Below are 52,281 nucleotides of genomic sequence, written 5' to 3' on the forward strand. Positions count from 1 at the left end.
TCCTTCCCTAGCAACGAGCGTCGACGTCGCTGTCAAAGTGAGAGACGTCAACGACTGTCGACCGCGGGTGGCGCTCAAGAGTTTGCATGACAACGTTGCGTTGCGTTGTCAAAGTGACGTCACGACAAAGTGCACTGCGAGCGTGTCGGAAGCAGAATGGAGAAACGTTTTTTCGGAGGAGGGCATAGTAACGGTGGGGGCGACGGATAATGACGTTGCCAAGGGAAACGCGGCCCCTTTTAAATTTAATCTCGACTCACAAATAGCAGGTTAAATAACTTGTTTGTTGTGTGTATACATTTTTTTAGCTCAAACTTACTTATATAAGCATTTTAAAAAGCCCATTTCAACTTATTAGTTAATGTACGGTATATCTTTTTATACATGAAACATAATTTTATTTTTTTTTATGAAGAAAAAATTAAAATAAAGTCATAGCTTAAACCAAACACTTTTCTTTTAACAGGTGAATTTGTTTTTAATAACAAAAATGTGCTGATATCAAACAACCCGTACGAAATAGAAGACATTTCATCAGATAAAGCGGCTAAAACGTTCCATTTCACCATAACTGCTACTGACAGTGGAAATCTCGAATCTTTGCCTCTTTATTTAGAAGTTGTCATTTTGAAAGAAAGCAAGTATCCACCGGTTTTGATCTCTCAAAAGATTCAAATTATGACTACTGAAGGTTTGTTCAAATATAAACTAATTTCGAGTATTATAAAAGGATTTTATTATAACAACCAACATGTATACACGAAAAGATATATTAATAATTACCCAAACTTAGCTACCTTTTATACAACGGTCTTTATTTTACTGAATTGAATATTAATTATTCGTCTTAAACTAGTTTTTATTTTTACTGTTCTGTTTCAGATTACTTCAAAGGAGGAGTGATATCTTCAAAGCTGTACGCCACCGACAAGGACCCCCACGACTTGCAGCGGCTCACCTTCAAGATCGACTCGCTCGCCGACTTCGAGTCGTTTACGGTGAACCCCCTCACCGGCAAGCTGTCGGCGACCAATGGCGTGCGAGGTCGCCACAACGTCACGGTTGGCGTCAGCGATGGCAGCAGGTACTCGACGGGCCGGGTCGCCATCGAAGTGGTGAAAATTTCAAAGGAGTCGATTCAGAGTTCGGTCCAGGTCACTTTCGAGGGGATTTCCCCAGAAGCGTACCTTTCGACGGTTCACGGCAAATTTTTAGCGGCCCTCGGTGACATTCTTCCAAGGGGTTCGAACCCCAGTGAAAATGTGGAAATTTTATCCTTGAAACGCTTGAATGATTTCAATGCGCAGCTGGTGTTCAGCGTGAGGTCGCCGAAGCGTGACGGCCAGTACCTGAAAGTCGGCCGCCAGCTGAAGGACTCGCTGCCGCTGCTCACCGAGAAGGCGGGGGTGAGGGTTACGGACGTCAGGGGGGAGGAGTGCGACCTCGAGTGCGCCCACGAGTGCCGGCACGACGTAGTTGTGACGTCATCAGGGGAAAGTCCCGTCACCACGAAAAAGTGGAGCTTGCTGACCCCTCATTGGTTCGAACGCGAGCAGAAGTGCGTGTGCCGGAAAGGTCATGCGGGTGTGAATTGCGCTTCCGTTTGCGCTGGAGTAACGGACGTGTGCGAGGAAGTTGGCGGAAAGTGCGAGCTGGACGCGAACGAGGTGCGAGGCTACCGGTGCGCGCAGAAGAACCGAAGGAACAGCGCGGTTTCTTTCGGGGGAAATTCCCTGATCGAGTACAAGCTGAACAACCCTGAAGTGTTCAGTTTGTCGCTGAGGTTCAGAACCCGGCAGCGCGACGCAAAACTGCTGGAGGCCGCGGAAGAGTCGGGAGGCAACTTGGCGCGCGTCAGCGTCGACGAAGGGAAACTGAAGCTGGAGTTCGCGTGCGGGTTGGACGGCGGAAACATGCAAACCATGGAAATGAGCGAGTCGGAAATGAGCGACGGAAACTGGCATGACGTCACAATCGAACCCATTTCCGACAAAGATTGCGCTTATAGGTATGAAGTTTTTATTAATATTTACCATTAAAATTTTTATCAAGATTTTAATTGTAAGTTCGTAAAAAACTTATGCTTGTTACTAGTAAGATATACTAAGTGATAGTTTTCTGGCTTAGAGTTTTATATTAGCTGCTTACTCTTATTATAACAACTTTTATTAATGCTAAAACATAACTACAAAAGATTGCGCTTAGATGTATTTAGCTTTAGTTTTCTTTAATAGTTATTTAGTTCTTTATCAGTTAGTTTTATATGCTTTTCTTTGCTAACTGTTAAAAAGCATGCAATGGATCTAATTTTACCAATCAAGTTACGACATGTTGTTGTAAATAAACATTTGCATGTACTATATATTGCTATATATTAACTATAACTAATTTTGATTATTCTAAATAAATTTTTACAGGTTGGTAGTAGACAGTAAATACGAGGCTACAGGAGCATTGGGTGAGAACAAAAAAAGAAAGTTGAAATTTGACAAACTTACACTGGGAGGATTAGATAAAAATAATGATGGTATGATTGGATGCATTGAAGAAATTAAAATTAACCAAATTTTAATTCAAGATCTTCTTCATTACAATAAATTGAGAATTACTAAGAAACAAGAAGTTCTTGATAGGTTAGTTTCTGTTTCTATACTCTTTATACGTTAGAAGAATATATGGTTATGCTAAATAAAAACTATACAAAATTCCTAATATGTTTTAAAAAAAAGTATAAATCTAACTATTTTGATGCAACATAGACATTTAGTTTTAATAAGATGAATTTCATTGAAGTATCAATAAACAATATGTTAAAATCTACCTAATTTTTCAGATGTAGCATGGATATTGGGTCTTGCGTGAATCATTTTTGTTACAATGGCGGTAAATGCGGACTAGACATGTCTTTGGAGGGAAATTCCCCAATATGCAAGTGTAGTTCGGGTTATGCAGGGCCTGATTGTCGCAAAACGAAGGTTTGTGAAGACTTGCCGTGTAAAAATAAAGGAATTTGCCATTCACAAGCTGTTGAAAGTTTTAGGTTGGTGAAATTTAAAATAGTTTTAGTTATTTCCTCAAGTATTCAATACTTTTATTAATAAAAAAAAGCTTAATCTTTCTCCTGGAACTTTAAAGTTAGTAACTAACTGTTTTTCAGTTACATTTTACTAGTACAAAATATGTTTAGTAATTTATGTCAAAATAAAAAGATGGGTGAGCATACTTTTTACAAATATGAACTAAATGTTTTTATGAACTAGTTCTTTGCTCACTTTTAGCAATTAGTAGTACTTTACTAATAGGATATAAAAACCATTAGTTTTATCATTATCACAGATGCGAATGTAAAGAAGGTTTTGGAGGAGAATTTTGTGACGTCATATGCAAGGAGGGGTTCACCGGAGTGAATTGTGACGTCATAATAAATAAATGTTTCAGTTACGATGAAAATTTTGCTTGCAACTGCTCTTTATCAAATGAAGGTAAGCTTTTTTACTATGGATATTTGCTTTGGATGTAGGAATATGTAACTACAAGCAACAAACTAATTTTGACTGCAAACATATTCTAAAATTTTTAATATGTAAAAAATTTGCTGCGAATAAACGTAAAATTTGAAGTTTTCATGAGAATTGCTTTAAACACTTTTTTTTCATAATATGTAAAGTTTATTCAAATAAAACATTATGTTATCTTTTTAAGACGTTATTTACTAATATTAAACATATATGCTTTTAAAAGCTTAAGACTTTAAAATTCAACAGCAGTATTATAATCAACTACCATAGTATAATTTGTTTAATATGGATTCTTAAAGACGACTTTATCACTTGTTTATTAAAACTAATCCTAATGTTTAAATAGGGATGTATTTTTGTCACGCAATATTTCTTTTTTTTTTATGTCACGCAAAAACTTATTAAATCTACTATTTATTGAAAAGTAATAATAAGAACGTAATAAAATACTATTTATTAACTGTATGTCTAAAAAAAGTATAAAAAAGTAGCATAAAAAGTAGGTAGTTGAACTTGAAAAATTTACTAAAAAAAAGTTTAAACAATTGTAATTGTTTAAAATAGCTTATAAGTTCCAAGTTTAAAAATTTTAGCTAAAAATTCAAATCAACAAAATAATAATGATGCTAACAGGTTGCAAAACTATCCTAGAAAATCAGACCAACGCGAAGAAATCATCATTTCCTTATTTAATCCTCATAATTGTCATTTTAATTGTCATAATCGTTGCCACCATAGCAACTGCAGTCGGCTGCTACGTAAGAAGGAGGCGAGGAAAAAAGATGCGAACCGGAAGTACTATTTCCACTAAAGAAAAGTTTTATTTGACACAACTGAAACACAGAGAAGGTTTGAATGGCTTACATTAATTAATTTTCAAGTTTAATTTTATATAAGTCTTTGAAGTTTAATTCATTAAAAGCAAAAATTTTAACGATCTATAAAATGATTTATTTCATAGATCACTCGTCAGATGGAAACCAGTCGATTCCAAAGCCACCGATTCCTGCAAGACCGGTTGATTATCAGAGATGTTCAAGAGAAATTATTGACAGCATGGTTGAACAAGTAAATATAATTATTGTTATATATTCAGTTCTTAGTTTACAGTTTGCATACTTCTAATTACTACAATTTAACTATTTAATTATCTGCTTTTAAAAAATTTTCAGTTGAAAACCAAAAATGAAATCAACAATTTATCATTAAAAAAATTAATTACATGTTTTAAAATAATTTTTAAGGAGCTAAAGAACAGGAAACAGTCAAATGACGTATTCGACAAAAGTATGACGTCATTCCAGGACAATGAAAAATTGACGTCATACCAGGATAATGGAAAGCTGACGTCATTGGCTTCCGATTCAACTTCGTTTCAGAAAATTCCCATGTCTTGGACTGACTATGAGCACAATCATGTAAGTAATATAATTGTTAACACCAAAAATATTAGCTCAATTTGAAGTTGTTATTTCTGTTAATTAATTATTATAGTTCACACCTGTAAACTGACACAATGGTTATTATATTATTTTAACTATAATTAAAAAAAAATACAATCTTTATATTTATAAGTATGACTAAATAAAATTTTAAGTTATTGTAAGCTTTCACTGACTGTTCATTAAAACTATAATTTATTTTTTTAAGTAGATATTTAATTTCGTTTAAACAAAATGCTTCAACTAATTTTTAAACCATCACAGTTCAGCGGAAGTATATCTGGTTGTTCGTCTTACAGCAAAAGAACTCCGATCCCGTCTGCGAAATCACCGAAACTGTTCACCAGGATTCCCAGATTCCAGCAGCAGTCAGTTCACAAAGTAGCAAGCAAGCAGTCCATCGCAGAACAGCGTAAGTTTTATAACAGTAGTCGAGTAGTAGTCAGGCGTAGATTGATTCTTTATTAACTTTTTCAGTGGACTTTCTTGTTTTATATATTATTTTAATACACTTTTCTCTGTATTTTTAGCAGTGTTTTAGACTCTAATAATAATATGATTTTTTCGGAAAACATTTAAAAAAATCCAATAGTTTTTTTTAAAGCTTTTTTTTATTTGAAAAACATGTTAGTTCTCACTTTTTTAAATTCTTATAATGTAAAATTATCTTTAAGACTTGATCCCTTATCATGTATAATTGTTAATAAATTAATTCAATCACAGTTCTAAAATATTAACAGTATGTTAGCTAGACGTAGATATACACTGATTTTGTTTTAATTTTTCAGTAAACCTTTATAATTTTTAGATTTTCAAATTTTTAACATTTATTTTACTTTATTGTATCTTTTGAAGAAATTTTTGATTCGTAACGTATTTTTATTACAAGATATACTTACAAGTTTAAAAATATTTAATATCTAATTTCAGTTCTAAACAAAGTTAAAGAAATATTAATTTTTGATTAGAACATCTTTAAAATGTAAATTTTGTAACTTTGTTTTTTTTTTCTCACTGTTTTCTCAACTAAAATTTGTTTAACCACAGTTTTGTAATTCTTAACAGTTGGAAGAAAACCAAAAAAATTGAATTTAGCAGAATTCAACCGTAATACAGGTCTATAAATAAAAAGCTTGGTTATGGTGATTTTTGTACAAACTTAGTATGTACTTAAAAACGTGGTGTTAATCATTATGATAAAATAACTTCAACTGCCTTTTCTGAAATTATCTGAATTTTGAAAGTTACTTGTTTATGTTAATTTTTAAAATCTTTAACATGAAAGACTTGTTAAAATTACATAAAACATTGAAAAATAATTTTAATTTCATATAGTTAGGTATATCCAGTTATAAGCTTTTGCTTTATGTTTCAAAATTTAAGTATAAGTATGTCAACTATTATTATCTATCCTGTTATACTTAGTGGTTTTACATCTGTTGTACTGTTGTTTGTTTCTAAGTTTCATTTTAAAACTTTTATCTAAATGAAAAATTTCTAAGTTTACCATGGTTATTAAAAAAAAATGTGTTAATTTATCTGGCTTCAAAAATTTTAGTTTTTATTCTAAACGTATTTTTTTAAACTCAAATGATAACACTTATTTTAACTGCCTTTTATTTTTAGCATGTAAATTATTAAGTTGTGATGAATTTCATTTTTCGTTCAAAACAAAAGTTATTAATGGTTTTATTAAGTTGTTATTTTGTAATTCGAAATATAACTTGTTACTTTTGTTACGAAATCTCAAAGCATCTTGATAAATCTCATAGCATGTGGTTTTTGCATGTGTATTATCATGTAACTTGCATTTATTTCAGTATGTTATATCAGGTTTTTCTAAACATGTTTATCTTTTTTACAAGAAGTTGTTTTATTAATTGCATATTTTGAAAAGAAAATTAGTTATCTCAATAATTATTAAAAAGATTCTTAAGAACCCATTAACTTTTTAAACTCAATGATAAAATGTTAACTTTTTATGTTTAACTTAAAAAGAAACTTAAAAAAAGTTGTAAAAGTTTCTAAAACTCAATTATAAAATTTGACGAATCCTTTTTAATACTTAAATAATCTTATTCACCAGATTACGCATGGGACGTTTCTGATTGGATTAAAAACAACTCGTCGGCGGCCAATCACGTTCCTGAACATGTGACGTCAGTACCAGTGAGGCTGAACAACAGATCCGACGGTGTTACGTCATCAAACAATCGCGTGACGTCACATTACAATTTGGCTGGGAGAAAACCGAAAAGGAAGGGGAGAAAATGCAGCGACGCTTCCACAACAGATTCAAAACTGGTTTGTATAAATTTATAAACTTAAAAAGTTATATAAGTCTAAACATATATATCTAGACATAAAATAGACAATTAAATTGGAAAAAAAATTAACATTTGAAGCTTTTATATTATAAGTATATAAATATTTACGTAAGTTACAAGTCAAGATCATTAAATGACAAAGTAATTATTTATTAGTTTTGATTCGAGTATTTATATTTTCAAACCAGATACGTCATCCGCAAGACGACGAAAGCTCCCAGTATGACGTCAGTAGCGAGGTTACGACGGCTGCCAGGCAACCCGGGCGCTTATTACGTAGCAACTATGACGTCACCAACCCCCGATTCGAACCTTCGAACCTCCTGCCATCCGTTTCCATGGAGCACGAGCGTTTCTCATTGGACGAAAAAATCTCTGAGGCCTCGGAGGATTTCTATGGCGACACGGACGAGTACGAAATTTCCGCTCCGATGCCCACCGACATTATGACGTCACTTTTGGAGGGCGAGATGGAGGTGGACATGCCGACTCCGGCGAGGGCGCGCAAAAACAAGTTTCACCCCGACCAGTACCTGCCCGCCGTCGTCACCATGGCAACCAGTTCCTCGTCGTCGGTCGACGGTGACGTCACTGTCCAGTTGCTTGGCAACCAGCTGCAGATGTCGTCGCTTTCCGACTTGGAAGAAGATGACGTCAACAATTCGTTGATGTTACGTCATAATGACAACGCTTGAAAAACTTTACTTTTGAGAAACATTCCCTCTTTTCTCGTTTTCAGTGTCGAAGTATTTTTTGCTGCTGCTTGAAATAAATAAAAGTTTTAATGAAAGCAGCTTGACGGAAAGCCTTTTAATTTTTGCTGTTATTTGAGGCTTCATTTTTTAATTACTTTAAATATAAAGCTTACATTTTGACATACAAAAGATTTACCTTTTCTAAATAATTTTTCAGTTACCTTTTATAAATAAAATAGCGTTTTTGTTACTAAGTACTTTTTTCTGTTGTTCAGTTTTTTAAATCAGTTTTTTACAGTAAAGTTACTAAGGTACTCTCTAGTTTTTTCATCATCCTGTTAATTCAAATAAAAGTGCCGGGAAAAAAATTTCAAATATTCAAGAAGTTTGAATATGTGGGTATTTGTTAATCGAACATGAGTTTATGTTATATGTGTATTGTGACTGTTTCAAAATTGTGATGTTAAACAAATAAACACAAATCATCTAAATAGTTTTTTATTTATACTGTAAGTCTTTTGATTTTTTTTAGTTGTTTATATGTTTAACATTTGATAACGAATATTAAGATACCTAACTGGTTTAAGCTTATAGGCATATTTGAAAACTGCATGATTTAGGTTGAACATTATTATAATTTTATTTCAGTGTTAAATTTATATAAAACAACTATTAAATAAATTGTTTTAATTTACTCTCAATAAATTAAGCTATTTTATACTCTTGTTTCAATTTAAATTGAAGTTTAAACCACTTTATGTTGCAAGTTTTCTTTTGAAAGTAATAACTGAACATAAACTTCTAAAATCTGTTCAAACTCATTAATATTAAGTCGCTAGAAGACTATAATGAAAAGAAGAATGACTTTTGTTTTTTTAATTTAAAGCACGTTTTGAGACTAAAAAGATTTATTTCAAGTTTTCTTAACCCTTAATTCAAACACTATTGGCTAACTTTTCAGTTATACTTGGTCGATTTTGAAAGGAATTTATACTGTCAAATTATGTAGTGAGAAATAAAACATCGATATTCTTTCGGTTTGCACTTAAACTAGTTTGACCTTTTGGTTAGTTCGTTTGTTATGCTGTAAAGTTGAACCCCTTTTGATCTTAAATAAAACCTGTCAAGTTATACTTTGATTACTAAAAATAATTTTCGAACTGCAAAATAAATTACTTGAATATTGAAACTAGTAACATCTAGTAATAAAGTGTTTAAAATCAAGATTTTAAAACAAACTAAAACTTTTATTTGGCTTTGGTATACGTGTAACACAGTTATAATCGTTTTATTTCTGTAAAAAGTTCTTTATATTGATTGTCAAGAAATAAAAACCAAAATAACCTTTTTGTTACCTGAAAAAAAAACATCTAAACACCAACTTAATCACATTATTAATTTTTAAATACGTTGATTAGAAAGTTAGGTTCCATACGCAATTATAACGTTCTAAAGTCTTCTTGGAAGAATTTATTTATAAAAATATCAAGGACTTCGATGGTTTGTCACAAGAAACGAATATAAACATGTATAAAGAATCGAAATGGTTAGTTTATTTTTGTTACAGTTTGAAATGTATATAGGAAAAAACTAAATAAACATTAAATTTCTACTTTTTTGTTAAACCCAATTAATTTTTTAAATGGTTGTTAATAATAAAAATTTGTGTTTCATGATATGCTAAATATTACATTTTTTAATTTTTAGTACTATAATTTATTGATTAAGTTTTTTTATTGCTATTTTGTAATTAAAGTTTATTAAACTTTTTATTCACTCTTTTTTTTTAAATTTTACCTGAAATGTTTTCGTAGTTTGAACTTTTATTTAACTTTGCATTCAACGTTTTGATTATTATAGTTATTTTTTTTCCCAGAACCAAAATTTCTAAAACTTAACTATAAACAAAATTAAACTTTACAATCATGACGTAGAACTTAACATGCTTAAAAACTTCTAAAAGTTTGTGGTTTCATTTTTACTTAGTAAATAGACATTTGAACTTGAATAAAGTTTTGTAGGAGTGTACTTTGTACAATTATCAAATAGTTAAAAAAATGAAAATAAAATTAAGTCAACTTAGTATGTAGATAATTTTAAAGACTTTGAATTTATAGTAAATAAGAGATAATTTGCAATTATTTAGCAAACAACTTATTTTTCAACAAGTTTAATTTTTAATAAAAATTTAGTAAACATTTTAAACGCTAAAATTAACATTTGTTTTTTTTTTGATACTACGCTTAAAATGTAAACTTTTAAAACAGAATGAAATTCTACCCATTCAATTGAAGGCTTATGAAAAATGCGAGAGAATTTATTTGAGAGAAATTAAAAAAAATAAACGAAATGAAGCATAACATACTCTGCCGGGAGTTTTATGGTTGTAAACTACAAAGAACAAAATATGTTTCAGTGTTCACGGTATCTTAAATTAAACATTAATCATTACAAAGTAAACGTTCGAAGTTTGGTTTAATCGACTTAAATATAAAACGTCTCGTTCTTTATAAAAAAAATATGTTTCTATTTTACAAGTTAAAATTTTTTTTTTTCTCAACATCATAAATTAACAAAACATTGTTTTATAAATAAACATTTTAGACTTTCTCAAAATAAGCATGTTACGCCATAAGGCTTAAAACTTCCAACAATCTCCTAAACCTTTTACTAGCACTTTAATATAGTTTTTTAAACAAATGCATTTTTCATCAAAGATCTAAACAAAGCAGACAACGTTCTGCATGAGTGAGTGGAGTCGAACCGGTGCAATAATCGGTAAATTAACGGGAGAAAATCCGCAGACATCCAACGTTACTTGCCAAATCGTGGATTGTAAATCTAAAAGCTGACTAACTTATTAAACTGTGGGTGGCGTGATCGCTTTAATTTTATTAAATTTGCGCACGAAACAAATTTACTTCGTTTTTTAGGATCAGCAGAACATAAAAAGTGCGTAGGTCAAATATGATATTTTAGATGATAGAGACCTGAAATTTTGAAATTGCTTACAAAAGTTTGTTTAAATACCGAAATAAAATTAACGGTCCTGGAATGAAAGTTTTCACTTATTCTAGTAACTACAACTGTCAAGGATTATAAAGACAACTAGCTAAAATTTCATTCAGAAAAGTTTAGTGCTGACGTACTTTAAAATTATTTCCATCGTTTATTGGTTGCATGCAAGCGATCAGACTCTAAACTGACCAATGGGGTATTTCTTACAGCGCAGTATCAAAAGGAAGCTTAGATGAAGACACTCTGTTTGTGGTGGACAAAGTTAGTGGGTCAATTAGATTAATGGGTCGTTTAGAGGCAAGAGTTACAGGCTAAGGATAAGAGCAAGAGATTTTACAGGGAAGAGCACTCAAGCCAGACTGGTTGTCAATGTGTTGCCTAGTAACCTTTGTTCGCGTAATGGCAATATGAAAAATAAACTGACCATGATAAATGTAATTGAAATAACTTCCCCTGGACAAGTGGTTGGTACCATAAACACTACTAGATCTGATGTTGTTTATGACATCATAGATGGTTCGGGAAAGGGAGTTTTTAGAGTTGATCGATATACAGGTCGGTAAAAGATTGATTAAAAGAAAATACTAGTCCTAAAATAAGTACATACTTTAAAATTTTATAAGAAAAAGTTAACTTTTAGTATTTTAACTTTATCAACTGTATTTAATGTGAATAACTTTTAATTTGAACTTTTTAAATCTAGTTTTTACTTTTATAGACAAGCTATTTTCAGTTTAAAATGTTTTAGTAGTATCATAACATGGTGTGTATTTTAAATAATAATTAGCCTGATTTTTCTTGTTTTCATAGTTAATATATCCTCTTTTTATACTTTTAAAACTGTCTAAGGTTCAAAGAAAACATAATATAAATTTTTAGTTTTTATAGAAATTTTGCACATAATTTTAAAGTTAGAACATAACAGATTTAATTAATTTTACATATAAACATAAAAACCGAATTTAATTAATTTTTTAAAGTTATTTTATTTTTATCTGACAATCAAAAAACTTTCTAAAAAAGTTTTTAAATTTTAATTTTTTCAAAACCCAAGGTTTAAGTAAACAAGTTCAGTTGAATTTAATGAATTTTTGTTCAAACAAAGCTTAAATAATTGTTTTGGAATTTTATATATTTCTTAAACAGTCAAACAATTGTTTGATACGTTTTGTTGAATCGTGACTTGTTCATGTTTGCATGTTTTGCTTTTCATACAAATAAGCAGTAATTGCATACCATACATTTAATCTTTAATTGTTTGTAAATGTTTATAAACTATTGTAAAAATTTCCAATTCTCAGTATGTATAAACGTTTAAACTACCATAACATTTTTATACAATATTTATTTTAACAGTTTATTACTAACAAAACTATGTTTTACTCCTATACTTGCATATAGGAGATCCTCAGTTGTTGTAAATAGATCTGAAAAATATTTTTTGAACCAATGAATGGAAGTTCCATACATAGCTAAACAATAAAATTACATAAAAGTTTTATAAGTTTAAAGACAGTGTAGTTATATTTGTTAAATTTACTTATAAACAGGGAAAGTATTTTTTTGACATACAAAAGCTTTCAATGTATACATATTAATAACTTGTTTAAACGATCAAGAAATTCGGCAAAAACAACTACTTATGCCTTCTTATTGAAGATTATCAGTGTAAGTAGCAAAAAGGAAATTTATTTTTCTGAAACGGATGTGCTCTATAAAGCTTGTTTATCACTAAACCTGGTTATTACGTCACAGTAGTGCCCTTAAGCTGCACTAGTAATTTCTCCAAAAGTTTCAATGAAGCTACTTGATGAAGTGAAACAGTTATGATGCTTGATTTTTCTTACTTTAATAAAAAGCTTATACAGACATCCTTAAAAAATATATGTTGTACAAGCAAGTTAAATGTTATTGTTTGTCTACTGTCTAGTTTTATCTGAAAGCAGTTATGTACTTATAAAACAAGTTTTAAAACTTACTTTAACTATATTTTTATCGTGTTTCGTTTTTCTAAAAGAAATAAACAAATTAAAACACAAACTTATTTTTGTTCTATGTTTAAATTTTTGGATTTTATTCTTTAAATATCAAAAAACTACTTGAGGTTATAGTCGTTCTCTTATCTTAGGAAACAACATAGTTTGAAAAAAATGGTTTCTTACTTATATTTAATGACAAATAAAGTGCAAAATTTCTATCTATGTTAATCTTTAAAGTTACAGTGGTCTTAAATCAAGACTATCAAGAAAGCACAGTTTTTTGCTATTTTTTCTTTATTAAGTTATATCTTCGAAAAAAGGTAAAATAAGGAAATTCTTAATCAATTTAAATGACAAATTTCTTTAATATATGATTTTAAACATTTATGAGAGAGTAATTTGAAGTTGAATTAGAATTTTTTTAGTTAAGCCAAGTACTAAGATATTTGTATTTAAATTAGATGCTTTTGCTTCTGTTGAAGTTTTAGCTGCTTCATGAGCAATTAGTCTTGTGTAATTAAAAGAAAAAAGAAAAAAAGCATAAGCTGAATAGTAGTAAAAAGATTCAAGAAAGTGCTTTATATTTGCTCAAAGTTTAAATTTCGGTTGAAAAATTTACAAAGAAGAATTAAACAAGAATAATAACAACAAAAGAAATAAACTTTACCCGCTGTATACACAAATAAGTAGAATGGTAAATAATTGAAGCTTGTTTAAGTTACACAAAAGGTTCTCGACAGTTTATAAGTCTTTGTGCCAACAAAAAAATACTTTTTATTTCAAAAAGAGCAAGAAAATAATAATAGGGTCGGGCATGAGTCATATCTTTTGTTTAGGAAGTTGAGTTTGTACAACGCAGATTCTTAATTTGAAAGTAAAGAATAAATTAACACCTTATTTTCTCCCCCTTTTTATAGTCATACTTAGTTGGGTTTTAGCTCGCTTTTGTTGTTTTTGTCTTGGTATAATTTAAATAAAATTTAAAGTCTTAAGTACATATACACAATTATTTTAATTCTAAACAATATACAACAAAATACAACAAAATCTGTAATACAACAAAAATCTTTAAACAATTTTTGAAAAACCAAGTAGGGAAAGTACTCTATGTTGTTTAAACTTTAAATGACAGCAAAATATTAAGTCCCTTGACATTAAAAATCGGTCAAGTACATACAATAAGAAGTATAAAAATACTTGTCAAATTCTACTTTGTCACAAAACCTATCATGTTGAATTACAGCAGAGAAAATTTCTTCAAAATGACAGCGGGTTTGTATACAAAAGTCTCATTTGTCAGCTGTTTTCTTTTATGCTGCACTTGTTTTTAATTTCAGATAACAAGCAAAAACTAGAATTTTAACTTCGGGCGCTTGTCTAAAGAACAATTTTAGTCAAATTTTAAGTTTTTCTTTCATAAAGTTCTTTCCTAAGTTAATGCATATAACTTATGTCAGATATTTGTTTTCGCAAACTATCTGTTTGAAGTATTTTTATATTTTTGTATATAATCCATCCATTTTTTATTAAAAATCTTAGTATTTCTTCTGTGAGATTTACTTCACAGTTTCAGTATAAAACAAATAGCTGTAAAAACATAATAGTTAAGAACACAATAATTATACGGTATTAGTTTCATTCAATATATTTTCCTTGAAAAATGGTTTTTGAAAATAAAAAATCTACTAAAATATACTGATTGTAAAAAATGTGTGAAAACATTTTATCAGTAACATATGCATACCCTTAATTAATTTGATACAGCATATGTTTTAAATGATCCTGTTCTTTTTTTAGTTTTACTGACATTTTAGTAATTTATCATTACGCCTGTAAGACTTAATTATGAACAGAAGCATACTGGAAATATGTTTGGACATGCTTTTTTAATTACCTTTTTGTGTTGTCTGGTTTAGGAATTACCTCCTACTAAATCATTTTGAAATTAAATTTTCTTCAATAAACATTTTTTAGCTTTATTTGTGTAACTTTTTTTTCAATTTTAAAATGAAATTTTATCAAGCTAAGTTTTTATTTTAATTTAAAAGCATTTCAGTTTATGTATGTTTTAATATAATTATTTCGATATATTTAGCTAATATAGTACTATGACTGTTCTCTCTTTTTTTAACATTAATCATGATCTAAATATTAATCGATCACGTATTTTTTGTACTAAATATTAAAAAAAACAATTTTTTCAGTTAAAAAAAATTATATACTTTTTAATAAAATATTTTTTACTACAATTTAGAAAATTTATAGAAAATGACAAAAAAAAACTAAAACTAATGATAAAAATTGTAAACAACTAGAATTAAACTGTAAAAAATTGATTAAATACCTGTTGTTTTTGTTTATATAAAAAAAAGTTAAAAACTATTTTTTTAAAGTCGTGTTTTCCTAAACAAATTTTTACTTACTTGAAATAAAAAAAACAAACAAACTTAAAAACATGTAAAAAGTAGACTTTTAATATTTTTCAAGACAAGTAGTTAATGCTCGATCATATGACAGAGAAATGGAGAAATATTATTGGCTGACAATAGCATCACGTGATAAGCAGGGTTCATATCTATCTGAAGACTACATAAAAGTAGCAGTGACAGTTATGGATGTTAATGACAACTATCCAGTTTCTGACCAGCCAAGCTACAATATCTCGTTAGTTAAATAGTACATGTTATGTAATAAATAAACTAAATTACTATTAAAAGCTAATTGTTACAAAAGTTTTAAAAAAAGTACAGTAAAATAAAAAAATTAGTGAAACTTGTTTGTAAATATGATGGTCATTAACTTTACGTTTATTACAAAAACTTAAAGTATTTTAAAAACTACAAAATCTTGAATGTTTATATATGAAAAGTATAATAAAATTTATTTTAAACGTTAAAGCAAATAGTTGTAAAAAGTAAATTAAATATATTTAATTACAGTGTGGATTCTGGAACACCTGTTAACACTCCTATATTAAATATACAAGCATCTGACAAAGATGAAGGTTTAAATGGAAAGTTTACATACACTATCTTGAAAACAGAAATATTTAAAATAAACTCTGAAACAGGTTAATTTCAAAAGTATTTATGTGTTTGTTTACTATTTTGGAATTACAGAAATTTTGTAAAAAAAAAAGTTTATTGAGCTAGTGTTCAGAAACATTAAAGAATTAAAAATTAAATTTTAAACTAAAATGTGTTATGCATTTAGTTGCTATAGGTCTATTGGAACATCTTTAATATAACTATTTATAAAAATCTATAAGTTAAAAAAAATAAATAAAAACTGTTCATAGTTTTATATTTTAAGTTCCAAAAGTTGTTTTGTTTAATATTAGATAACCCCTTAGCTAATATCTGTTTTGTAACGTTTGCATCTAATTTTTTGTACTACTTATAACTTTTATTGTTTATTAGTATAAGTTATTTATAGTTACCGTTTAAATAATGAGTTTGTTTGTAAAATTCTATAGATTGTAATAAGTATTAAAAACTGTAAGTTTAAGCGTATGTTAAAAAAGATCCAAGCGAAACGAATTCACTGGAATATGTAACAATATTGGAAATCGTAGAACATTCTTAAATTTAAAAAATAACTTATATCAAGTAACTTTTTTATGTAATTAAACTTCAACTTGTTGTTGTAAATCCAAATTAAAAAAAAGTTATCATTTACATTCAATTAAAGGCTAAATCATTAGCGGTATATAATTAAATACATTCTCAAATTTTTTTTTACAGTTACTGCTGATATATTGTTAGGAAATTTACGTAGTAAAATTTAGTACATACGTCATGATGTTCAACTTGACGTCGAAATTTTTATATATGGTTTTTTTGTCATTTTAATTGGTTTTTGTCTACTTTTGTATGTACCTAGCTGAAAAATGTAGTCATGAAAAGGTCAAAACGTTTGTCAAAATGGAAGGTATGCTAACGATAGTAATTAGTATTTAAACTTAAGACATATAATGCACTTGTTAAGTACACTTACAAATAAAACGTTCTGCTAGAGCTATAACGAATTCGGTTACATCAAAAAAAAAAGTTTGATTAAAAAGGTACTGAGTTTTACTCACTTAAATCTGTTTTAAATTTATATTTAATTAAACGTTGTTTCCTTTGTTGTACATGAAATATTAGAATTACTAACAAAAAAAAATATATAGATTGATTCTTTAACAGAATACAATAGTCAAGTTGTAAAATGATAACAAGATTTTAATAAAGTCTCAAAGTTGACAAAACAAAACTTATATGACCTGTAAGTCACAATAAAAATTAAATTTACTTACAATACCCTGTGGGTTTATAAAAGGAAGCCAAATTAAACAATTGAAACCGCTCTCACAGAAAGTGAGCTAATCCCTATTTACTTTTACCGTTTAACTTAGCTAGTCAAAAGCTATTTTGAATGTCTTTTGTTAATCAGTAGCGCGTAGAAGTAAAAGGATGACATTTTAATTTACGTGCGATTAGACATATTAAAAGTCGCGGTCTCTATAAGAGCTAATTCCAACCGGATATTAATAAAGTTTTTAAATTTAGTTTGTCAAATATAATTTAATATGATACTGTTAAATAGCAATAAGTAAAATTTAAAAGATTTTTAATAGTTATCTTAAACCAAGCCTATAGTTTGGTGAAACTGTTTACTTTTATTTTGAATAAGGGGTTTGTTTGATAAACTGATGTATGGCTGGTTTATTTTATTTCAAAAGCTTTAAATTAATATTTTAAAACACATTTAAAGTGTATTATATTATTTTTTAACTTCAAATATCGTTTTTGCTTTAAAAAATTTAAAAATTATCATTTACACAAATAAGAATTTTATAGTAAAACTAACTTTGATATAGTTTTGGTTATAGAAATGTTTACCTAAAATGTGTTCCACAATAGTGTAAAAAACTACTTATATATATAAAGTAAAAATAATACACATACCTGTTTCAGTAAATGCGCATAGGTTGTGCTTAACACTTATAAAAATTACCTTCAAAACATTAAATTGCCATAGAAACAAAAAAACCGAAATAAGTTGTAAAATTGCTCATAATAGCCAAGAGTTTGTTTACATTCACTAGGAAGATCAAACGCAGTTATACTGCTCATTTAGCAATTATTTGTTTTAAAGCAACAATGCTTTGTGAGTGAACTTGTTTTGATTTGAAAGCATCAATCTAATTAAAAAAGAAAATATAATAAAGTAGTAATTATTTCCTGTTCATTTGATCCCTACCAATTATGCATAGCAAAGGTTAATTTTATGAGCAAGCATTCTTAAATGATTAATAACTTAAGTAAAGATATTTGCAAAAAATATATAGTTCAGCAACTCAAATATAAAAAAAAATCTGATAAAAAATTTATATTAATTTTATCCAAGATAAAACTTATCGAAAAATAGATATACTTTTTTTTCTAACAGAGACTTTTGTTTAGCATATTGACATTTTTAAAATTTTAGAGAAATATCTGCTTTAAACACTTACAGTCTTTTATTTTGTTTTATTAAAATGCTACAAAAATGATATTTTTTTTAGTTTTTGAATAAGATAGCAATTGCTTGTGTTACTTAAATTAAATTTAATTTTTAAATGATGTTACATAACAATATTTGTTTAATCTTGCTTTGTGTATTGTCTCAACTATTGTTACGAAATATTGAATGAAGCTTATAAATAAACATAAAACTTTATTTTAAATAATCTTGTTTGTTCAAGAAATCATTATTCTTCTACAATTTAATAAAATCACATGTTTTTATTATATACGAGTAAGGAATTTTTTTTCAATGAAACACGTCAAAATACTTGTGTAAACCACAATTACTTCAAAAATCTAAAGTTCATCTGATAAAATAATAAAAATAAAATTAGAATCTTTTACATTTTTTGTTGGTTGAATTAAAACATAAAATGGGTAATTTATCAACTAATGTTATTGAAATGCCAGTTATGTAGATAAACAAGTATACTTAACTCCTAAATAACAAAACATGTCTTATGCACTGAATTAACCTCAAACTAAATGCAGCAAAACATATAATGATTGCTCTCAAGTCTAATACTTGCGTTTAGTTCTAATTTTACAAAGTAGATCTTATTATCATTATTTTTGTCAAAAATATTTTTTAACACCTTATTTAATACAAGAATAAACTTGTTGTAATTCTAAAGGTAAAAATTAAAACATTTTTATTAAAAATGTTCTGTCATAAAACCTACATTTTGAAATGAACTTTTATTAAATACGTTGTCAAAAGTTTTATACAGACTTTTGCAATTGATTGTATCCTGTATTTTTATGTTTTTAGTAATCAATAATACTAAAGTTTATTTGAAAACTCTTATGAACAAAATCTTTCGAACTATTTTACGAATTGTTTGATGTGGTCAGACTTTGAATTTTCATTTCCTTACAACAATATGCATTTGACAGCAAAAATATACAAATTTGATGTTAGCAGCAAGGTGTTTTATTTTTTAATTTAAAAGATATTATAAAAATAATACTTTAACAGCTACTTGTTTGTCTTAATTATTTGAAATATTAAGCTTACTTAACGAAGCAAAGTGTATGTGTTTAACATCAAAATAAGTTTAAACTAGTCTGAATAACTTGTTTAAAATGTAAACCTAAAAAAAAATAATTATTTTGATTAATTTGTTTTTCTGTGATGTATAATTTATAAAATTGAACAGAAACGTCGTTAAAAAATCGTTTTTACTAAATTGTTAAAATACTGACTATTACTGTAAAGTTCATAATATATATGTTATTCATTACATTCGTATATACAGTAAAGTAAACGACTGTTGAAAGGAAATCTTTTAAAAGCTTCAAGTACTTTATTTTTCTAAATGGAATCAAAAACAAATAATATTAAAAAATAAAAACAATCTAATGAGTAATACACTTGATGTTATAACACAGTTAAAAAAAGTTGTACGACAACAAAAACAAATCAGTTAAGTTTTTGATAAAAATTTCTTGTGTTTAAAATAAAATTACAGTACGGTACATAGGATAATAAAAAAAAAGAACAAATATAAACGTTCATGCAAAACTGTTACTTCTCAGCAGGAGACTAGTTCACAAAATATATTAAAATTTAGTCAACTTGGGTGGTTACTTCAAAGGAAACCAAAAGTCTTAAAAAATTAATTTACCTATAAACTTTATAGAATTGTTTATTGTTTATTACCACAAAGATAAACAAATAACGTAATCGTAGAAAAGTAATTTATCATAAATTGTTGTCTTATAAACATTAACCAAGTGGTTCTGTTTATTAACAAAAACGCTACCCTAGCTTATATTAAGATTTAAATAAACATAAGATTTTAAAGTATTAGTTAATTTTTATTACGTTTTTTCCTTTATATTAGCTTATATTACATAATTAAATTTATAGCATTTTTAAACGGAATTCTTTTTGTGCTTTTAAAACAGCTTAAAATATTTAAAGTTATGTAAATGAAAAACATCAAAAAAAGTATTTTAATTTTCACAGCATTCCCACGCTTTGTAGTTCTGTGTGTTTTTACCGCAATTATGACGTAATTAAGAATATATAAATTGAATTTGTTTAAAGCCAAGTTTCTGTACAACTAAACAAAACTAAATGTAATTATGTATTTGTGTACTAGGATAATTTATAAACTACTTTTACAATAGTTTTAACTCTATTATTTAATAAACTAACACTAATAAAAATGAACAAAATGTTTTAAGACTAGAGTATACGTTAGGTAAATAATACTTGTATTTTTTATTTATTAATTTTTTTATTATTGACAAAGTTTAATTTTATTTACATTTATACGTAGTTTCTCTATAAATTAAAAAAAGACAACGTTTCATAACTAATAGAAGAAATAAGAATGTTAATTAAAAATTAGTTTATTTATTCAAATGTTTAATTTTTAATGATGTAGTGTATAACTAAATAAAGAAGTAATTCTTAAGTTTAGTATAAAAAGTAAACTAAAAATTTATTTGGTTTTACTATTTTTTAACCGTTTTAGATTTATTTCTAGGTCAAATTTACACTGCAAAAGAGCTGGTACCAAATGTACTTGATGGATTAAAACAAATTTCGTTCGTTGTAAGTTTTAATTCAAATATTCATGAAACTATTAATAAAAATTAGTCTAAACTCAAGATCTTATAATGTAATATGACTCAACTTAAAAGCACAAGTTTTAAATTTTAATCTTTATTTAGTTTTGTGATGATTTCTGAGGTTTTCAATTTAAAAAAAACTGAACGTAATTTTTTTTATAGCTGTGTTGATAGACATATTTATTTATCTTTAAAAGATATATGTGTGGAGTATCTGTTGTATCTTAAAGTAGTTGTTTTGTTTCAAACTTTATTCAAAGTTTTGATTGTGTTTAAAATTGTAAAGATTAAACAACATAATTTTAAAAATCACTTAAAAAATAGAGAATTCATTAAACTTATCAAAAAAATTTTTCAAAGTTACGATTTTATGACGTAAAAAAACTTCCGTCGTGAAATGAACTGTAAATTTTTGACACAATTTATTTTTTGTATTTTTGCATAAATCTATATTATTAAATTCTTGTACAATTTGTAACTTCAGACTGAATAATAATGAAAACTTATTAAACTTACTTTATTTACTTTAAGTTTAATTGAAGCACCTTTTTTCTTTTAATAATGTTTGTTATACCTAAATATTTGTACTAAACTACTAAAAAATGTTTTATTTTTTGATTTACATGTTGTATACATTTTTAATTATAATTAATCTTAATGATAAGTTTAAACTGTACTTAAATAAAAAGCTAAAATAACTTTTATATTTTGATTACATTTCAAAACTAGAATACAGAAACTGACAAAAAGTATAAAGCTGGCTCTATTTTTTCATGTTTTGTTATAATATTTACAACTTTATCTCAAAGGTTTATGTTGCGACCAGCCAAACTTCTACTTAACAATACATAATATTATCAAACAAATTCTAATTTGACATGATTAAAGAATATCTTAGCAAATAATCTACACAATATTAGCAGTAAATTTAAATTCGAATTACTCATAAAATTTTGAGTCAAATCCTTAAAAATAAGTTCTTTCTGATGACAGTTTTCAGATTTTACACTTTAAGTTCGTAACTTTTTTTATTACTAGATTCTTAAGCTCTGCACTTATGTATTCTTTTTCTATGACCTTGCTGATTAAATAAATCAAAAACTACTAAAAGAAAGCAGTCAATTTATTTTCTTCGCGTAATTAATTATGACAACAATAAATATTTCAAATTGACCTTGACTTACGATTGTTTAGAGAAAAGGTTTAATAGTTTAAATAAGAAAGTTTTTATTTTCCCAAGAACAAACACTTGTGTTTTTAATTGACCAAAAAGTTATAAGCAAACAATTTTATAATAAATATCATGAAGTTTAATGCTATTTTATTTACGGTTTATTTAGGAAACTATTTTGTATTTTTATCTGCAATGCGTTTTCAAGCTAAGTAAGTTATCATAATTAACTGATCATAAATTAAGTCGTCTGTATTTTCACATGAAGTTAGCTTTAGTAATGAACGTCTATTGTTTACTATTAATTGTTAAAATTGAAAAAAATTAAGGTAAATATGGAAGATAAAGGAGTACCAAGTTTATCATCTCAAGTCCCAGTGACTATAAACTTTAACCAGGAAAACATTAATGAAGGTGCACTTTTTATTTGGTGAGATAATAATTTATTGTCGGATATTCGGTTATGGAGAAACGAACAAGATTCACAAAAAATGTCAGTTGTTAATTTAATTGTTTTTTGTTACACGTTTATTTAATTATTAAGCCAAAAAAAACTTTCTTATACGTTTTTGTTTACACTAAATTAGATAAACTACAATAATATAGTATATTTTGTGCAAAATTTACAAACAATTAGTTCAACCAACTAAATTATAAGTTTTTTGTCTTGATTTTTTAAAACCTTACGAAATAATTTCTAAAGTTTTAAAAACACTAAGATTTTAAAATATTATTTATGATAAATAGGTCTAATGGCACGTTTAATACCATTGTGTTGCATTTAAACTACAGAATTCGAATAAAAGCATATGGTACTCAGCAAGAAGCAGTAAATATTAAATACTCATTGATTGAAACGAATAATTACATAATAAATGAAAATACTGGGGTTATACACACTAGTAGAAGCAACTACAAACTTAACACAGTGCAAACCATTAGGGTAAATTTTTATTTAAAATAATTTCTACTGAAATTGTTTACTAAAAAATTGTAAGCAGAATACTCTACAGTTTTAACAAATTTTGTAATTATTCTAGAAGTCCACAGACTGTGGACCACAGTAGTAACAATAGCGTTGAAAAAGAAAATTTTCTTCTCTGTAATCTCTTTTCAAGTTTAAACTAATTTTAATTGTTAAGATAATTATTTAAAGGTAAAAGCAACATACAAGTATTCTAATAAAGCTTCTGTGTTCTTTAACTATAACCTGGGTTGAACGACCAAGCTTGAAAAGAAGGTCTAACTAAACTTGCATTTGAAAACAGAATTCATAGATACAAATATAAGAACATACGAACTTCAAACCTTACAGAAACAGATTTATTGCAAACATCAAACCTGTAAAATCAATATACAACAAAAACTTGCAGTACATGATAATTGGTGAGTAAGAAAAAAAAACTATTCTGTGCAAGTATAACGTCAAAAATAAAAATATCGAAATGAAAAAAAAAATATTAGCTTATTTTTATATGTATGTTTTAATAAAACATCTCTATTTCTTGCATAACAATACTACTTGAATAATTACAGTCGAATTAGCTCAAATTCATAAATACTATTTTTATGTTAAAACGAATAATTAAATATTTTTATTTAATTTTACCTATGCATAAAAATACATTTTAAGTAAACTTTGACACATTATAAGAGTCAAAATTGTTGTAATTAAGCTTAAAAATGATCAAATACTTAAAGTTGTACCTTTAATAAAAGAAACTTACTTGGTGAAGAAAAACTTTACTAGCTCTTTTGATAGCCTTAAAAGAATTTTTAACATTCTTTAAACTACTAACTTCAGACGAAAACTAATAAAAACATGTTATTCTGTATCATGATAAAAGCATATGTGTAACAAAAACTTCTAATCTGACAACACATTTACCCGATAATCAGACAGAGTAAACCGATAATCCATCTAAAGCGGTTAAACGCGGCCCACAAAATGTCTTGATGGTTCTTTAAGGTGTTTACAAACAAAAAGTTATATTTACTAAGTCAAACATAGTTTGATAATTGTTGCTTAAATCTTTCAAGTATTTATTTTTTATTTAAAAGAAACTTAAACTTATACCTTTTAAAACTGAGCGCAGCTAAACAAATTTATTAACTTTTTATTTTATGTTTTCAAAATGAATAAATATTTTTGACTCTCACTTGTTAAAATCTTGCACATAAGTAAAACAACAATAAATGTTGTAAAGTATAATTGAAACAACCCTTAAAAATACATTCATTTTTGAGAAAGCAATTGATCAACTCAATCAATTTTTTGTCACCAGAGAATATCAATTTACTGCAGCTTATATCCGCCTCCAATATAAAATATTATACAAAAGATGTTGATTAATTGCTTTTTCATTTTAGTTTATCTCTTAATTGTATCAGTAACGGCAACGCATTGCTGTTTTATTGATTTTTATATACAGTTAATAGTTCAGCTTTTATAAAAAAAAGTTTTTTTTTTCTAATTTGAAGCAGAAAAGGATTTAAAATTTAAGAATAGTAAAAATAACCTTTGTGGTTTGTTTAGGATTATTTTGAAAAAGTTATAGGTAAAATTATTGAAACCTAAACTTTTAAAGCTGAAAGTAACTGATGTGTTTGGTGAGCTTAAACCACTAAAAAAAAAATAATAACTTAAACTAATATAAATTTAATTCAAATTATCCATTTACTCAGATGGAAATGAAGATTTAAAGTTCTTTTTGCATCCAAATAGTGGAAATTTGTATGTATTTGGTGAACCTGATGCTGAGAAAATAAATAAGTATCAATTAACCGTAACAAGTAATATACTTAGTTTAGATTTACTCAAATACTAAATGCATGTTTTTTAGTGTTTAATATAATTAGAATTAAATTTATTATTCTATAATAGGTGTAGTATTAAATGACTTTTTGATTAAACTATGTGTTTACAAAACAAAGTATGTGAAGAAAGAGAAATTCTAACTCTTAGGTAACAATAGAAATTGAAGATAAAAATGATAATCAACCACGATTTGATTTTCCGATAATTAGTATGAACTTAATGGAAAACGTCCCAATAAACAGTTTAGTGACAAAATTATCAGCAAATGATGCAGATAGTTAAGCTTCGAACAGAAATTTCGTTTACAAATTAGTTGGTGCTGCAGACAGAAATAGTTTGGATAAATTTACTGTCACATCAAACGGTTTGTTTTATTTTATTGCTCATATATTTCTACTCAGCAGTAGTTTTATTTGAACAATTTAAACAGGTCAAGTAAAAACGTTAAGTAAATGGAATCGGGAACGTCAAAATAAACATCATTTAATTGTTCAAGTCTTTGATCAAGGATCACCTAATCCATTTAAGGTTAGATATCATCTACTAATACTCCATTATCTTTAATTATTTCTATAATAAACTATAAATTTATTATAAGTTCTAGACTGTAGACTTTATACTTTTGTACATTTATAAAGTATAAAACAATGTTTATTTAAATAGAAAGTTAAAACAAATTTGTTACAGAACAACTGTTACGTCATAATTACTTTGAATGACGTGAACGAAGATACGCCTGCTTTTATCAGTCAAAATTACCGAGCCCAGTTTTTAATCGATGGTGAAAACCCTAGTTTGCCTGAAACCCAACAGGTGTATCGCATGATTGAAGGTAGCAAGTTAGGCGAAATTATTTTACTTGTAGACGCAGTAGATGACGATATCGGTCGAAATGGTAAAATCACTTACTCTATTGTTAAAGGTAAATACTTATTACAGTAATTGTAAATATATATTTTTTAGAACTTTTTTTTTAATTATTAAAACAATTTTACATCAATAGTTTGCTAACAAAATAAAAACTCTTAGAGTAAAATCACATTTTAAAATATCATATTTACTAAACATTAACTAAAAATTTTTTAGTTAGAACAGTTAAAACTTTAATGTTTCATAATTAAAAATAATACTAGATAAACTTAATTGTATATTTTTGTTTAAAGAATGTTCTTAAGGTTTTACTAATAAACATTATTATGAGCATTTTTTCAAAGTTTTTGGTTTTGAATAACAAAACGCAATAGCACTTTTATAATTTTGTTTTCATAGCAAATATTTCGAATAATTCGATAAAAATAGTTTTATAACAAGCCAAACCAAACAGAAGTAATAACATTATTTTGATTTTAATACCCTTTGTTTAAAGACCTCACCTCTATAATATTCTAATATACAAAAAATAAAGTTGGTCTTTTTAGTAAATGAAATCTTTAGTCGCTCCGCTGTATACAATGAGAAAAATCAATCTTTTCTTTACGAACTTGCGCTATGAAGTTTATTTTCTTGTATTTTCGATTTTAAATAAAATTTTTTGCTCACTTCCAAAACACTTTCAATTTATCCTAGACCGTATTTATTTTTATAAAATATTTCTTTTTGTATTCTAAGTGTTCTAAAATTTTTTGAAAAATCTTTTTTTTTTTCTAATGTACTAGATAATTTATTAAATTTATAAAAGTAAACAATTAGTGAAGTATTTTTTTTTCAAATTTAAAAAGTATTTGATACTAAAAATCTTGACAAAAAAGTTCAGAACTAAACAAATTGGTTTCCCTAGTAGCATTATGTAAAAAAAAAAGAATAAGTGACAATTTTTTGGGTTCTAAGTTTTTTGAGGTAAAACTACTAATTTAAAAACTGACAATGAGTTGGAAACGCGTCAGGTTTTCGTATAACTGACAATTAGATGTCACACATGACTTTGCCACTTTGTAATTACTTTATACTAATAAAAATTTTCAAAAGTTACATTAAAATTGAACATTTTAGCAATGCAAAATCAATTATAGTTTCAGTTTGTTTATTAGCTTACTTTTATGAAAAATTATGAAATTTTAAGAAATTAGTTTTAAATTAGGTTGACCTCAGTAAAGTTATACATTTTTTCAAATAGTTTCTCGTATATTTAAATGTTCTGAAAAAATTTTAACCTAGATAAAGAATAAAATATCCGTACTTACTATAAAATAGTGGTTTTTAGTCCTAAAACATCTGCAATAAAATAATTATCTTACTAGAAGCATTTATGATTTGCATCAAAACAATAACAGATGTTTACAAAACTTTTAAAATCTGTATGACACTGATCTTTTTAAAAATTGAAAGTTCTGACACATAATTCAATAATCCAATTGATACCAGTCTGCATCAAGTAACTTATACCGGTTTCAAAATAATCTAGTAATGCTAATCGTTTTTAATATTTAATTACCTGTCAGATTAATCACCGATTCGTTTCCTCTGGTTTGTTAGAGATCAAAGAACAAAAATAAAATTTCGTGAGTGTCATTTAGAAAATTAAATTAGTTTTTGAATTTAGTTTATTGCAATTCATTATTAATGTTTATTTTAGACAGACACATGCTATTGAAAATTGTTGCTAACTAAATAGATTGAGATTTTTTAGTTAATACTTTTATTGTATAGCAGATTTAGGTAGCTTTAAATGTATTTAACAGTTTAAAGCAAAATTACAGAAATTAGTTTATGTTACTATCAAAAACACTATTAGAATAACAGTATATTAGGCTTTAGCAATTTAATAAAACAGTTTGTTAACGATTTGTGCAAATTTTCCTAGTAGACTTTAACACAAAGTTTTGTAGAGCTTTCAAGTCCTATTATGACGTACGACTGTTGAAATTTGCTGAAAACAAACAAAAGCACAAACTTTATGTCTTGCTCAAATTTGTATTATTAAACAAATATTCTATACTTAGGGGCATTAAAACATTCAAGAACCTAATATTTACCTTTTAATGAAGTTTTTTGAAAACCAAAGCTTTTCAAGAAATTAGTTCTTAATAATCAGTTACTTATAAATTAGTACTGGTTTGTATTAACCTAAATTATTAATAATCTTTTTATTTACGACATTGATGTATTAAATAAAAATTATGGTCTTTAGTTTTTTCTTCAAGATGTTTGGACGTATATGCGTTTATTGTTCAACACTAAAAATTATAAACATAACCTTATTTTTTTAGGCAACAACGCTGGAGTATGGAGAATTAACGAAACCACCGGTGGTTTGAGCGCTGTCAAGTGGCCAACAATTCAAAATGAAAACAGCGACATTGTGCGGACAAAAATTTTAACAGTAGAAGCCCGCGATGGCGGTCAAAATTCTCGCGCTTCAAGAATGAACGTTTCAATTGAAATAAGAAACTTTAGAGACAATTCTCCTCATTTTAATAATGACGTCATTCATGTTAGCATCGCTGAAGACACAACTGTGGGAAGGTAAGATATTAACATAAACACTATTTAGTTATTAAAAGCAAGTTAATAATTGTCAATTTTAATTTCAGCTTGGTTGCCAAGGTAACAGCATCCGGTCCAGCCGGTATATTTTATGACGTCACAACAGGTGATTCTGATCATTTCCGGTTGGATTGGTTCACGGGCAGGGTGACTCTTTTGTTGCCGCTCAACTACGAAACTCGTCGCGATTACGTCTTGTGCGTCGAAGCGAGGGTCGGTGACGTAATGATGACATCATCAATGCAATTAAAAATTCATGTCACTGATGTTAATGATAACAGGTTAAAGCTCTAACTATATAAATAACTTGAAACTTTAACAGCGATTGTTTTACAAACAAAAGTTTTGGTGTAGTAGTATAAAAAGCAAAAATACATATTTCAGGCCTGTTCTTGATCAGACAAGGCATTCATCTGATCAAAGTGTAACGTCGCAATTATTTGACGAACAAGGTAACGTCTTAAAAGTGGAAGCCCATGATATAGATACTGGATTAGGGGGATCGCTTAAGTATCAAATAATTGCTCTCTCATCTGAAGATCAGGATTTCATTGATGAAAGATTTTTAGTGGACGAAAGAAGCGGTGCTATTCTGAAACTTAATGGAAGCCTTCTCTTTGACCATTCTTACAATAACATCTATCAATTCATGGTAAAATTAGTTTTTTTAGTGTATACGTTAAGAAAAATAGTTAAGTTAAAGATTTACTTTGATCAGTTAGAGTTTTTTTTTTTAATTAAACATTTTTATTAAGGTTCAAGTGACAGACAGAGGAAGTCCTCCTCTTGTAGCAACTGAAAGAGCTTACGTCACTGTACAATCAATTTCTCATTATTCTTTAAAATTCGCTAAAAATCGCTACACGGTAGAAGTACAGCCACCTTTTATACCTGGATTTTTGATTCCAGTAAATTTAGAAGTTTTTGAAAACGGCTTCAATTCAAAATCAAAGTTAGAATACTCAATAGAGCCACAAAACCCATACTTTGAAATAAACAGACACAATGGCGAAATTAAAACAGTTTCAAATCTAATTCCACATCAAAAGAAAACAACACTAAATGTAAAAATATCAAACAAAGAAACTAGTTCTTATACTAATGTCAAAATAGTTCTTCTTGAACCTTATAGTGGTGATCTAAAATTAAAAGAGATATATGTCGAAGAAAATTTAAAAAAAGTATGTCATTATAGTTTCATAACACATTTTTTTTTTAATTCAAATTAAACAAAGATCTAATTCTGACAAATTGTGTATGAGAACTTTACTATTTTTCAACATTTAATAAAGATTTTAAATTTTCAGGGAAAAGCATTGTATACATTGGCAAGTATTCACAACACAGTAGATGTTGACTGTGTTTACACTTTATTGAATCCAAATCCACATTTCAACGTTGTTGGATCTGCTATTCTTACCACCAATGTAACACTAAATAGAGAAACACATTCTTATCATAAAGTACGTTACAAATGAATTAAAAAACTAATGTCAACATAATTAACATAAATCAAATAAATTTATATTCATCACTTTACTTTAGTTTTATTTAAGTTGTTGTATATTTAAACTATTAACAAATAAAATCTAAACTTTCAGCTGTTAGTTGAAACAAGTTATCCAGCTTCAAGTCAAAGTAGTCGAACTGAAATAAAGATAAATGTCGTAGATGTGAATGATAATGCACCTGAAATTTTACAACAACCGATTAACATATTTATACCTAGAAATGGTAAAATTGGAACAGCTGTCAAACAGGTTAATATTCATTTAGGTGATAGAAAGTATTTCAAATTAAATTTAATATTTGATTAAAGGCTAAATATTTATTTTACTACAATTGTTTATAGAATACTTAACAAACATATTTCCAGATCAAGGCAATTGACAGAGATTTTGGTCCAAACTCCCAAATTAAATTCAGTTTGAACGGTCCCGGTACTAAATACCTGAGAATAAATCCTAAAAGCGGATTGGTCACCACCAGAACTTACAAGTCACGTGAAGTCAGAACGACTAATGACGTCACGATAATCGCGGAAGATCAAGGTAAACCCCAATTGCGAAAAGAAGGGAAAGCGACTTTGCACTTCACAAACGTAAACCCGCTTTCAAAAGAGGTGAAATCCCCTGTTTTTGTAAAAGCGCGTGAAAATTTACGCATAGGAAGTTTAGTGACTGATGAAATTGGATCGCAGTTTACAGATTCTGTTGAGAAAGCAAATTTTGAAATTGTTGATGGAGATCCTGAAAGTAAATTCCAAATTGATTTCAAAACTGGTAAGTTATTATCTCAAATTAATTTTGAATACAATATAACTTCTTTAAAAATATGAAATGAACAAGCGATTGTTATTAAACTAATTGTTATTTAAAGTAAGCTATATAAGTATTATAAAAAAATAGTAGTTTTCTTAAATATAAAACACTTTTTAGGAACTTTTTTTATAACTTTATACTCGAAAAAGTTTGGATAGAGAAAAACAAGATTTTTACCAGTTACAAGTGCGAATGTTAGAACAAAACAGAAACTCAATCGCTTCAGTAACTGTTTTTGTTAATATTCAAGACGAAAACGATAATCCACCTATTTTTCAAAATAGCTTTTATTCAGTAAAAATCAAAGAAAACTTGCCATCTAAATCGTTTGTTATCAGAGTAAGTTGATGTTAACTAGATATTTTTTTATTAAAAATAAAGTTGTTTTAAGTTTTAATTTATTTATTTTATAATAGTTTTTATTTACAGTATAATCTTTGCTATACTCAACAAACTTTTCTTAAAAGATTGATTGTGAATGTAATCATAAATTTTTTACAATTTATTTTATCCTTTAATTTTGCTGTAACTCAACCTTAAGCTTTACAAATGACATTGTTTTGCCTAAAGTTTGAAGCTTAAGTTTTAAAAGTGCGCATGAAATATGCAATTTAAAAATGAAAGTTTTATTTTTATTTAGGTACAAGCTACTGATGCAGACATAGAAAGCAACGCAATGATCAAATACAAAATTCTATCCGGACACGAAAATTTCGAAGTTGATGAAAATAGCGGAGTCATATCAACATCTGGTAATATTGACAGAGAAGAAGTTTCTCAGTTTATATTTACAGTAAGAGCAAGTGATTGTGGAAACCCGTCAATGTTTTCAGATGCTGAAGTTGTTGTTGTTGTTGATGATGTTAATGATAATCCTCCATTTTTCTCTAATGTAAGTGTTTTTGTTAAAGTAAACATATCAGTGGAATCTTAAAAGCTTATACTTTCGTATAAAGTAACTAAAATTCACAATTTTTTTTTTCAACGGTTAAGGTTTAAGTTTTTATTATTATTATTTTTACTAGAAAGTAATGTCTTAAGAAGAACTAAACCTTTAGTAAAATGTTATTAATGCAGAAAAATGAAGTGTTATCTGTAAGCACTCTAATTGAGCCTGGATCAAAAATAGGTCAAGTAAGAGCTTACGATTTAGATGTTACTGATCAAAATAGTTTGAAATACTTCATTGAAACTGATGGTCCAATAAATATAGATAAGGAGTCAGGTTTGCTAATTTTATAAAATATTATTTTTATGAGTGTTCATTAAAAAACAATAATGTTGAAAAAATTAGTATGCAAAACTTATAAGATATATAAAATACTCAAATTTAAAATTGACCTATAAAATTCAATTTCTACAACGTTCCTACTTACAGGTGAATTATTTTTAAATGATCTAAATGAACCATATGAAAACCGTAACAATATTTATGCAATAACAATTGTTTCTGATGGAGTATATTCCACATCTACTAATCTTCAAATTATTTTTTTTACTAAATCTACACGAGTATTAGAGTTTCATGATTGCTCAATAAACAAGCCTAAAGTTTTCCGTATAAAAGAATATGTCCCAATAAACACTTTTGTCGGAAAAGTAAGTATACGCTAGTTTTACAAATATAGTTTTAAGATACTTGGTTTAGTACTCCTATATTTTAACTAATATTTTTCAGCTAAATTTATCATCTGATTCTGTTAATCCAGTAATATTCACCATTGAAACGACAACTTATGATTCTTCTCGATTTAGGGTAATTCCCTCAACTGGAGAGTTGTTCACTCAAGATTCCATCAAAAGAGACTTTCTCACATCTACAAATGACATCATAAGATTTGTTGTTACAGCTCAGTCGAGCTCAGGTTTGATAATTGTTTAAAACTAATTAAATGTATATAAAATATTGTGCTAAATTTTGGTTTTACCTTATAGTTTTAAACAACATACCTGATTATACTAGGTTAATTTCTTACTAAAACGTCTAATTGGTTTACATATGATACTAATTTGACATAGACTTATTCAAAGATAACAACAAATTGCGCTATAATTAAAAAAAAATGTTTTGAACAGTTTGATACTTTGTTAATTTGACATATTCTCCTAGTTTATGTAACTTGTTTACATATGTTACAGAAATTGAGATAACAAAACAATTATTGTATTTGTTACAATTTATTGAAAAGTTATTCGTTTACAGATATAGCAAGGTGTGAGACTGTTATTGTTATTCAAGACGTCAACAATAATAAACCTGAGTTTGATAGAAAAAATTATCAGGGAATTGTCGTAATTAATCAAACGATTGCCGGTGAACATTTACTGAAAGTTTGTATTTTGGTTGTTATTTTTACAATTTATTATAATAATAAAAAGGATATATACATATTTAAAACTAAAAACTAATTATGCAATAATTTAAAAGATAAAAGCATCAGATAATGACATTGGAGTGAATGGAAAAGTATCTTACAACTGGTACGATAAAAATAACAATGCTTTTCAATATTTTGATACTATTACTGATAGTGGAATAATCTATTTGAAAAAGCCACTGACGGAAAAAGGTTTAAATTGATTTTTTTTTTAATTCAAGTTTTTATTATAAATATGATTGAATAGTTATTTAGCTTATAATAGTGGAATTGAAATAATTTGTGCATATTTCAGTTTATTTTATTTGTTTTTCGTAATATAAAGTCAAATATTTGTTGAATGTCTCAGTCGTGAAACGAACTGAAGTTTTAAATTGAAGCAGACATTAATAAATAAGTAAATTTAACACCTGCAACAATAAATTTATTGTGTGAAATAATTTTACACTTACTACTTATAAACAGCACAGTTGCAAACAATTGGTTATTTTATTGCAGATGAAGAAAGTTTTAGTTTTTTTATTCAAGCAATAGACGGAGGTGGAAAATATTCTCTTGTTGGAGTGAATATTAATGTTATTTCAACAACAATTCATTTACCAGTTTTTGAAAAAAGCATAATACACGTTGTTGTACTTGAAGATATAGCTATAGGATATAAAGTAAGTTTACCATTTTTTTACAAATTGTCTTTGTACAACTTATCGTAAAATAAACTATGTGTATGCATTGTGACGAAAGAAACTTTCAGAAATTGAATGAACAGTAAGTCACAAAATATTATATTTATTTCAAGTGTTATACAAACATTTAACTTTTTTTAAAAAGCTTACAGTATTAGTTGAAAAAGTAGAGAATAAAAACTGATTAGATTTAATTTATATATTATTCATTATAGATTGCTCAACAACAAGCTTTAGCAAAAAACCGAGAAATTTACTACAAATTTGCAAATCATCAAGGTAATTACTTTTATACATATCAATGCTATCAATATAAACCATGATTACTTGGCAATAATTTTTTGTCAAGTACAAAACTGTTAAGTAATTTTTGAAGCTTTTGTTGAAAGCTATTTTAAACCAAGTGAAAGTCTTTGCTAAACAATAAAGTAATAAAGTAAAAAGGTATTTAATGAAAAAATAATCGTCATAACTAAGTTACAAATATATGATAACAAAATAAACAGATGGTGATGAAACACAAATGAGAAACTTCAAAATAAACAAACTGAATGGAGCAATTACCCTAACACAAGAGTTAGATTATGAAAATAAAAATTATTTTGAGCTTATTGTTGTTGCATATGTAAGAGAAGAAACTGAACTTATGGCTGAATCTAAAGTAAGAAAAACTTTCTTAAAATTTAAAAACTAAGTTTTAAAAAACTGTTTAATTTGAAGTAAACCATTCAATTTTAAAGTAATTATACTGTTATGTTTAATAATATATATTTGTAAACAACACTAAATATATTGCTTATTCAGATAACAATTGAAATTGAAGACATAAACGACAATCCACCTCAGTTTGATAGTCTTTCATATAAAACTTTTGTTGTTGAAAATAAATTGCCATATGAACCGCTTGTACAAGTCAAATGTAGTGATAAAGACTCTACAAAATATTCAAGTATCAAGTATAGGTAATGATTAGAACTAAAGTACGAAATATTTGTACTGTCTTTTTTTTTAACTAAAAGAAACTAGATATTACACATAAATTAGAATTAATTTAGCTTTTTTTTTGTCAGTAAAGTGTAAAGCTACTGAAGTTAACTAAAATGAATTTAATAAAATTTTAGTAAATAAGTTTAGTTTAGTTGATAGTACTGCTTAACTCGAATAATATTTAACAAAGCTTAGTTTTGTAAACTGAATTATTTTTCTTCAGGTTCAATGAAAGTCATCCATCTTTTAATATCAACCCAGTGTCTGGGATGGTTTCCCTGAAAAAGTCTCTGGACAGAGAAAACTACATTGAAACAAAAGGATCAATTATTCTCAAAGTGTCTTGCACAGACGGAAAATATGTTGATAGTTCAAACATAATTGTCACAATTAAAGATGTTAATGACAAAAAAGCTGTATTCAAAAGTGACTCAAACCAGTTTAATATTTATGAAAGGTAAGTGTTGTATAAAAACTATAGAAGTTTAAATATTTATGTGGTCAAACAAAAATTTTTTTTTTTTGTTCCTTTCAGGGCTAAAGCAGGATACAAAACAGCATCAGTAATGTCAGCGGTAGATCAAGATTCTTCAACAAATGCTTCACTTGTAACAACAAGTATTATTAAAGGAGATCCTCTTCATTATTTCGATGTGTTTTTTCAATCGAAACACTCTTTAGAAGCTTCAGGAATGTACTTAAACATTGGATTTGAAGTAAGGATTTGCTTATGTTTAAACTTAAATGCTTTGTATTACAAAGTATTGTAATAATTCTTCCAATGTTAGGTTGCTAATGATATTGATTCAAACATTCCTGATGTAAATGAAGTTACTGTCTCAGTTTTTGACGGAATTCATCACTCTTATGCACAAGCTACTATAAACATTGTAAACCGGAAGTACAAACAACCAATTGGAAAACCGCTTTGCAAAAAGGTTGACTTCTTTTATTCCACTTTAGTTATTACGTTTTATACTTAAAATGGCTTCACATTTAAAAAAACATTATTACAAGATATAACAACTATATGCTACGGTCGTTTAATACATTTTTATTTTTTCACAGCTTTTTTACAACGTATCTGTCAATGAAAACAACAAAGTAAACTCACAAATAGCTACAATCGACATTGCAGACAAATATAGTAAAGCTATTTACACTTTGATTGGAGAATATAAAAATAGATTTTCATTCGATGAAAGTACTGGTTAGTAAAACTTTAAAAGTAAACCAACAGTTCTATAACTATAATACTATCTAAATATACTTTTTTTAGGAATAATTTATGCAACTGAAAGTTTAGACAGAGAAGAAAAAGATAGCTACCACTTAAACCTTCAAGTTAAATACTCGAACGATTTAAAGTGCCTGATACAGGTAAAAAAAAATTAAAAACAGCTAGATTAATTAACCATTCAAAAAAAAAACGAACTATGTCTTACTCAAACTTATTTTCTAGATCTTTATAAAAGTGTTAGATGTGAATGACAACTGGCCAACATTTACAAAAAGTCAATTGAGGGTTCGAGTAAAAGAAGATTCGGTTGTGGGAAGCGTTGTTTATCAATTTGCTGCATTTGATGCTGATATTGGTTTGTTTTTTGAAATCAGTTACAACTACCTGAATGAAAAAATAAACTTAGTTTAAAACAAAATAAAAAACATTTTTTTAAGATTATTTTTTGTTTCCAAACAATAAATAAGTTTTAAAACAAAAACTAACATAGTATTTTATTTTAACTCATTTAACTAACATTTAAGGTGAAAATTCCCAACTGAAATATGCTCTACAACGCCACAGTTTAGATTCAGTTCCTTTTGAAATTGATGAAAAACATGGTTATTTGACATTACAAAGACCCGTTGATCGTGAAATTAGAGACAAATACCTTTTCAACATTACTGTTAGTTAAATTTTTTCTTGAACTTCATAAAACTTTAGTTACAATTTAAATAAAGTTTCTTAAGCAGTTAAAGTTACAATAGGTGAAGTTTTATTTTGTCGAATAAGCTGAAGAAAATTGGCAAACATGCTTTCATTTTCAAACATAGAAAAATATTGTTAACTCTATACACGAGATACAACTATAGTTTTACTATAATTTTTTTTTAAAGGTAAAAGACCAAGGTATTCCAGCTAAGTCAACATCAGTTCAAGTTAATTTAAGAGTAACAGACGTGAATGACAATGCTCCTGTATTCAATCAAACAAGTGTTAGTTTTCAGTATCTAAAATGTTTTATGACTAAAAATCCGTTGACCGTTACTTATTTACTATAAATTTTACTTTACAAAGAGTGGTGTGCTTTACTCTAACAAAATACAAAATTTAGTAAATAAACCTTTTTATTGTATAATTAATATTAATCAATTTTTTTTTTTTTTCAGTACAAAGCTGAGGTTAAGGAAAGTGCCAAAATTAGCCATCTAGTGGCAAAAGTTGAAGCATTCAGTTTAGACGATGGAGTAAATGCGGATTTGCAATACCTCATTGTTGGAGGAAATGAGCTTAACAAGTTTCAAATCGACAGTAGATCAGGTATAAGAGAATGACTTTAAAAAATGACTACTTGAATCATTTATATAGTAACAACATTCAAATACAACTTTCATTCAAATACAGGAGAAGTTGTTCTTCTTGATGAAGTGGATTATGAGGTGAACAAATATTTTGTGTTGACAGTCCGGGCGCAGGATCTTACAAATGATCCAATTATGAGCGACACTTCTCTCAACATACGTGTCATTGACGTCAATGACAACAAACCTACTTTTAACATCATCAACTTTCCTGTGAGTATAAACTGTTTGAATAAAAAGGTTTAAATTAAAAGCTAATGTTTTTTGTCTTTCAAATTAAAGATATTCGAAAGTCGACCATTATTTATTATTTTGTTAAAAAGTTCAAATCTGGTCATAGTTCGTGCTAAAATCGTAATTTAGATTCAGTTTTCAAACAAGTTGTTAATTTCAGATATTTGTCAACGAAGATGTCATTGATGACGTCATAGCAACAATAACCGCTTTCGACAAGGACCAAGGCGCAGGGGGCGAGGTCAAGTACTCGTTGCTAAGCAACGAAGCGGACCAGTTGCCGTTTCAATTGGATGAGGACAGCGGTCGGCTGTCAGTGGTCGAACCGGGTCTCGACTTTGAAGCCCGCCGTTCGTACGCCTTTGAAGTAGTTGCCAGGGACAACGGAACTCCTTCCCTAGCAACGAGCGTCGACGTCGCTGTCAAAGTGAGAGACGTCAACGACTGTCGACCGCGGGTGGCGCTCAAGAGTTTGCATGACCACGTTGCGTTGCGTTGTCAAAGTGACGTCACGACAAAGTGCACTGCGAGCGTGTCGGAAGCAGAATGGAGAAACGTTTTTTCGGAGGAGGGCATAGTAACGGTAGGGGCGACGGATGATGACGTTGCCAAGGGAAACGCGGCCCCTTTTAAATTTAATCTCGACTCACAAATAGCAGGTTAAATAACTTGTTTGTTGTGTGTATACATTTATTTAGCTCAAACTTATTTATATAAGCATTTTAAAAGCGCATTTCAACTTATTTGTTAATGTAAGGTATCTCTTTTTATACATGAAACAAAATTTCTTAATAAATAAATTTAAAAAATATTAAATAAATTCATAGCTTAAACCAAGCCATCTTCTTTTAACAGGTGAATTTGTTTTTAATGGCAAAAATGTGCTGATATCAAATAACCCGTACGAAATAGAAGACATTTCATCAGATAAAGCGGCTAAAACGTTCCATTTCACCATAACTGCTACTGACAGTGGAAATCTCGAATCTTTGCCTCTTTATTTAGAAGTTGTCATTTTGAAAGAAAGCAAGTATCCACCGGTTTTGATCTCTCAAAAGATTCAAATTATGACTACTGAAGGTTTGTTCAAATATAAACTAATTTCGAATATAATAAAAGGATTTTGTTATAACAACCAACTTGTATACACGAAAAGATATATTAATAATTTACCCAAACTTAGCTACCTTTTATAATTATTTTACTTACTTGAATATTAATTATTCGTCTTAAACTAGTTTTAGTTTTACTGTTCTGTTTCAGATTACTTCAAAGGAGGAGTGATATCTTCAAAGCTGTACGCCACCGACAAGGACCCCCACGACTTGCAGCGGCTCACCTTCAAGATCGACTCGCTCGCCGATTTCGAGTCGTTCACGGTGAACCCCCTCACCGGCAAGCTGTCGGCGACCAATGGCGTGCGAGGTCGCCACAACGTCACGGTTGGCGTCAGCGACGGCAGCAGGTACTCGACGGGCCGGGTCGCCATCGAAGTGGTGAAAATTTCAAAAGAGTCGATTCAGAGTTCGGTCCAGGTCACTTTCGAGGGGATTTCCCCAGAAGCGTACCTTTCGACGGTTCACGGAAAATTTTTGGCGGCCCTCGGCGACATTCTTCCAAGGGGTTCGAACCCCGGTGAAAATGTGGAAGTTTTGTCCTTGAAACGCTTGAATGATTTCAATGCGCAGCTGGTGTTCAGCGTGAGGTCGCCGAAGCGTGACGGTCAGTGTTAAATTTATATAAAACAACTATTAAATAAATTGTTTTAATTTACTCTCAATAAATTAAGCTATTTTATACTCTTGTTTCAATTTAAATTGAAGTTTAAACCACTTTATGTTGCAAGTTTTCTTTTGAAAGTAATAACTGAACATAAACTTCTAAAATCTGTTCAAACTCATTAATATTAAGTCGCTAGAAGACTCTAAGGAAAAGAAGAATGACTTTTGTTTTTTTAATTTAAAGCACGTTTTGAGACTAAAAATATTTATTTCAAGTTTTCTGAACCCTTAATTCAAACACTATTGGCTAATTTTTCAGTTATACTTGGTCGATTTCAAAATACATTTATACTGTCAAACTATGTAGTGAGAAATAAAACATTGATATTCTTTCGGTTTGCACTTAAACTAGTTTGACCTTTTGGTTAGTTCGTTTGTTATGCTGTAAAGTTGAACCCCTTTTGATCTTAAATAAAAACTGTCAAATTATACTTTGATTACTAAAAATAATTTTCGAACTGCAAAATAAATTACTTGAATATTGAAACTAGTAACATCTAGTACCAAAGTGTTTAAAATCAAGATTTTAAAACAAACTAAAACTTTTATTTGGCTTTGATATCTACCTAATTTTTCAGATGTAGCATGGATATTGGGTCTTGCGTGAATCATTTTTGTTACAACGGCGGTAAATGCGGACTAGACATGTCTTTAGAGGGAAATTCCCCAATATGCAAGTGTAGTTCGGGTTATGCAGGGACTGATTGTCGCAAAAGGAAGGTTTGTGAAGACTTGCCGTGCAAAAATAAAGGAATTTGCCATTCACAAGCTGTTGAAAGTTTTAGGTTGTTGAAATTTAAAGTTGTTTTAGTTATTTCCTCGAATATTCAATACTTATATTAATAAAAAAAGCTTAATCTGTTTTACAGATATGAATTTAATGTTTTTATGAACTAGTTCTTTGCTCACTTTTAGCAATTAGTAGTACTTTACTTATGGGATATAAAAACCATTAGTTTTATCATTATCACAGATGCGAATGTAAAGAAGGTTTTGGAGGAGAATTTTGTGACGTCATATGCAAGGAGGGGTTCACCGGAGTGAATTGTGACGTCATAATAAATAAATGTTTCAGTTACGATGAAAATTTTGCTTGCAACTGCTCTTTATCAAATGAAGGTAAGCTTTTTTACTATGGATATTTGCTTTGGATGTAGTAATATGTAACTACAAGCAACAAACTAATTTTGACTGCAAACATATTCTAAAATTTTTAATATGTAAAAAATTTGCTGCGAATAAACGTAAAATTTGAAGTTTTCATGAGAAATGCTTTAGACACTTTTTTTTCATAATATGTAAAGTTTATTCAAAAAAAACTCTATGTTATCTTTTTAAGACGTTATTTACTAATATTAAACATATATGCTTTTAAAAGCTTAAGACTTTAAAATTCAACAGCAGTATTATAATCAACTACCATAGTATAATTTGTTTAATATGGATTCTTAAAGACGACTTTATCACTTGTTTATTAAAACTAATCCTAATGTTTAAATAGGGATGTATTTTTGTCACGCAATATTTCTTTTTTTTTTATGTCACGCAAAAACTTATTAAATCTACTATTTATTTAAAAGTGATAATAACAACGTAATAAAATACTATTTATTAACTGTATGTGTAAAAAAATTATAAAAAAGTAGCATAAAAAGTACGTAGTTGAACTTGGAAAATTCATAGAAAAAAAAGCTTAAACAATTGTAATAGTACAAAATAGCTTATAAGTTCCAAGTTTAAAAATTTTAGCTGAAAATTCAAATCAACAAAATAATAATGATGCTAACAGGTTGCAAAACTATCCTAGAAAATCAGACCAACGCGAAGAAATCATCATTTCCTTATTTAATCCTCATAATTGTCATTTTAATTGTCATAATCGTTGCCACCATAGCAACTGCAGTCGGCTGCTACGTAAGAAGAAGGCGAGGAAAAAAGATGCGAACCGGAAGTACTATTTCCACTAAAGAAAAGTTTTATTTGACACAACTGAAACACAGAGAAGGTTTGAATGGCTTACATTAATTAATTTTCAAATTTAATTTTATATAAGTCTTTGAAGTTTAATTCATTAAAAGCAAAATATTAACGATCTATAAAATGACTTATTTCATAGATCACTCGTCAGATGGAAACCAGTCGATTCCAAAGCCACCGATTCCTGCAAGACCGGTTGATTATCAGAGATGTTCAAGAGAAATTATTGACAGCATGGTTGAACAAGTAAATATAATTATTGTTATATATTCAGTTCTTAGTTTACAGTTTGCATACTTCTAATTACTACAATTTAACTATTTAATTATCTGCTTTTAAAAAATTTTCAGTTGAAAACCAAAAATGAAATCAACAATTTATCATTAAAAAAATTAACTACATGTTTTAAAATAATTTTCCAGGAGCTAAAGAACAGGAAACAGTCAAATGACGTATTCGACAAAAGTATGACGTCATTCCAGGACAATGAAAAATTGACGTCATACCAGGATAATGGAAAGCTGACGTCATTGGCTTCCGATTCAACTTCGTTTCAGAAAATTCCCATGTCTTGGACTGACTATGAGCACAATCATGTAAGTAGTATAATAAATAACACCAAAAATATTAGCTCAATTTGAAGTTGTTATTTCTGTTAATTAATTATTATAGTTCACACCTGTAAACTGACACAATGGTTATTATATTATTTTAACTAGAATAAAAAAAAAATACAATGTTTATATTTATAAGTATGATTAAATAAAATTTTAAGTTATTGTAAGCTTTCACTGACTGTTCATTAAAACTATAATAACTTTTTTAAGTAGATATTTAATTTCGTTTAAACAAAATGCTTCAACTAATTTTTAAACCATCACAGTTCAGCGGAAGTATATCTGGTTGTTCGTCTTACAGCAAAAGAACTCCGATCCCATCTGCGAAATCACCGAAACTGTTCACCAGGATTCCCAGACTCCAGCAGCAGTCAGTTCACAAAGTAGCAAGCAAGCAGTCCATTGCAGAACAGCGTAAGTTTTATAACAGTAATCGAGTGGTAGTCAGGCTTAGACTGATTCTTTATTAACTTTTTCAGTGGACTTTCTTGTTTTATATATTATTTTAATACACTTTTCTCTGTATTTTTAGCAGTGTTTTAGACTCTAATAATAATAATATGATTTTTTCGGAAAACATTTTAAAAAATCCAATAGTTTTTTTTAAAGCTTTTTTTAATTTGAAAAACATGTCAGTTCTCACTTTTTAAAATTCTTATAATGTAAAATTTTGTTTAAGACTTGATCTCTTATCATGTATAATCGTTAATAAATTAATTCAATCACAGTTCTAAAATATTAACAGTATGTTAGCTAGACGTAGATATACACTGATTTTGTTTTAATTTTTCAGTAAACCTTTATAATTTTTAGTTTTTCAAATTTTTAACATTTATTTTACTTTATTGTATCTTTTGAAGAAATTTTTGATTCGTAACGTATTTTTATTACAAGATATACTCACAAGTTTAAAAATATTTAACATCTAATTTCATTTCTAAACAAAGTTAAACAAATATTAAATCTTGATTAGAACATCTTTAAAATGTAAGTTTTGTAACTTTGTTTTTTTTTTCTCACTGTTTTCTTAACTAAAATTTGTTTAACCACAGTTTTGTAATTCTAAACAGTTGGAAGAAAACCAAAAAAATTGAATTTAGCAGAATTCAACCGTAATACAGGTCTATAAATAAAAAGCTTGGTTATGGTGATTTTTGTACAAACTTAGCATGTACTCAAAAACGTGGTGTTAATCATTATAATAAAATAACTTCAACTGCTTTTTCTGAAATTATCTGAATTTTGAAAGTTACTTGTTTATGTTAACTTTCAAAATCTTTAACATGAAAGACCTGTTAAAATTACATAAAACATTGAAAAATAATTTTGATTTCATATAGTTAGGTATATCTAGTTATAAGCTTTTGCTTTATGTTTCAAAATTTAAGTATAAGTATGTCAACCATTATTATCTATCCTGTTATACTTAGTGGTTTTACATCTGTTGTACTGTTGTTTGTTTCTAAGTTTTATTTTAAAACTTTCATCTAAATAAAAAATTTCTAAGTTTACCATGGTTATTAAAAAAAAATGTGTTAATTTATCTGGCTTCAAAAATTTTAGTTTTTATTCTAAACGTATTTTTTTAAACTCAAATGATAACACTTATTTTAACTGCCTTTTATTTTTAGCATGTAAATTATTAAGTTGTGATGAATTTCATTTTTCGTTCAAAACAAAAGTTATTAATGGTTTTATTAGATTGTTATTTTGTAATTCGAAATATAACTTGTTACTTTTGTTACGAAATCTCAAAGCATGTTGATAAATCTCATAGCATGTGGTTTTTGCATGTGTATTATCATGTAACTTGCATTTATTTCAGTATGTTATATTAGGTTTTTCTATACATGTTTATTTTTTTTACAAGAAGTTGTTTTATTAATTGCATATTTTGAAAAGAAAATTAGTTTAAATAATTATTAAAAAGATTCTTAAGAACCCATTAACTTTTTAAACTCAATGATAAAATGTTAACATTTTATGTTTAACTTAAAAAGAAACTTTAAAAAAGTTGTAAAAGTTTCTAAAACTCAATTATAAAATTTGACGAATCCTTTTAAATACTTAAATAATTTTGTTCACCAGATTACGCATGGGACGTTTCTGATTGGATTAAAAACAACTCGTCGGCGGCCAATCACGTTCCTGAACACGTGACGTCAGTACCAGTGAGGCTGAACAACAGATCCGACGGTGTTACGTCATCAAACAATCGCGTGACGTCACATTACAACTTGGCTGGGAGAAAACCGAAAAGGAAGGGGAGAAAATGCAGCGACGCTTCCACAACAGATTCAAAACTGGTTTGTATAAATTTATAAACTTAAAAAGTTTTATAAGTATAAATATATATATCTAGACACAAAATAGACAAGTTATTGTTGATAAAACTAAACATTTGAAGCTTTTATATAATAAGTATATAAATATTTACGTAAGTTACAAGTCAAGATCATTAAATGACAAAGTAATTATTTATTAGTTTTGATTCGAGTATTTATTTTTTCAAACCAGATACGTCATCCGCAAGACGACGAAAGCTCCCAGTATGACGTCAGTAGCGAGGTTACGACGGCTGCCAGGCAACCCGGGAGCTTATTACGTAGCAGCTATGACGTCACCAACCCCCGATTCGAACCTTCGAACTTCCCGCCATCCGTTTCCATGGAGCACGAGCGTTTCTCATTGGACGAAAAAATCTCTGAGGCCTCGGAGGATTTCTATGACGACACGGACGAGTACGAAATTTCCGCTCCGATGCCCACCGACATTATGACGTCACTTTTGGAGGGCGAGATGGAGGTGGACATGCCGACTCCGGCGAGGGCGCGCAAAAACAAGTTTCACCCCGACCAGTACCTGCCCGCCGTCGTCACCATGGCAACCAGTTCCTCGTCGTCGGTCGACGGTGACGTCACTGTCCAGTTGCTTGGCAACCAGCTGCAGATGTCGTCGCTTTCCGACTTGGAAGAAGATGACGTCAACAATTCGTTGATGTTACGTCATAATGACAACGCTTGAAAAACTTTACTTTTGAGAAACATTCCCTCTTTTCTCGTTTTCAGTGTCGAAGTATTTTTGCTGCTGCTTGAAATAAATAAAAGTTTTAATGAAAGCAGCTTGACGGAAAGCCTTTTAATTTTTGCTGTGATTTGAGGCTTCATTTTTTAATTACTTTATATTTAAAGCTTACATTTTGACATACAATAAATTTACCTTTTCTAAATAATTTCTCAGTTACCTTTTATAAATAAAATAGCGTTTTTGTTACTAAGTACTTTTTTCTGTTGTTCAGTTTTTTTAATTAGTTTTTTACAGTAAAGTTACTAAGGTACTCTCTAGTTTTTTTATCATCCTGTTAATTCAAATAAAAGTGCCTGGAAAAAAATTTCAAATATTCAAGAAGTTTGAATATGTGGGTATTTGTTAATCGAACATGAGTTTATGTTATATGTGTATTGTGACTGTTTCAAAATTGTGATGTTAAACAAATAAACATAAATCATCTAAATAGTTTTTTATTTATACTGTAAGTCTTTTGATTTTTTTTTAGTTGTTTATATGTTTAACACTTGATAACGAATATTAAAATACCTAACTGGTTTAAGCTTATAGGCATATTTGAAAACTGCATGATTTAGGTTGAACATTATTATAATTTTATTTCAGTGTTAAATTTTTATAAAACAACAATTAAATAAATTGTTTTAATTTACTCTCAATAAATTAAGCTATTTTATACTCTTGTTTCAATTTAAATTGAAGTTTAAACCACTTTATGTTGCAAGTTTTCTTTTGAAAGTAATAACTGAACATAAACTTCTAAAATCTGTTCAAACTCATTAATATTAAGTCGCTAGAAGACTCTAAGGAAAAGAAGAATGACTTTTGTTTTTTTAATTTAAAGCACGTTTTGAGACTAAAAATATTTATTTCAAGTTTTCTGAACCCTTAATTCAAACACTATTGGCTAATTTTTCAGTTATACTTGGTCGATTTCAAAATACATTTATACTGTCAAACTATGTAGTGAGAAATAAAACATTGATATTCTTTCGGTTTGCACTTAAACTAGTTTGACCTTTTGGTTAGTTCGTTTGTTATGCTGTAAAGTTGAACCCCTTTTGATCTTAAATAAAAACTGTCAAATTATACTTTGATTACTAAAAATAATTTTCGAACTGCAAAATAAATTACTTGAATATTGAAACTAGTAACATCTAGTACCAAAGTGTTTAAAATCAAGATTTTAAAACAAACTAAAACTTTTATTTGGCTTTGATATCTACCTAATTTTTCAGATGTAGCATGGATATTGGGTCTTGCGTGAATCATTTTTGTTACAACGGCGGTAAATGCGGACTAGACATGTCTTTAGAGGGAAATTCCCCAATATGCAAGTGTAGTTCGGGTTATGCAGGGACTGATTGTCGCAAAAGGAAGGTTTGTGAAGACTTGCCGTGCAAAAATAAAGGAATTTGCCATTCACAAGCTGTTGAAAGTTTTAGGTTGTTGAAATTTAAAGTTGTTTTAGTTATTTCCTCGAATATTCAATACTTATATTAATAAAAAAAGCTTAATCTGTTTTACAGATATGAATTTAATGTTTTTATGAACTAGTTCTTTGCTCACTTTTAGCAATTAGTAGTACTTTACTTATGGGATATAAAAACCATTAGTTTTATCATTATCACAGATGCGAATGTAAAGAAGGTTTTGGAGGAGAATTTTGTGACGTCATATGCAAGGAGGGGTTCACCGGAGTGAATTGTGACGTCATAATAAATAAATGTTTCAGTTACGATGAAAATTTTGCTTGCAACTGCTCTTTATCAAATGAAGGTAAGCTTTTTTACTATGGATATTTGCTTTGGATGTAGTAATATGTAACTACAAGCAACAAACTAATTTTGACTGCAAACATATTCTAAAATTTTTAATATGTAAAAAATTTGCTGCGAATAAACGTAAAATTTGAAGTTTTCATGAGAAATGCTTTAGACACTTTTTTTTCATAATATGTAAAGTTTATTCAAAAAAAACTCTATGTTATCTTTTTAAGACGTTATTTACTAATATTAAACATATATGCTTTTAAAAGCTTAAGACTTTAAAATTCAACAGCAGTATTATAATCAACTACCATAGTATAATTTGTTTAATATGGATTCTTAAAGACGACTTTATCACTTGTTTATTAAAACTAATCCTAATGTTTAAATAGGGATGTATTTTTGTCACGCAATATTTCTTTTTTTTTTATGTCACGCAAAAACTTATTAAATCTACTATTTATTTAAAAGTGATAATAACAACGTAATAAAATACTATTTATTAACTGTATGTGTAAAAAAATTATAAAAAAGTAGCATAAAAAGTACGTAGTTGAACTTGGAAAATTCATAGAAAAAAAAGCTTAAACAATTGTAATAGTACAAAATAGCTTATAAGTTCCAAGTTTAAAAATTTTAGCTGAAAATTCAAATCAACAAAATAATAATGATGCTAACAGGTTGCAAAACTATCCTAGAAAATCAGACCAACGCGAAGAAATCATCATTTCCTTATTTAATCCTCATAATTGTCATTTTAATTGTCATAATCGTTGCCACCATAGCAACTGCAGTCGGCTGCTACGTAAGAAGAAGGCGAGGAAAAAAGATGCGAACCGGAAGTACTATTTCCACTAAAGAAAAGTTTTATTTGACACAACTGAAACACAGAGAAGGTTTGAATGGCTTACATTAATTAATTTTCAAATTTAATTTTATATAAGTCTTTGAAGTTTAATTCATTAAAAGCAAAATATTAACGATCTATAAAATGACTTATTTCATAGATCACTCGTCAGATGGAAACCAGTCGATTCCAAAGCCACCGATTCCTGCAAGACCGGTTGATTATCAGAGATGTTCAAGAGAAATTATTGACAGCATGGTTGAACAAGTAAATATAATTATTGTTATATATTCAGTTCTTAGTTTACAGTTTGCATACTTCTAATTACTACAATTTAACTATTTAATTATCTGCTTTTAAAAAATTTTCAGTTGAAAACCAAAAATGAAATCAACAATTTATCATTAAAAAAATTAACTACATGTTTTAAAATAATTTTCCAGGAGCTAAAGAACAGGAAACAGTCAAATGACGTATTCGACAAAAGTATGACGTCATTCCAGGACAATGAAAAATTGACGTCATACCAGGATAATGGAAAGCTGACGTCATTGGCTTCCGATTCAACTTCGTTTCAGAAAATTCCCATGTCTTGGTCTGACTATGAGCACAATCATGTAAGTAGTATAATAAATAACACCAAAAATATTAGCTCAATTTGAAGTTGTTATTTCTGTTAATTAATTATTATAGTTCACACCTGTAAACTGACACAATGGTTATTATATTATTTTAACTAGAATAAAAAAAAAATACAATGTTTATATTTATAAGTATGATTAAATAAAATTTTAAGTTATTGTAAGCTTTCACTGACTGTTCATTAAAACTATAATAACTTTTTTAAGTAGATATTTAATTTCGTTTAAACAAAATGCTTCAACTAATTTTTAAACCATCACAGTTCAGCGGAAGTATATCTGGTTGTTCGTCTTACAGCAAAAGAACTCCGATCCCGTCTGCGAAATCACCGAAACTGTTCACCAGGATTCCCAGACTCCAGCAGCAGTCAGTTCACAAAGTAGCAAGCAAGCAGTCCATTGCAGAACAGCGTAAGTTTTATAACAGTAATCGAGTGGTAGTCAGGCTTAGACTGATTCTTTATTAACTTTTTCAGTGGACTTTCTTGTTTTATATATTATTTTAATACACTTTTCTCTGTATTTTTAGCAGTGTTTTAGACTCTAATAATAATAATATGATTTTTTCGGAAAACATTTTAAAAAATCCAATAGTTTTTTTTAAAGCTTTTTTTAATTTGAAAAACATGTCAGTTCTCACTTTTTAAAATTCTTATAATGTAAAATTTTGTTTAAGACTTGATCTCTTATCATGTATAATCGTTAATAAATTAATTCAATCACAGTTCTAAAATATTAACAGTATGTTAGCTAGACGTAGATATACACTGATTTTGTTTTAATTTTTCAGTAAACCTTTATAATTTTTAGTTTTTCAAATTTTTAACATTTATTTTACTTTATTGTATCTTTTGAAGAAATTTTTGATTCGTAACGTATTTTTATTACAAGATATACTCACAAGTTTAAAAATATTTAACATCTAATTTCATTTCTAAACAAAGTTAAACAAATATTAAATCTTGATTAGAACATCTTTAAAATGTAAGTTTTGTAACTTTGTTTTTTTTTTCTCACTGTTTTCTTAACTAAAATTTGTTTAACCACAGTTTTGTAATTCTAAACAGTTGGAAGAAAACCAAAAAAATTGAATTTAGCAGAATTCAACCGTAATACAGGTCTATAAATAAAAAGCTTGGTTATGGTGATTTTTGTACAAACTTAGCATGTACTCAAAAACGTGGTGTTAATCATTATAATAAAATAACTTCAACTGCTTTTTCTGAAATTATCTGAATTTTGAAAGTTACTTGTTTATGTTAACTTTCAAAATCTTTAACATGAAAGACCTGTTAAAATTACATAAAACATTGAAAAATAATTTTGATTTCATATAGTTAGGTATATCTAGTTATAAGCTTTTGCTTTATGTTTCAAAATTTAAGTATAAGTATGTCAACCATTATTATCTATCCTGTTATACTTAGTGGTTTTACATCTGTTGTACTGTTGTTTGTTTCTAAGTTTTATTTTAAAACTTTCATCTAAATAAAAAATTTCTAAGTTTACCATGGTTATTAAAAAAAAATGTGTTAATTTATCTGGCTTCAAAAATTTTAGTTTTTATTCTAAACGTATTTTTTTAAACTCAAATGATAACACTTATTTTAACTGCCTTTTATTTTTAGCATGTAAATTATTAAGTTGTGATGAATTTCATTTTTCGTTCAAAACAAAAGTTATTAATGGTTTTATTAGATTGTTATTTTGTAATTCGAAATATAACTTGTTACTTTTGTTACGAAATCTCAAAGCATGTTGATAAATCTCATAGCATGTGGTTTTTGCATGTGTATTATCATGTAACTTGCATTTATTTCAGTATGTTATATTAGGTTTTTCTATACATGTTTATTTTTTTTACAAGAAGTTGTTTTATTAATTGCATATTTTGAAAAGAAAATTAGTTTAAATAATTATTAAAAAGATTCTTAAGAACCCATTAACTTTTTAAACTCAATGATAAAATGTTAACATTTTATGTTTAACTTAAAAAGAAACTTTAAAAAAGTTGTAAAAGTTTCTAAAACTCAATTATAAAATTTGACGAATCCTTTTAAATACTTAAATAATTTTGTTCACCAGATTACGCATGGGACGTTTCTGATTGGATTAAAAACAACTCGTCGGCGGCCAATCACGTTCCTGAACACGTGACGTCAGTACCAGTGAGGCTGAACAACAGATCCGACGGTGTTACGTCATCAAACAATCGCGTGACGTCACATTACAACTTGGCTGGGAGAAAACCGAAAAGGAAGGGGAGAAAATGCAGCGACGCTTCCACAACAGATTCAAAACTGGTTTGTATAAATTTATAAACTTAAAAAGTTTTATAAGTATAAATATATATATCTAGACACAAAATAGACAAGTTATTGTTGATAAAACTAAACATTTGAAGCTTTTATATAATAAGTATATAAATATTTACGTAAGTTACAAGTCAAGATCATTAAATGACAAAGTAATTATTTATTAGTTTTGATTCGAGTATTTATTTTTTCAAACCAGATACGTCATCCGCAAGACGACGAAAGCTCCCAGTATGACGTCAGTAGCGAGGTTACGACGGCTGCCAGGCAACCCGGGAGCTTATTACGTAGCAGCTATGACGTCACCAACCCCCGATTCGAACCTTCGAACTTCCCGCCATCCGTTTCCATGGAGCACGAGCGTTTCTCATTGGACGAAAAAATCTCTGAGGCCTCGGAGGATTTCTATGACGACACGGACGAGTACGAAATTTCCGCTCCGATGCCCACCGACATTATGACGTCACTTTTGGAGGGCGAGATGGAGGTGGACATGCCGACTCCGGCGAGGGCGCGCAAAAACAAGTTTCACCCCGACCAGTACCTGCCCGCCGTCGTCACCATGGCAACCAGTTCCTCGTCGTCGGTCGACGGTGACGTCACTGTCCAGTTGCTTGGCAACCAGCTGCAGATGTCGTCGCTTTCCGACTTGGAAGAAGATGACGTCAACAATTCGTTGATGTTACGTCATAATGACAACGCTTGAAAAACTTTACTTTTGAGAAACATTCCCTCTTTTCTCGTTTTCAGTGTCGAAGTATTTTTGCTGCTGCTTGAAATAAATAAAAGTTTTAATGAAAGCAGCTTGACGGAAAGCCTTTTAATTTTTGCTGTGATTTGAGGCTTCATTTTTTAATTACTTTATATTTAAAGCTTACATTTTGACATACAATAAATTTACCTTTTCTAAATAATTTCTCAGTTACCTTTTATAAATAAAATAGCGTTTTTGTTACTAAGTACTTTTTTCTGTTGTTCAGTTTTTTTAATTAGTTTTTTACAGTAAAGTTACTAAGGTACTCTCTAGTTTTTTTATCATCCTGTTAATTCAAATAAAAGTGCCTGGAAAAAAATTTCAAATATTCAAGAAGTTTGAATATGTGGGTATTTGTTAATCGAACATGAGTTTATGTTATATGTGTATTGTGACTGTTTCAAAATTGTGATGTTAAACAAATAAACATAAATCATCTAAATAGTTTTTTATTTATACTGTAAGTCTTTTGATTTTTTTTTAGTTGTTTATATGTTTAACACTTGATAACGAATATTAAAATACCTAACTGGTTTAAGCTTATAGGCATATTTGAAAACTGCATGATTTAGGTTGAACATTATTATAATTTTATTTCAGTGTTAAATTTTTATAAAACAACAATTAAATAAATTGTTTTAATTTACTCTCAATAAATTAAGCTATTTTATACTCTTGTTTCAATTTAAATTGAAGTTTAAACCACTTTATGTTGCAAGTTTTCTTTTGAAAGTAATAACTGAAC

The 52,281-nt window shown here is 28.1% G+C and overlaps 2 protein-coding genes and 1 long non-coding RNA gene across 3 annotated transcripts; all 3 read left to right on the forward strand.

Annotated features, from left to right (window-relative positions):
* Window positions 1-11,407: 11,407 nt before the first annotated feature.
* LOC145828984 (protocadherin Fat 1-like) lies at window positions 11,408-32,872 on the forward strand. The gene is made up of 19 exons (XM_082936729.1): window positions 11,408-11,559; window positions 15,497-15,643; window positions 15,919-16,049; window positions 24,968-25,068; window positions 25,788-26,022; window positions 28,307-28,562; window positions 28,631-28,864; window positions 28,968-29,235; window positions 29,339-29,535; window positions 29,584-29,764; window positions 29,891-30,010; window positions 30,185-30,343; window positions 30,460-30,865; window positions 31,155-31,243; window positions 31,545-31,796; window positions 31,982-32,129; window positions 32,283-32,503; window positions 32,583-32,769; window positions 32,868-32,872. The coding sequence occupies exons 1-19, from the start codon at window positions 11,408-11,410 to the stop codon at window positions 32,870-32,872; spliced, it is 3,489 nt and encodes a 1,162-aa protein (XP_082792855.1).
* A 232-nt stretch (window positions 32,873-33,104) lies between these two features.
* On the forward strand, window positions 33,105-33,891 carry LOC145850031 (uncharacterized). The gene is made up of 3 exons (XR_014372383.1): window positions 33,105-33,235; window positions 33,333-33,474; window positions 33,781-33,891. It is a non-coding gene; the product is annotated as an uncharacterized LOC145850031 (long non-coding RNA).
* Window positions 33,892-36,150: 2,259 nt separating this feature from the next.
* Window positions 36,151-39,502, forward strand: LOC145828986 (protocadherin-18-like). The gene is made up of 9 exons (XM_082936730.1): window positions 36,151-36,162; window positions 36,415-36,547; window positions 36,717-36,859; window positions 37,071-37,169; window positions 37,344-37,494; window positions 37,579-37,748; window positions 37,930-38,428; window positions 38,625-38,849; window positions 39,033-39,502. The coding sequence occupies exons 1-9, from the start codon at window positions 36,151-36,153 to the stop codon at window positions 39,500-39,502; spliced, it is 1,902 nt and encodes a 633-aa protein (XP_082792856.1).
* Window positions 39,503-52,281: the final 12,779 nt, after the last annotated feature.

This window comes from Thalia democratica, chromosome 2 (genome assembly GCF_965202585.1).
Source record: "Thalia democratica chromosome 2, ktThaDemo2.hap1.1, whole genome shotgun sequence".
Classification (NCBI taxonomy): Eukaryota; Metazoa; Chordata; class Thaliacea; order Salpida; family Salpidae; genus Thalia; species Thalia democratica.

Coding starts and splice junctions, on each gene's coding strand:
- LOC145828984 (XM_082936729.1), top strand. CDS start 11,408: ATGAAAAATAAACTGACCATGATAAATGTAATTGAAATAACTTCCCCT. Junction 16,050..24,967: donor TAAAATAAACTCTGAAACAG/GTTAATTTCAAA, acceptor CCATTTACTCAG/ATGGAAATGAAGATTTAAAG. Junction 30,344..30,459: donor TTGGAACAGCTGTCAAACAG/GTTAATATTCAT, acceptor ACATATTTCCAG/ATCAAGGCAATTGACAGAGA.
- LOC145828986 (XM_082936730.1), top strand. Junction 36,548..36,716: donor TGCATTTGATGCTGATATTG/GTTTGTTTTTTG, acceptor CTAACATTTAAG/GTGAAAATTCCCAACTGAAA. Junction 37,495..37,578: donor TCAAATCGACAGTAGATCAG/GTATAAGAGAAT, acceptor ATTCAAATACAG/GAGAAGTTGTTCTTCTTGAT.